The sequence below is a fragment of the Beta vulgaris genome, chromosome 4, assembly GCF_026745355.1.
Source record: "Beta vulgaris subsp. vulgaris cultivar EL10 chromosome 4, EL10.2, whole genome shotgun sequence".
Lineage (NCBI taxonomy): Eukaryota > Viridiplantae > Streptophyta > Magnoliopsida > Caryophyllales > Amaranthaceae > Beta > Beta vulgaris.
In genome coordinates this window covers 40,925,438-40,997,526 of record NC_079205.1, presented here as the reverse complement: position 1 = coordinate 40,997,526, position 72,089 = coordinate 40,925,438, and the positions used below count along the sequence as shown (strand labels likewise).

The window sequence follows — 72,089 nt, the reverse complement described above, 5'->3', positions numbered from 1 at the left end:
CCATGAGGGTATTAGGAAAGACGTCGAGCGTGCATTTGGAGTGCTCTAGGCTCGATTTGCAATCATACGACAACTAACTTTAGCTTGGAGTAAAGAGCCATTGTGGAAAATTATGATGGCATGTATCATACAACAGGATCGTCGAAGATGAACGAGAAGCAAATGAATTTTTTTGACAATCCAACCAACTTTTTCAAGATATACCTCAACATGAAGTTGTTTCGTCAAGCGAGAACATAATTGAGCCTAATTTTTTCCGACATGGACAACTTCAACATCCGAATTTAAACAACCATGTGGAAAACAGGCACGCTCTTCAAGATAGAGAAATTCATATATCTTTGAAAAACGATCTAGTAGAACATGTATAGAACCACTTCCAACGGTCTGTATGGGATTAAATTTATGTAATAAAATTTTTCATGTGTATCGTTGATATGTCATATTCATATATAGTGTTTAGGTGCATTTGAGTTGCATTTGAGGGCATTTAGATTCATATGTAAGTTCATATTGCACTGTATTCTTAAGTTATGTCATTCTACTCGCTCCTATTTGGTATGTTTTTTCGTGTTTTTGATGAATTTTAGGTATTGAGAATGTACTTGAAATATAATTAGCTGAACTTGAGGATTAGGAGTAGTTTGAAGAAGCTACAATGATAAAGATCGTTATGGATATCTTATAGTACGAATTAGAGCAAAAACAAAACAGAAAATCATTGAAAGAAATGTGGAATATGAGTCACGTATACTCGTTCGACCATAGATTTGTAACACCCCAATAATTCCCTCTTTTCCAAAATACCTTTTTAATATAAAACATAGAGAATTATCAAAGCATTATCGCCCGTGTGATAACGTATCGGCTTATTCAGAATTTTACAGCGGAAAACATATAACTAAACTTCATACTTTAAGTATAATAAATAATCAAAGTACTTAAAACCAACACACTATAAATGTTAACTTCAAACCAAACTTAATAATATGTTCCTACTAAAGCAATAGATAAAACAATCTGTTACACAAGCTCTCCATTCCCAGTTTCCCATGATGCAACATTTGCAAACCTGTAGATGTCAATGCTCTAAAGAATATGCTCACCAAAATGGATCATCACAAGATCAATAAGGCAAAGCCATGATCAACATACACAAACAAAGCACGTAATCAGCAAAGGTGAGTACTACATAATAATAAACATTCCTAACATGATACTAATAAATAATAAGTAGGGATAAATAATAATATAACAATCTAACATTTTGCAGATAACTTTTACTGAACTAAACTTTAACCATCTTTTTATTACTTTAATGAAATAGTTATTGGACCGAGTTGTCTGACTAAAACATGCCTTCACCTAGGAAGACCAAATACAGGCGCGACTCCGTATTCCAAAATGACTTGTGATATCGAGAAACCTTTGAAAAATAGGAACGATGATCAATCCAATTCCCAGAAAAATCCATGGCACGCTCACCATGTACCCAACTCCTGATTGTCTAACTTCAGTCGTGCACGTACCAGTCTAAAGTTTATTACTATCCAAGTTACACTTTACGTGATTTACCAATTATTACTTGCTATGACACACAAGCAATACAGATACATATAATCAAACATTCACAACATAAATCCTTTTTATCTTAGGATTAAATAAGTGATCATACAACTTACAATCCAAGATTAATTTCTTTTTATTCCATTCTTTCATGATTTGTTGAACCTAGCCAACAACCAACTCACCTTTCAAAGGTATAAATTATCAACTTACCGAATAAGGCTCACAATCCTCATAAAGTAGTGAAAATAATAATAAAAGGGAACACATAATTCAACATGGTCCAACTCAATAAATATATTAATTCCTCCATTTAAATTAATAAATAAAGTTTCCAACCAACATGTTTGCATATGTTTGCATCAATATTCCATACAAACATGATATTCAACTCATAATCAAATCTCATAATCAACATGTTTATTTGCACACAAGCATAAAACATGTAAAATCCAATCATAATAAAAATCACATATGAATTTATAAAGTTCCTATACATGATACTACAACTATTCCTTCCTAAAATCATGATACTACATCGCACAACACATAGGTATGTATGTACCTTATGTTGTAATCCCCCACATTTTTTAAAAGATTTTCATAAATATATTAAGGTATTTATGTAGTTATATTTAAATGCAAATGAGTTTGGAAATGGTTTGACTTTTAAAAAGGGTTGACTATTTTTAAAAGTCAACTAAAAATATTTTCATGCTTAATAAAATTGTAATATTTTAATTAAGCATGTTTTAAATAAGAGTTTAATTATTAAAAGCATATTTAAAAGAAAACTTAATGGAATCGAAAGCCCAAAAGTAATAAAAAGGGAAAGGATAATTTGATGACTAAAGTCCTAATAAGCCCATCTTGTTAGTCATCAAAGTTTTAATTATTGAAATTCTTTTCCTAAGCCCAAAAGGATTAGCCTATTTAAATATCCTAAAAACCCAATATTTTGCCCTACATTCTATTTTCTCTCTCCTCCCTTGCACGTACTTCGAATTCTCTCTCTCCCTCACTCGACATTTCTCTCTCTCCTCTCTCTTTGTGCGTGAGTTCTATTTTCTCTCAAAAATCGTTTCTTCTTCGCTAAGTAACGTTTCTTGTTGAACAAGAAACGTCACAAATATTTTCTTGAAGCCGAAACTGCTGCTGCCCGTCCTTGCTGCTGTCTTCAGTCCGGCGCTGCTCTTCCCTCCATTTCGGTTGTTTTTCTTTACTTCTCCTTTAAGATTCCATTAAACCTAATTTTTATTGTTATTTTATTACTATTTACATGATTATGATTTGAGTTATTATTTATTATGAAGAATTAGTTTTCGGTTCTCATATGTATAAAAGAAAAAATTTCAGATTTATTATTTTTAGTTTTAATCATGAAAGATATGGTTTTTAGGGTTTTAAATCACTAGAAACGTATATTTAAAGTATGAATATGAATTTTGATTGGAATACGATTTTTATATGCATTTAAAATATTTTCAGAAGGTTTAGAAAATTTTATAAATGCTGGAAATTCAGAAAGTTAGTATTTTAAGGTTTTTAATGATTTTTAATCACTAGAATAGTTGTACTATACTAGGGATTAAAAATAACGAGAGTTTAAATTATAAAAACGATTTTTAAAGACGTTTAAAAAGGTTTGGGACGTTTTAAAGTTGCTGAATTTTTTTTAGTTCAAGTATTTACTTGATTATTTATTGTTGTAGGCGGAGAATTTATAGTAGGGGACTTTTAGAACATAAAAGTGGCCTACCGTTGCGTTTACACAAGGTACGTACATAGTCTACGTGCTATATGGTTAGAAACATGCTTAGGGATGTTTTTATTTATTAGTATCATGTATAGGACCTTGTTGTTCATATATATGATTTACTGAATTGCTTTACATGTTTTGCCTGTGTGCTACATGTAAACTAGAATATGTATGAGTATGATGTTTGTATGGAAGTTTGATGCAAGCAGATAAGTTTAGTTTTGGTATTAATTCGTGAGTGAATTAATGTAAGTAAGTTGGAATCATGTGTTACATAGATTCTTTGAGATTATTTATTTATCTTATAAGAACCGTGGATCTTATTTGGTAATTATGAGTTATACCTATATAAAGGTACAGTTTACTGTTGGCTAGGTTCAACAGGCAATTAGTAAAGAATAAAAGAAGTTAAAAGAGTCTTGAATGATAAGTTGTGAACACTTGTATGATTCTAAGATTAAAAAGGAGTTTTGTGATGTTTATGTGATTGTTAGTTGTAGTGTTATGTGCTTGGTTGGTGTCAACACAAGTATAAAATGAATGCAACGTAAAGTGAAACGAGATAGGTTATAGACTTTAGACTGGTGCACGTCTAGAGTTGGACACTAAGGGTTGGGATACATAGTCCGCCGTGATATGTATTTTCCTAGGATTGGATTGATCACCTTTCCTTTTAGCTCAAAGGTTCCTCGATATCGCAGGTCAATTGGAATATGTGGTAGCTCCATATTCCTATTCAGTATAGACAACTCGTCCCATAACTATTCCATTTAAAGAAGAAATAAAAGTTTAGAGTCTAGTTCAGTAAGAGTCATCTGCAGTTTGTTATATGCTTATTATTATTTATGTTGTAGTATCATGTTTAGGATTATTTATGCTGATATGTAGTACTCAGCTTTGCTGATTACGTGCTTGTTTGTGTGTGATCATGGCTTTGCCTATTGATCCTGTGATGATCCTTCTGGTGAGCAGAGTCAGTATTGCATTGACATTACAGGTTTGCAGATGCATTGCATTGGGAATCTGGAATGGAGAGGCTTATACTTAGTATAGTTAAGTTGTTTTCGTAGGACATCTTTACTTAAGTTTGAGGTTTTTAGTTGGTGTGCTTTAGTTTCGAAACAGTTGTCATTTATTTCATAAGTTTAATAAAGTTGTTTTATTTAGTAATTGTTTTCCGCTGCAAAATTCTGAGTAAGCCGAAACGTTTTCACACGGGCGATAATGCGTGGGTAATTCTCTAGATTTGTTATAAAAGTATTTTCTAGAAAGAGAGAATTAAAAACTCAATCTAAATATAATAATCAAATCTGAAATTTTATTCTTTCAATACATAATTTATATAATCATAGATTCATCATTAAAATATTAAATTAAATTACTAATCATATTTAGTACTAAAACAATACATAAAAACATAATCTTTAATCAAAACTTGAGGAGAAAGAAAAAAAATTAAACCAACAAAATTAAAATGAGCAAAGGAGGAGGAGGCGCTAGCCTAGGCAGCAACAGCGGCAGCAAACACGGACGGCGGTGGTGTGAAGATTTTGGTGTTGTGACGTTTCTTGGTGAAGAAGAAATTAAAGTGTTTCTTGAAAAAGAAGAAAGAAAATTGGAAGAAGAAAAAGAAACGTGAAAGAGTAGAGAGAAGAGGGGGCGTTGACTTCTTGGGAAGTGTGATGAGGGAGAAAATTTGTGTGGGTAAAATAATTGGGTTCAAGGTATTTATATGTAGGCTTTCCTTTTGGATTTAGGAAAAAGGCAAATGGGTTTGGATAGAGTTTTATGATGAACACGATTGGTGATTTAGAACTCCTAACATCAATAGAAATCATTTTCCTAATCCACTTAGAATTTGGATTCCTTAAGCCCATTTAAACTTATTTTTCAAATTCAATTAGCACTACAAGAATAACCCTCATCAACCACGGGAAATACGGTTGCTAATGAACAGTTTCTCGTCGCAAAAGCCTTTTACGACGAGATTTCCGTACCGTCGTCCGCGGTCGCAAAAAGCTCCGTCGCAAAAAATATTACGACCAGTTTATATGGGCTGTCGTCATTGATATTTTACGACGAGGTAAAAAACTCGTCGCAAAACGTTTGTATCTACGACGAGATTACCTGTCGCAATTGAGTTTCTGAAAATTCGAATTATTCTTTTTACGACCAGATTTTCTCGTCGTAAATTTCTTTTTTGGAAATCATTGTTGACCTAACTACGACTAATTTCCGGTCGCAACTATACTCTTGGAATTATTTCATTACACCACTAACGACCATAATTCTTGTCGCAATTCTTTTTCATGCATTTCTTACAACACATTTTACGACCATAATTCTTGTCGTTGTTCTTTTATTAAATGATTTTTATAGCACCTTTTTACGAACGTATTTGTTTCGTTTTTTCCCGAACCAAATTATTACATTTTGCGACCATTCTTGCATTGCATTCACTATATTTACCTGTAAATCATATACCACTCACTCTGAATATCGTGATAAAACATAATTCATAAGTACATAGATGTCCAAACACAAGTACTAATAACAAAAGTATCTACAATCTTAGCTAACGGTTCAATACGAAAAAAATCTAGAGAATCTGTCAAAAGTTTCACAAGCTAAAAAAATCATAACTATTGTAGTTCTTCCACATTGTAGAAAATGTCATAACCCGCAATGTTAGTCCATATCATTCCAACTCAAGCTTCACGTAATCTCCTCCACGTGTCATTGCTACTATTAGTTTTGTCCAATCACGAGTCACCTCGCTACTAAGCCCCTAAAATAAAAGGTAACAAATTATACAATATATAAATTTTTAACGCACAACAGACAAAGTCGAAGTATAACTAAGTAACTAACAATGAGAAAAAAAATTAGTCCAGATATTTAAAGGAAGAGCCACTTTACAAAAAACAAGAATCAAGGTATTAAATACTTACGACATTGCAGAAGAGAGACCATTCAAATAATCAGATCAAAGTCTAGATAGAAATAGGTAAGTCAGGTAACTACAAAATGTCAAAAATACCAATTTCTTACCAAACACTACTGCCATAAACCCCAAAATCCCACTGAATGTATATATATATTACTTACTCTAAATTATCAACCAACTTTTAAGAAAAAAAAAAGATACAAATTAAATGTAAAGACCATCCAAATATTACTTACTGCCATAGCCTCAAATACTTCACATTGTGGAAATATTCAGATTGTCAGCTAATCCACAAAATCAAATGGGTCGCCAAGTTACTCTTATTTACAATACCAATAATCCCACAAGAGCAACACCCTTCTTTGAAATGATGCAAACATTTTGTATCACTCAGTAATATTTCACAAACCATATGGTGAAGCAAATCAGAAACATTTAATTTAAAGGTTAGAAAGTGTAGTAACCTGAAACGTTATGCATAGCTTGGTCCTGACCACTAGTTCGTTGAATATGAGCTTCCATTAACATGCTTAATTGTGAGGCCATATCATTCATCTTTTTGCCGTAGTCCTCCTTTATTTCATCTATTTTTTTGTTAAGATCAACATTTTCTCGTTCCTTCTCTTGGATACGTGCCATAAGTTCAGCTCTACTAGGTAAAGACCTCTTACATCTTTAGGTGTTACACCAAAACCAAAGCAGACAACGCTACCACGATCTTGTTCCCCAAAGCATTTTTCGACAACTTCAAAGTGTGATAGAGATGGATTCTCTTTCTCAACGTCAACTATCTCATTCTAAAATAATAAAACACAAAAAGAAAAGTTTATTGTAAGCTCACATAAACATTATTTTGAACTTTTAGAACATTTGTGAAAATAACATACATATTTGCCATCCTCGTCTTCATCTAAATTTCCAGATTTCCTTTTCCTTGTCCTCTTAAAAACAGCTGATATTGGCGGCGGTTCCTTCCCTTCTTTACCTCCCTTCATATAAAATAATCAAACCATCAAAGGAGCATTATATAAAAAAAGACTATAAATTAAAAATCTTACCATATCATCCCAAATTACTTGTCTGAATGGCATGCTACCAGTGCGATGAGGCATTGTTAAATGTCCTCTGTTTCCGGAATTTCTAGAACTAACTTTCTACAACCACAAAGTATATGTTAGTAATTAAACCTTTATTAAGGAAAAGAGTTGTTAATCATTACAAAAATGACATACTAAAATGCTAAACATTAAGAAAATGACATACTTTGAAATTGGAACTTGTAAAATGCTCTTTCACCAACCACTCCCAATCCTCCTTTGTTAGATCATTTGGCGTTTCTTTTAATGCATTTTCCGCACCACCTTTTTTGATTATTGAATTCTGCATCAAGATCCCTCTCCAATTTTGCCACAATCTTTTCAAATGGCAGAGGGTTATTGTACGGTCCAACTCAAAGCCATTTCATGCAAATTTGTTCTGCAAAAGAACAAATTTGGAACACAAATTAATGAAAACAAAGTTGTGTATGCAATTACGGTATATGCGATATAAAGGTCAAAGTTAGCATTACCACAACTAATTGCCACATATGCTCCTTTGCACTATCATTTATCTCGTTCCATGAATGCACTCTAACTGGACAAATTAAGCGATCTCGAACAATTTTGCCCATGTGCCTTGTCATTTCCTTATGATTGTCTCCAACTGGACCACTGTTATAAAAATTCACCTCTAATTTCTCACCTTCTTTAAGATTTCCCACTTTCTTGCACTTGTTAACACCCCTTGGCTTTGCATCCGGTCTCCTATTTCTCTTCCTAACCGTAGGGGTGGATACTTCCATAAAGCAACAAAAAATCATTAATGGGATATAAAGAATTAAAGCTTGAATTATAACAATTTGATGTTCAAAGTTAATTTCATACCTTCCTCCTGGATCCTCGAGGCATCTTGTGAAAACTTTGATCAAGAAACTTACTAATTGCATCATTATTGATGGATCTTTGTAAGAAATCATCATGGTCTATCTCCTCATCAAGAGATAAAGTTGAAGGAAAAGAAGTAGGCTCCTTTTCCATTTCCTCATTAGTAGGCCGTTGGTTCATTTGGCTTGCATTAGTTACATTTAAATTTGAAGGTAAGGAAGTAGCATGTACATGGTTTGTGACCCTAGGGGAAGTAATTGTTTCACCTACAGTGGACGAAGAAGGGAGTTTTGCATTCACACTCGAAAATAATGTAGCTTTTAGTCCTTTGCCACGGTTTTTACCAAGTATTCCAGGTGCCAGAAATATGTTCTTCTTCCCACCTAGTGTCATTATGACTTTCACGAAAACTTAACCTGTCCATGTATTACTTTTGGTTAGTGGCGTAGTTGTAATCTGGAAAACTATGTAAATATGAAACTTTTGGTGTAGTCATTGTAGTTGTAATCTGGAAAACTATTTAGCAATGATTTTGGTTAGTTTTCTGAAACTCAAAGTTCACTGTTCTGCAGTTACTCTTTTTCGATTTCTGTATGTACATGTCTGCTACAATAATAAGTAATAAAATGCAGTTCCTATAGAATAAACAATCAGCAAAACAAAATTAAAAACTCTATGATTCTTGCATTTTGGATATAGGTGAAAGAAGCAACCTACACTAGACTCTGCGGAACAAAGTCTATTCTGACAGTAAATGAACAAAGTTTATTTATAATTACTATGATAGCAGGACAAGAGAAGTAAAAGGACATGATGCTTTTATAATCTATCCGAAACATGGGACTAATTATCCTTTTCAAAAGCCTGATTTTGAAGTGCCCATCATATTAGGTACTGATATATTATACTCAATATAATCTTCTTTCAATTCTCAGGTTGAATTGCACAGACCTGCCATTCGGAACTCCTAATTAAGACTGCTACTTTGGCTCTTGATATGAAGCATTAAAATCCTCAACATGTGAATTAAAATTGCTCAAAAAATTGTTTTAATAATTGGAGCTAAGATATTTGAAGACACTTAAATTTACTACCCTCCTGGCAAATCAAACGGCATTATATTGATTTCCATCTCAATTTTATGTTACTGCCTTTAAATGCTTGATTTAGTTAACTGTTGCTTCCATTTCACATGAACCAGATGAAACGAGAAGAATCTATCACTAAAACTCAAAAAGTAAAAAAAAGAACACAACTCAAGTGAAACAAAGCCCATTAATAACCAGGGAAGGGAGAATTGACTGCATCTTGTATGAGATTGAGAAGTGAAGCAGGTGGGAAAAAACAACAAGATATATAAATATATTCCTCACAAGATCTAGTTGAAAGTTTGAAAGATAATTAGCTTCCTCTTCCCTAATCATGTGGCAGCCTATTGGAGAGCTGAGTTCTAAATAAAAGAGTAAGAAATCTGCCTGTTTGTCTATTTGTTTATTTTTGTATACGTGGCTGTGAGTGCGTGCATGCCTTATCTCATTCATAAGTTGAACCTCGCTCTTATGAATGTTGAGACAGGTACAGCTGGGTTATGAATGTTGAGACAGGTACAGCTGGGATTTAGTAGCACAGTGGTGCCTAAGCCTAACAATAGTAGCAGGGCCAAGGCTGTTTGGTGTGTGGTCATGCTGTTATTGAGAGTTCAGGACCAGAAAGCCTTTCGGCTTGATGGACGTGGCATGGAACAACTCCATCAAAGAAATCCCTCGAGGTCCCTTGTAGAGTATATGATGTGAGAATACAGGAGCAGGATGATCTTATATACCAATGTCGTACACTGATGCTCCGAAAAGGCATGGAATCCTTGTCCACCCCCCTCCTACAGCCACACACCCTCCTACAACCCTGCACACCCCCCTCCTACAGCCCTGCACACCCACCCCCTCCTATAGCCCTGCATACACACTCCCTCTACAGCCCCTGCACACCCCCCCTCATACAGCCCTGTATACCCCCCTCCTACAGCCACACACTCTTCTACAACCCTGCACCCCCCTCCTACAGCCCTGCACACCCACCCCCTCCTACAGCCCTGCATACACACACACCCCCTCTACACCACCCCCCCTCCTACAGCCCTGTACACCCCCTCCTACAGCCACACACTCTTCTACAACCCTGCACACCCCCCCCCCCTCCTACAGCCCTGCACACCCACCCCCTCTTACAGCCCCTGCACACACACACCCCTTTCCCGCAGCCCCAAAAATCCTCATTTTACAGTCAAGTGTACCTCAAAGCACCAAACTTAACCAAAATCCCAAAAAAATCAATAATTGTGAAAAAATATTACTCATGACCCTCACCCTCTTTCCAAATAAAGAATATAATATAAGTTCAGTTGAAGGCCCTTCATAATAGTTGATCACAATAAAAAATCCAATTATAAATCTCATATTAGTATTGTTTCCGAATAATACTAAACCCATAGAATAAAGCATTGAGTACTTGTGCAATTGAAACATGGACAACCACCAGGAGAGAAGGGCGGAAAATCTAACCTGGATGACTGAAACCAGAGGGATGGAACTCTTGGTCAATGACAGCGTGGAACTCGGATCAGAAGAATAAGCCGTTGGAGAAGCTAAGAGAGGCCTGATTAAGTGTTGAACTTGTTAGAAACATTATGAAACCTCTACCTCAGTCGTGACGCTGAAATAATAAGCCACATCAAACAGTTAAATCACTTACCAGGCTACCAGCAACATAAATTGAGTGTGCAATTCCCCTAGACGGTACACGAGCCTAATGAATATGGCCAATAACACTTAGATACATATTATTACGATGCAAATATCAAATTATAAATGCAAGTGTCCAAGTACTTATGAAATTCCATTGATTTACCACATGATGAATACTAAAAATCTCAAAGTTGTGCCATTTTATTTTAGCAAGTAGTACTTTAAGCACCAATATATAGGCAAGAACTAATAAATTATTTCAACATTAGCTCTTGTCAACTATTTCTAAGCAACATAACCTTCCGAAACACTATTTAGATATTATTTTGTTCCAAAAAGAAAAATAAAGAAATATTGCAATCTCATAATAATCCATCTTAAAAGCATAATATTTTAAGGATCTCTAAGTTTTTCTCTTTCGTTTCTTCACTACCACAGCATCAACGATCTCAACAATCTCAGGTTCCATGTCAACCCTGTTTTCATCATTCATCTCGTTATGCGTGTATGCCGATGCAGATGCAACAAAGCCAAAAGATTCACGTTCTTGATACGCATCCTCGGCATCATCTAAGATTTCCATGCTTTGAGAATCGTTGTCTTTCTCCACTGCAACTCATATGTAACTCGAGGTTTTGTCTTAACTGCAACACGCCAGTTACCTTTTTTTACAATATCTGTTGTATAGAACACTTGTGACACTTGGCTAGCTAGCACAAAGGGTTCATCTGTTTTGAGGTTCCGTTGTGTATCAACACTAACATACCCAAATTTGTCCACATTAATTCCTTTCTTAGAATCAAGCACATCATACCAATCACACCGGAAAAATACAACGTAATTACCCCCCAAATACTCTAGTCTAATTACTTCTGTCAATGCCCCATAAAAGTCTAAGGCCTCTTTTTCCTCACCAGTATCACCCAACACCACTACTCCACTATTTTGTGTTCTCAAGTTTCTATCACGGTGTAATGTATGAAACCTAAATCCCTTAGTGACATAACCACTAAAAGACCTAGAACTGTATATAGGACCACGTGCTAAAGATAGAAATTTTCCCCATAAGGACATGCTTTTTGTTCGTCCAACTTTTCAACCTGGAAAATACACATATGATCAAAATGCAATCTCAAATTATCAAAGTCAAAGATAAATCTTGTCCGGAAATGAAAACTTACTTTTTTTCTAAACCAATTCACAAAGTTCACATCTCGTTGATGTTGGGAAAGTTCAACTCCTTCATGTGCTATCATTTCAGCATATTCTCTATGTTGGACAGTAAATTAGCTATAAATAAATAAATAAATAAAAAACATCTGAAACATCAAACAAATGTTCTAACTACTCACTTATAGAATGGGTCAACTTCATGCAATTCTTTTAAAGCATAGATGTGAGCCTGCTCTCTTTCATAACGTCCAATTGTTGGTTTTTCCGCCCCCTAAGGCCTTCCAGGGTGAGAAAATATAGATAGTTTCCTGGCGGTATCATCATCACATCACAGTTACGCTCAAGACGATTAAATTTTGTTTCAACGTCATCTAAGTACCTTGAGCATAGAGTCATACACTCATCAACAATATAACCCTCCGCTATTGAGCCCTCTGGACGTGCTTTATTACGCACATATAACTTGAGTTTATGGAATATCGTTCCCCAGGATACATCCACGAAAATGGACAGGACTGCCAAAATTACCTCATCAGCTAGGTGGACACTTAATGAAGCATGACATCAAAACAAGAAGGAGGCATCCATGCTTCCAACTTAGAAAGCGTTAAAGGAATTTGGGCTTTAATTTTCTCTAGATGTTCAACTTGCACAGATCTAGCACAGAGCACACCGAAAAACTGACATAGCTCAACTAAAGGCTCAGATACATCTTGCACCAAAAGGCCGCGAATCACAAGAGGAAGTATGCTTTGTAGCAGGATGTGGCAATCATGACTCTTCAATCCTGAAATCTTACAATCTTTTACATTTACACATCGAGAAATATTAGAAGAATACCCATCGGGAACTTTCAACTCTTTTAAAAAACGACATAAGTATCTCTTTTTGACTCTTAGATAGTGTGTATGGTGCGGGGGGGGTAATTCAATTTTGTCACCCTTTGAAATAGGATGTAGCTTTGGCATTATACCTAATCCCTCATATCAAAACGAGAATTAGCTGGTCTTTAGTTTGTCCTTTAATGTTCATGATGGTTCCCAGAATAATATCACATATGTTCTTTATCATGTGCATTACATCTAAATTATGTCGTAATAAAAGTGTTTTCCAATAAGGCAATCAAAGAAAATACTTTTCTTATTCCAATTATCGCCTCTTATCTTATGTGACACTTTCGTCTTCTTAGTGGATCTTTGGACAAACATATACCTTCAAGATCTCTGACTTGTTCAAGAACTTCCTCCCCTGATAATGGCTTAGGTATCTCTCCTTTTTCTTTCTTTCCAAACACATCTTTCTTCCTTCGCCATGGGTGATTAATAGGAAGAAAACATCGATGACGCATATAGACATGCTTAAAACAGTTAGGTAACCACATATAAGAAGTTTCTTTATGACAACAAGGACATGCTCTCTTCCCCTTAGTACTCCATCCAGATAACATTCCATAAGCAGGAAAATCATTGATAGTTGACAGCAAAGCCGCACGCATTTTTGAAATTTTCTTTTTTTGATGCATCATAAGTTTCAACACCAACTTCCCACAACTCTTTAAGCTCTTCTATCAAAGGCTGCAAATATACATCAATAGCATCGCCAGGACCCTTTGGACCAGGTATAAGCATTGACAATAGCATACTAGAAGGTTTCATACACATCGAAGGAGGCAAATTGTATGGAACTAGCATCACAGGCCAAATACTATACGGTTTTGCAACATTAGAAAAGGGATTAAATCCATCACTTATAAGCCCTAACCTAACATTACGAGATTCAGAAGAAAAAGGTGCATATTTTCTCATCAAATGTTGCCATGCTTTCCCATCTGCGGGGTGCTCAATAACCCCATCTTTGACAGACCTTTCATGATGCCATCTCATATGATGAGCTGTCTTAGAGCACATGAACAAACGTTGAAGTCTTGGCTTAAGCGGAAAATATCGGAGGACCTTTTCAGGTATTCTTTTACATTTTCCTTCATTCTAATTTCCCCACTATTCTTACCTTGCTCCACCTAGAAGCATTGCAAATTTGCAATATTCTAATTGTTCATCATCTTTCCAAAACAACATACAATCGTTAACACAAGCATCAATCTTTTTATATGAAAGCCCTAAATCTTTAGTGGTCTTCTTTGCATCATAATAGGAAGTAGGAAGAGTTGAGTCTTTTGGTAACAAATGATCTTTCAAGTATTGCAATAACATAGTAAATGAGTCATTACTCCACCTCCCAAGAGTTTTAATATGAAGCAAGTTAACAATTGTTGACAATCTTGAGGACTTAGCACCTTGAAATAATGGCTTTTGCATATCATCAAACAATCTAAAGAATTTCTTAGCGTCATCATTCGGATCTTCAACCCGTAATTCACTAGAGGAGTCATTTTCAGCAAAACCACTACAATTAGGAAAAAAATCCCTAAGTATTGTATCCATCTCATTTTCGTTATCAGCATCTAGTACTCATAACATCATCTCCTACTTCTTCACTAGATTGTGATTCAAAGGTATCCTCCCCAACTCTTTCCCCATGGTGATACCAAAATGTATAACCCTCGATGATTCCATAAGTTAATAAGTGATCTTTGACCATATTTAGAGATTGAAATGATGCATTCGAGCATTTTACACAAGGACATTTAATCTTTTCTATTTCTCCCGACTTTTCAAATGCATATTTTAAAAAGTTTTCAACACCTATTTCATATGCAACATTCAAACGATCATTTCGGGAAAGTTTCATCCACTCCTTACAAGGTGCCATTGTATTCTGAACAAACACATGTAACGTTTTTTTATAATAAGATGATAAAGTATCTAATTTCATAAATGGAGAATATCTATGGTTTAAAATTATAAACGAAGCATGAATATTAAAAAGAATCTAATAATTTACCTTCCCAATATGTCAGGACTAGTGTAGTGTGCAAGATTGTTGTCAAACACGCAAAAGAGGAGACAACACGAAAGATCACGACACAACCCCTAAGTGTTGGTATACTACCTACGACAAAATCCAAATGCAAGTGTTAGCAAATAATTAACCTCGAATAACATGTCAGTTAGAACCTAGAAACCCCAAGAATATACTTATATAATATACTTATATCAGGTGGTTATTTCTTTATGCACTTTTGTACCTGCATGACCAAGTTAAAGCAGAAAGGAAAGTAAAAGACAACAAGCACATAAGTATTGCCTCTCATTAGTAGTATAGCTTGGTATATAAGATATTAAATATTGCCAACTAGAAAAGAGACACAACACAAATGGAAATATAATTTAGTAGCTTTTGTAAACACCTTCCCTTTTAAAATATCCCTGCACTTACCATATATATGTCATATAAAATTCAGAATAGTGCATCACTCTACGAGCTGGACAATGAGCAGGACAATCTCGGTTTACCAAATTATTAGTTTACATTTTACAACTAACTAATTCTACAACTAAATTCCCCTAGTCCATGATCATGATTATTAGCTATCACAGATCCCATTTCACTCCCACAATTTAATAGCTTAGGTTCCATAATTAAAGAATCTTGTAATAGAAATTAAAATGATGTTGCTATACGCATTGCTCTTGGAGAAAGTAAAATAATCGCAGAAACTAAGAAGGCTATAACAAAGGCTGGCGTGAATCGGTACCAGAAGAAGAGTAAAACATAAGCTTGGAAATGATCACAGAAGAATCTTGATAATCTGTTAAAAGGTAATCATTTAACAGAAGCTGATGATTACTCTTGATGATTTAACAGATTCTCAAAATCAGTAACCGAGGAAGAGTAAATGATTTAACAGATTATCATCTTGCGTTATATTAATCATACTCAAATTCTAATAAAATCAAACCAAACGAACATAAAACCAGCCAAATTCGACAATTGTACGTTCTTCCAGTTTAAGATTTAACATTATGATTAACATTATGATTAACATTATGCTCGTTTAATGAAATTCTAATAAAACCAAACGTACATAATACCAGCCAAATTCTAATAAAATCTTAAACGAACATAATACCAGCCAAGATTATGAAAATATTTAAATCAAAATTATGCCTTGAAACTGGAAGAATAATACCTAATTCCCCTGAAACTGATGCCCTGAATCCAGTCCAAGAAACGCTCGTTCTTCTCGCCAAGGGGAGGAATCCAATTCGAGAACAATAAAAACATGAAGACCGTCAATTCAGGCGAACAAAAACAAAAGAGAACATCTGATTTTGGCTTTATAGCATGAAGGATGGAGAAACTTACCAGATAATTTGAACAAACGATCACCAATTGGAGGAATTGGGACGAACAGAGGAGTTCGCGAGTGAAGAAGCTCAGAAGAACTGCAATGCAACAGTGTCGTAGGGTTTTTTTTAATTTTTGGGGATTAATAAACTAATGATATTTTTTGACCTTAATAGTCTTTTGCAACCGTTGCTTCCGTTGTAGTTACTAATTATATGGACGTAAAAGAATTATGAAACCGGGAAAGCTCCCGCTCAAGTTTTTTCGCACAATTTCATACTTTTTACGACCAGGATTTAACGTTTACCACCAAATTTAAGACTCGTCGCAAAATAACCTTAATATTTACGACGGCTTTCAAAACTCGACGTAATTGGTACCTTTTTACGACCGTATTTCCGCACGGTCGTAAATGTTGGTCGCAATTGCCATTCATTCTTGTAGTGTAGTATTTCAAACATTTTTCGACGCATGCCTTACAAAAATATTTAACTTCTTTAAATCCTTAAAATAATTACTTTGACTTTCAAATAGTCAACCTTCTTTAAATAAATAAATCATTTCAAACTAAATTATGTTTAAATATAAATATTTAAATACTAAAATATATTTATAAAATCCATAAATTTACGGAGAATTACAAGCTTTCGATGTGTTTATTTAAATAATTTCAATGGATTTAGAAACTATACTTAAAGAGCTTCCAACCGATAGGTGATATGCCTCGAGTAGACTTATAGTCTAGGAGTTATGCTTTTCAGAAGTCTTCACTGTTCTTGTTGGAATCTCCTATATCATACGAGTGGATCACTAAATCCTCCCGTTTAGTTATTATTCCGAATTTTCTTATCTTGTAACTTACTTTTCTAGTCATATTAGGTTACTTAGTCTTATTAATATTAGGAATCACTTTTTGTGAGGAACTCGGCTCTCTCATTATTATAAGTTCCAGAGTTATTTTCTTCTTCTTCTTCTTTTTCTATCTAGTGTTTTAGTTGTAAGCCTTAGTTTTTCTTTGCTTAATTAATTTACGAATCTTGCTACTTTATTTCATTGACATATGTTTTACTTTTTAGATGTAGTTTTTATTCTTTATTTCATAATTGAGTAGTCTTAAATCTAGGGTTTGAGAATACATATGCTATGAATCTTGATTGATCTTATTGATAATTTGATTAGTCATTGATATTTATAATTGATTAGGTTTATTTTGTTAATCTTGCAATTTAATCAATTGTTTGATTAAATCATACTAACAATGAGTCATAGATCGAGAATACTCCTTAGAGGCTTACCTAGCTATTAGCAAATCTGATTATGTTAGTGACCAAACTGCAAGATTAACGAGCGCAATATATAGATTAATTGAATTATTGATGGTATTTTGATAGATTATACATATGAGCATGGTGCACCATTATTCTAGATATTTTTAGTTTGACTTTCTTATTTATTCGTTTGAACCTATCATTCTTACATTTGTAACCTTGTTTAGTTTTTCAATACCTTAGATTAGATTAAAATAACCATCTCTATCCGGATTCGACATTGCTTGCCCTACTATATTATTAGGAGGTTTTGCTAGGTGTAGAAAGCCAATCAATTCTAGTTTTATTGATAATTATCATCGTATTAATTTATAAAACATACATATAATTTCATATTTATTATATTCTTTTAATAAAAAAATACTGCATTAATATTTGTTTTATTTATTTCTATTTTTGATAATCACGTAATTACCAAATTTATTTAAAGAAAACAATTATATACAAATTGCATGAAAGAGGAAATTTGCGATGGAGTTTGTTTATGATTGGAGAGAGAGAGAGAGAGAGAGAGTAATGAGTATTTTCATGGTTGGAAAGAAAGGTAAGAAAATCCTTAAGAAAAGAGGATGTAAAAAGGAGAGAGAAAAAGAAAGAAAAGTGAGGTCTAGGAAGGAGAGAGCAAAAGAAAGAAAAAGTGAGGTGTAAGAATGAGAGATAACACTATAAGGATGACGATTTTTTTCATAATTGCTGATGCGCACAATAAGAAGTTTTAGAGTGTGCTTTTGTCCATAGTTATTTAGTCAAAACATCACTTACTTGGAAATTTATGTTACCTTATAACCAATGACTTTAGGGAGTTCAGGTGATATTTTGAAAAGGTATCCAATCTAAAAGTTGGTGTGTCATAAGTTATCAAAAATAGCATGTAATTAAGGTGTTCATTTTTTTCAGGAAAAAGTAGGCCATTCTAACAATTAGTATCGAATATATACATTAAATAGTTATTTCAACATCTAAAAAGTATCAAATCTAAAATTTGGTACGTCATTTCTTTATAAGTTACCAAAAATAGCATGTAAGGTGTTCATTTTCAAAAAAAAAAAGTTTATTCTAATAATTAGTGTCGAATACACATATTAAATAGTTATTTTAACATCCAACATTTAATAGCTAACATCAAATCCACAATAACTAACATAAGAGTTAAGAGCATCAACATTCATTAACATCCCCATAATTTCTCTCTCTTCATTTCATTCGTCCACATCACTTTCCACTAACTTTATCACCTACCCTTCCCATTTCACAATCCCACACCTCCATTCATTAACCTCCCCATTTACCTTCTCTCTCCTACTTTTCCATACCCCACCTCCTTTTCTCTCTCCTACTTTCCATACCCCACCAATATTAATAAAATAATTTGATTCATCACATTAATTTTAGATAATATTGATTAAATCAAAATATGGTAATTGTAATTAAATAATTACCTTTAATTAATCGGATTAATTCATTAATTATAGTATATTACAAAAAAACGTTATTTTTAATTACAATAGTTTAAGCGTTTTTCCTTTGCGGTTTAATTTGACAATGACATAATTGCTAATTATAATAATTTACCCGATTTTAACGTTAATTATAACGAAAATTAAATATGCAAAAAAAAACACCATAAATTTAGTAGTGGTAAAAAACAAAAATTACCATACAATTAATTTTAAATAAAATATTACATTCATTTAGATCTTCAATCATCATCAGTAGACTGGTGATTAATTTGCCAAATATGTTGAACCAAGTCTCTTTGTAAAGCGTTGTGCACATTTCTATCCCATGCATCAGCTCGCCTTTCCATATATCGTTCCATTCCAATATCATTAATTCGACCATGTTGCACAGAATAGTTTGTACGCGTTGATCCGCTAATTGCTGTTGCATTTTCTTGCTCGAATTCTGACATGTCACCATAATTCTGATATGTATCTCGTTCATCCTCAACAATCATATTATGAAGAATTATACAAGCCAGCATTATCTCCCACAACAACGTTTCATCCCATACAAGAGCTGGTCTTTGTATTATTGCGAAACGTGATTGAAGAACACCAAAGGCCCACTCAACATCTTTTCGGACCGATTCTTGTCGCTCAGTGAACAATTGATCCACGGGATTCATTGGGAGTCGAATCGCTGGGATGAACACGACCCACTTAGGATATATCCCATCAGTTAGATAGTATCCTTTGTTATATGTGTTACCATTGACTGTAAAGTTCATTTGAGGGGCTTTACCTTGATATAAATCATCAAACACCGGAGATCGTTGCAACACGTTGATGTCATTGCAAGTTCCAGGTGTTCCAAAAAATGCGTGCCATATCCATAAGTCACCTGAGGCAACAGCTTCTAATATAACCGTTGCAGTTTTACTCCTTCCTTGGTATAATCCTTTCCAAGAACGGGGACAGTTTTTCCATTGCCAATGCATGCAATCTATACTGCCCATCATGCCCGGAAAACCCCGTCTTTCTCCATCATATAGGAGGCGCTGCAAATCTATAATGGTAGGCCTCCTCAAGTACTCTTCCGTGAACGCTTCTCGAACCCCTTTAACAAAGTGAGCAAGGCTTTCTTTTGCAGTTGACTGGGCAATTTTGATGTACTCATCAATTGAATCAGCTGCTACCCCATAGGCTAGCATCCTCAATGCTGCTGTGCATTTCTGGATATTAGTGGCTCCTAGTTTCCCAGTAGCATCTTGACGTTGCTCGAAGTATTTAGGTCGTTTAGCAGTAACTGCATCCACAACTCGCATGAATAGAGACCTACGCATACAAAATCTACGTCGAAACATAGATTCTGGGTATAACGGACGATCAACAAAGTAATCGTTCATCAATCTTGTGTTTGCAGCTTCACGATCTCTATCAATATACTTAAGCTTCTTGTAGGATCTTCTTCTGTTGCTGGATTCTTCTGAAACTGGGACAACAATCATTTGAGCAGCTTGCTCGATTATGTAATCTTCTTCTTCATCTAGACACTCGTTCACAGCGATGATGTTGTTGACATAATCATCAAAGAATTCATCACTTGAACTAGAAGAATTTTCATTTGGGTTCATGTTTATGAGAAATTTTTAGAAGGGGGAAAGCTATATGTGTTTCTTGGAAGGAGAATATTGTTCTGAAAATCAAATGCAATGTAACTCCTCTTTTATAGAGATATATAGATAAGATTGCAATCTATATCTACGGATATGATTGGTTGTATCTATGCGGATAATATTACAATCTATATCTAAGGATAGGATTGGTTCTATCTCTCCATATTGCAATCTATAATGTCAGTAAATAAGATAAGATGCAGTCTATAATGTCAGTGGATAAGATTTTTACATGACATGAATCATTAGAACACAAGTTCATTAACTAAAACACGCTTACATTTAATAATTTAAACAAGTACATTAATCATTAATCAATACAATATTAACCATTAAAACATAATAAAATATATCCTAAAAATAAATGAGTTACTTCATAAACTCTTCCTTCAGCTTCGCAAGATACTCTTCCTCAAATGGTTCAAGATACGATTTTGTCATCAATAATTGAAACATCTTAAACCTTATTTTAGTTTCATCTCGTTGTTTCTGGTACTCGAGCATATCAGACATTCCCTTCCTCATTAGACCTCGCTCAGTTTGCATACCGCTTAAAGTGGTGTTAAATTCATCCAAGCTTGTTGCAACACCTTTCAATTTGTTTTGTGCTTTCGTTTTCTTCCAACCGCCGGGACGCACACTTGTTCCGGCTTCGTCGCTTGATCTCTTAGAACTCCCTTCACTCACAACAGTTGAATCCTTACCAGGCATCCATCTTGTAAGGTGGTGCATTGCTTCCCAACAATGGTAAAACTCGAAAGGTTTATTCATTTTTTGTCTGTAAAGGTCATGTGCTTTAGCCTCTATGTCGTTAATAACCTCACCACTAGTTTGCATACGCTGAACTGCCGCAAGTTGTGCTACCCATAAAGTAACACCTTCATTGATTTGACTCCAACGCCTTTTAATAGCTCTCATGGTTCTTTTGTGCATGACATTCGGTGTTTTAGCAACTGCTGCATCGTAGGACACTTTGATTTCAAGCCAGTAGACTCCCTTATCCCGATCTGTTCCTTTCTCAGGATCACCCGAACAATTAAGTAAGCGGACACCAAGTGTCTATCTTCTTCTGCGACCCACCTATCTTTCGATTGTTTCACTTTCTTACCTGTAGTTACTTGCGGTTCTGGAACTTGAACTTGAACTACATCTTCATCATCATCGAGTGATTGCGTTGAAAATTGGTTTTCAACTCGCATTCTATTGCTACTACTGTCTCCTCCCTGAGTTGTGGGATATGGATCTATGCGTTGAGATGTTGGTGTGCCAGGTGACAAATTTTGAGGAGTATTTTGGTTTACAAAGGCTTGGAACATAGCAAGGAATTGAGGATTGTTTAGCATGTTCGGATCAAAAGGAGAATTTGAATTTGAATTTGAATTTTGTTGCAAATTTGAATTTTGTTGGTAATTGGAATTTTGTTGGGAATTTGGATTTTGTTGGTAATTTGCATTTTGTTGATATCTATTTCTATAATTAGGATGATTGGGATCCATAATTATCAAATAAGATTTATGAAATACTTAATGAAAAATTATGGATTTTTTGGAGTGTTGAAAATATATCAAGATTGGTCTCTATTTATAGAGGATAAAAAAATATGACCGTTGGTATAATTTTTTTTTTTAATTCATTATATATAAAAAGTTATGGCATTTTTATTAAACGGTAATATTACCGTTGTAAAAGTTAAAGCAGTGACACATGGCGTGTTGTGATTGGTTGACATATGGGTGTTGCAGCGCGTGACACTTGGCGCGATTTGGTTGGTTGGCTGCTTTTGTTTTTTCAAATACACAATTCTGAAATTGTGTATTCACGTGGGATGCCTCCCTTTTCTCTTCCACATGGCAGCACACCATAGGCTATTGTTGTTGGTTGGGTTACCTATTTATTGGTGTTCCCCTTTTTTTTTTCATGATGAGTGACATACCTCCATTGGTGGGAGGGTTCTTATTTGCTGATTTTTACAAATGGGGAACCCTATTATGGGTGCTCTAAGACACTCTTATATAAAAACTACTTTTTCCCAATCGATATTATAATCACATTTGTCTTTATAGATGTGCAAAAGTAATTTCAAAATTCAAAGAATTGGTAATTAAAAATTGAAGTTAAAACTCTTGATCATGTCACTCAATTTCATGTATGTCACATTCCACCACAACTCTAATCTTATAGTACATTTATTATACAACTTGAGTTGCACCAACAGACCTATTGTTGGGATTCTCAACAGAGCGACCATGCACATTGGAGTCATACTTCTCACCATCACCCCACAATGCATACGCCTCCTCACCATGAGCAGCATCATCTCCTATGAGCAACTCCTTTTCTGACATTCTTAGTGGGATTACTAATCTAATCAGCACACAAATTAGAGATGTGACCACAATATTCCACCCTATGACAAATAACCCACCAACTAGCTGCTTAGCTATTTGGAGTGCTCCTGCGCCACCATATATAGCACCTCGCTCATCCTGGTCGGCTAAGGATATCTTAGTGAGCCTAGGGTGAGCAAAGATGCCTGTGAGGATCCCTCCAAGGAGTCCAGCCACCGCGTGGGTGTGGAAAACTCCCAACGTGTCGTCGATAGCCTGCATTGGCGTCCAATTTTTATGGATTATCATCATTGTGAACCATGGAACGCTGCCTCCTAATATCCCCATCACTATTGCTGCCCATCCTTGGACAAAACCTATTTAAGTAACAAAGTAAGATATTTCAATATCATTACATAAAAAGTCTGTATGTTATGAGCTATATGTTTATATCCATTATGCAACAGAGTTTATAGTTTTGACTAATTGATACTTTCTTATTCTTTTTTAGATGGATTACCACATTATTCGATGATTCATAACTAACTGTTTATAATGTAATTAAATGGACACATAAAGTAACACCCATTTAATATCACTATATCAGTTTTCAGTTTTTTGTTCTATGATTATTTGAAAAGTAATTATAAAAGTTACATAAGAATGAACTCAAACGTGGTCATACTCATTGTATAATCACCTTTATTTTGAAAACCAAAAACAAAGAACTGAAAACTATTAGTTGTAGTCTCCATAGTTTTCGAAAAAGTTGAAACAAAAGACGATAACGAACATACCCTTAATATGACAACATTACGAGGTTAGCTGTTAGCACAAGGAACAAAACAAGGTGAAAAAAAAAAGGTACCAGCGCCAGGAGTAATGCAGACGAGGCCAGTCATCATGCCTTGAACAGCACCAATGACAGAAGGTTTGCCAAAAACAATAACATCAAGAAGAGTCCACATGAGTAAGCTAGTGGCTGCACTAATATTGGTGTTAAGGACAGCCAAAGAAGAGCCTAAATTTGCACTGAAAGTCCCTCCACCATTAAAACCTGACCATCCCATCCATAGCAGCCCTGCCCCTGTTATCGTCAACAATATGTTGTTTGGTGGAAACCTTTCTCGATCTTTCTTCAATCTTGGCCCTACCTACAATTTTCATTTGTCACACCAACTCAGTTTAGGTTGCACAGATGACAGATCGAGTTCAGAATATCCCTATATCTACGCAATTAAGGCGAGGGAACATGCCCCAACATATAAGGGCCTCAAAATATATATTTGTTTTAATTGTTTGAAGAAAAAATAAGAAAAATCATCTGCATTTATTAAAACTGCAAGGGAAGGAACAATGAGAACATGAGTTCAACTATTGATACCTGCGAAATTCGTTAAGGTTTTGTTGTTTAAACTTTTGAAATAATCCCCATTAGCCAACTGTAAATACGAACCCATATCTTTTCTGAGAAAGGATCCTCGTTATATATGCCCATATTTTCCCCACCCTAGTCATAAGTTAACTACATACTACATAGTATTTTCCTCGTGAGCAAGGTCTCTCAATGTTTATTTTCCTTACCATTTTTTAAAAAAATGTAATCACGTATAACTAGTTCACACCTAAAACTTTATAATCTCATTCTCATCTCATAGAATGACATCTGTTACAGACTGTTAGCCTGTTACATTGGCTTCTCTATTGGACTTACACATAGAAAAGCCAACACAAGTGTACCAATATATGAACGACTAATATTAAGGATGTTTTGGTCTATTGGTTAAAGTTGAGGTAATGTGAATGATAGATTATAGGTTCAAATCCCCTTCCTTTTTTTTGTACTTTATACTACTTTCGTGGCTGCAATAGATAAAAAAAAGTATATGGAGAATTAATTTCTAAAATCAAGTTGCTATGTTGTGGTCATTATTACACATTATTGAACAATTTAATTTCTCCAACTATGTTACAATAGTGGAGCCCATTAAAAACTCTGATAATGAGGTTAAGTCAACTTACATCATCTGTGGAACCATCATAGTTATCAATCTATATATATGCGAAGTAGGTGGGAAGTCATTTAAGTCAACATTTGCTTTCCGTTAATAATACAATTATTATAGAAAATTTTGTTAGGTTTATCTCATAGTTTATTGTAAACATATAATGCAGAATTATTAGCACTAAAATAAGATAATCTTTAAGCATTATGACTTTAGAAGTTGTAGGAAGTAAATTTCTTCTAATTGTTGGCTTCAAAACTACTTCAAAAGCAGCAAGTATAACTACCTCCGTTTCTTTAATTGTTAGGCTTTTCTTTTTTTTGGTCGTTTTTATTTAATTGTTATACTTTTACTTTTTTTTTCTTACATGATAATTTATCACATTTAGTTATTATTTCTTTTTTTCACCTTTAATTAACTTCTAATCTATATTTGGTTTTAAAGAGAAGATTGATACATACCCCTTGATAGACTACTCAAGAAAAAAAGATAATTAAAAAGTAATTATATTGCAAGATTTAACTCCATTAATCATTAATTTATATCTTTAATGGCTAATCTATCCACTGAATTAGGTTACTCTTTTCCGATTAAAGACTAAATTTATATCTCAAATGACTAGTCTACCCACTGAATAATGGTACACTTATAGGCAAACTTTTATCTTCGTATGTAGCAGCCAAGTTGGACTCTTCTCCTCTAAATTCTTTCACATAATCATTTCGTCTAGACTTCTAGTATATTCAACTTGGCTTTTTCCCCCAAAAATCTTTAGATGGAAAAAAATATCTGAAGTTACTAGGAACATGCCGCATTTATCATGCATCCACTTCGGAGACATATTATTAGAATCCACTCATTAACTCATTGATAATCATTAATCCTTCTAGAATAATATATTAAAAGCATAGCAATGAAGTTTCTAACTAATCACCATCCTTTGGCTATGTTCAATTCACCTTATTTTTGCTTATTTTAGATTTAATCAGATCAAATTAGAAAAAATAAGTTCAGATCAGATCATGTTTATATTTAAAAATCATTATATTATTAAATATCTTTCATTACATATTAGTAAAAATTATAATAATTGAATATTGATAAAATACTCATTGAGACGAATCAAACAAGAGCCCGCATGACTATATTTTTTCTTATATATTGAGAAAAATCTAAAAAAAAGATCTTGTAATCAGATCAGATCAGTTCTGATCAAATCAGATCAGAAAAAATAAATTCAGATTAGATTAAATAAGTTCAGATCAGAAAATTTCAGATTTGTTTAGTAGTACAACTGTTGATGAAGAAGTCAAATTATCATTGAGAATGCAAAACTCCTTTAACGCTGACATGTATACATGTACTAGAAGTAGTAATATTTTAATAAGTATAACTAGTCAACGAAGGCGGCCATCACTACTATAATATCGTACCAATAGAAACGCAAGAACATTCTGATAGCAAATTGAAGTCCACATCTAGTATTAGAGAATCATATCAATGCGAAGAAAAGTATAATTATGTTGAATCCAGAAAATTAATTTTATTAAATAAAATATTGCATCTTATAAAGAGAAATTGATACGAAGATCAATAGATAATGAGAGAGATGTGATCAATTTTTCTTTAGAAAACTCTTTTACAAGATTCATAATGTAGTTGTAATTAAGGAATAATTAGTTGACTATGTTGATCATGATACAGAAACCATCCAAATTATCAAACTTATAAATTAACAAATGTCATGATATTATCATAAACTAGTATTCATTTAACTAAATTATTAATGGTATTAATTATACTTGCCCGATCAGTTAGAAGAATTGAGCACACTATATAGAAGTATATGCAATCGAACAGACATCTGTCAATCAGTGGTCGCATTCCAGTAAAACGACAATAATTTGCTTTAAAAGTGTCATTAATATTGAATCTAGTTGTTGCACCAAAAACATATTAAATGTTCATTTTTGCTTTAAAAGTGTCATTAATATTGAATCTAGTTGTTTAAAAAAAATAAAAATTTAATGTTTATTGTGTATCATATATCTACCATAAAGGTGCATTCAATATCCTATCTATACTTTGAAAAGATAACACTTAAATATTACTACGACTACAACTTGAAAATATTCTACCTGAAAACATAATCCATATAAAAATGAACAAATTAAAGTTTGAAGAGAAAGAGAAGTAATCTTACCCAGTAAGCAGCAGTCAAGCCAGCAATGCCAGAGGAAACATGAATAACATAACCACCAGAGTAATCCAAAACTCCCCATTGATACAAAAATCCTCCACCCCACAAACTAAAGGCACCCACTGTATATGAAAATGTCAACCAAAGTGGCACAAACATCATCCATGCCCTTATATTCATCCTCCCTAACAACGATCCCGCCAGCAATATCACGGTGATCGCCGCAAACATCCCTTGGTACCACACCATTGCAGCTGTTGGAAAGTATGGTTCGATCATCGCGTGTCTGCTGGTGTGTGTAGCTGGGAGCTTAGACCGTCCTAAGAGGAAGACTTGGTCTAAAGCTGTCCCAGCTCGGCCCCAAAATGGAAGGAGTTTATACCCAAATGACATCTTGTAAGCCCATGTTACCCAACATATGACTACTGCTGCAAAGGCATAAAGAGCCATGAACGCCGAGTTCACAGCCCATTTCTTCTTGACTATGCTCCCGTAAAGGATTATTAATCCTGGTACACTCTGAAGGCCTACTAGGGTGGCTGCCGTCAGTTGCCATGCGTTGTCACCGTTGTTTAGCCATGGTGGGGTACCGGTGCTGTTGGTGTAGGCGGGTGGCAATATGTCTCCCATGAATGATGTAGGTTTGGTTTCGTTTGTAGGAGATGAAAGTTTGGCTTTTCAAAGAACCAAGAGTTTGAGAAGTAACTTAAAATTAAAGAGGGAACTATATGATGAGGGTGATAACATTAATCTAACTTGGGACAATTTGATAGTAGTTGTGTGGAAATGAGGTATCTATGACTTTGACTAGTTAAACTTGGTAAGCAAAATAAAAAGACAAAGACTAGGACTCAATGATTGAGACGTTATGTAGCAAGGGAATGCAGAGAAGACTGCGTCTCCTCATTTGACAGTAATTTCCTGTTACTATTAATTATAGTGGTGGTGACCTATGTTGTCCGTGTGGAGTTATTCGAAATTTGATAAAAACAATTATAATGGATAAGCAAATAATACACTATAGTTGTATTATAGAGAGATTTTAAGCAAGATTGAAGAGTATGCTCTTGTTGTTGTGTACTTCATTTTCTCCCGCGAAGTGCGGTATATTTAGTACCGGGTGAATAATTTACCAGGTGATACATCATTTCACTGCATAACTGCAGTAAAGTGTCTAATCATGGACAATGCTATTTTATCCGTTCACTGTTTACATAAAATATCACAACACTCACCCTTGAACGGATCTTAAAAATTACGGGGTGGTAACTGCCTCATTAAAAACTTTACATTTGAAAAACCCTAATGGGATAAAAACAAATATAAAGGAAAAAGGGTACAATTGGGCTTTAATATGTCTATATGCTTTTCTGCCTCGTTAAAACCTTGCCAAGAAAAACCCTATGGGATAAAAACTTGGACGAAGGAAAAAGAGTACAGAGCATATAGCGCTCCCCCTCAATTTAACGTATATCTCGAAGGCGAGCAGACTAGTTAGGTGTACAAGCTCTTGGAATTGCTTTGCTGGTAATGCCTTTGTGAGTAGGTCAGCTAAATTGTCGCATGATTGAACTTGTGTGACATTAATTTTTCATTCCTTCTCCAAATCGTGGGTGGAAAAGAATTTAGGATCGATATATATGCTTTGTTCTGTCACCTTTGATATAGCCTTCTTTAATTTGTGTAATGCAAACGGTATTATCTTCATGGATTATAGTTGGACCTTCTTGTGTCTCTTGAATACTACTTTCCCTGAGAATGTGATGAGTCAAAGATCTCAACCATACACATTCTCTACCAATTTCATAAAGTGCGATTAGTTCAGCTTGATTTGATGAAGTAGCTGTTAGAGTCTGTTTCATTGACTTCCAAGAGATTGCTGTATTTCCATAGCTAAAAATATAACCTGTTTGCGATTTTGCCTTGACTGGATCTGACAGGTAACCTGCGTCGGCATATCCTACAAGGGTAGGATTTCCGTCTTGTGGATATAATCCCATATCCGTTGTCCCACGTATATAGCGGAGTAAGTGTTTCACTCCACTCCACTGCCTGTTTGTAGGTTCGGAGCTGTATCTAGCTAATAAATTGACCGAGAATGCAATGTCTGGTCTAGTATTGATGGCTAAGTACATTAAGGCTCCAATGGCACTTAGGTATGGTACTTCGGGACCGAGTATATCCTCACCTTCTTCCCTAGGGTGGAAAGGATCTTCATCAATTTTTAAGCGACAAACAACCACAGGTGAACTCAACGGATGTGATTTGTCCATATAGAACCTTTTTAGCACTTTCTCGGCATAATTGGATTGGTGAACAAGGATTCCATCCTTTAGGTGTTCAATTTGTAATCCAAGACAAAATTTGGTCTTTCCAAGATCTTTATCTCGAATTCCTTCATCATGCATTTAGCGGTTTCTTCAATTTTATCGGGTGTCCCGATGATATTTAAGTCATCAACATATACTGCAATTATAACAAATCTGTTTTCAGTTTGTTTGATGAAGACACATGGACAAATTCGGTTGTTCTTGTAGCCTCGATTCATGAGGTATTCACTAAGACGGTTGTACCACATCCTTCCAGATTGTTTTAAACCGTAAAGTGATTTTTTCAATTTTATGGAATGTAGCTTCCGAGGTTTTGACCTCAAGGATTCAGGTAGTTCAAGTCCTTCTGGGACTCTCATGTGGATATCAGTGTCAAGTACCCATAGAGATATGCTGTCACGCCATCCATAAGGCGCATTTGTAGTCCTTTGCATGCAGATAGACTTATAAGGAATCTTAGTGTCGTGGCATCTACCACTGGAGAGTATGTTTTCTCGTAGTCAATTGTAGGTCTCTAGGAGAAACCTTGGGCTACAAGCCTGGCCTTGTATCGTATAATTTCATTTTTCTCGTTTCGCTTTCGCACGAAGACCCATTTATATCCAACGGGTTTTACTCCCTTTGGGGTCTGGGCTATAGGGCCAAACACTTCTCGTTTTTTGAGAGATTTCAATTTTACCTGAATGGCCTCTTTTCATTTAGGCCAATCACTCCTTCGTCGACATTCATCCACTGATCTTGGTTCAGTGTCCTCGATGGTGAACTCTGTGGCTATTGAATATGCAAATATTTCATCAATCGGGGTTTTTACCCTATTCCATTGCTTTAGAATGGACAAAATTTATTGAAATTTCGTGATTGTCGATGCTAGCATTTTCATGCTCCCCCTCAGATGTAGCATCTGATTCTTTGAGTTTATTTTGGGGGTTGATGATGTTTTCGTCATTTGAAAATTGTTCCACTTTAGGAGAATCACTAGTTTTCTCATTATTCGTTTCTATTCTTCTAGACTTCCTCGGTTTCAAGTCTTTGGCTCCGAGTGGTCTTCCACGCCTTTTGCGTGTTACAGATTCATTTGCGAGTGGATTTTCCGCTTTTTCTCTTGGGATTTCAACCCGTGCAGGAGCATTCACAGCAAGTATATGTGATTTTATCACTCCTTTTGAATAAGTGAATGCATATGGCAATTGATATGGCAAGTGATAATTTTCTGAACTTCCTGCTCACACATATTTGATCTTTGATCAATATATAATAAATTTTTGGCATTTCATGATATTTCATTCCAACATGGGCCTGCTTTATCTCCCCCTAAGGTTGGGAAAATTGTCTCATCAAAGTGACAATCGGCAAACCGAGCGGTGAAAAGATCACCAGTTGACGGTTCTAGATATCTTATGATGGACGGTGATTCAAATCCAACATAGATTCCCAACCTTCTTTGTGGGCCCATCTTAGTACGTTGTGGTGGTGCTATGGGAACGTAGACTGCACACCCAAAAATTCGTAGGTGAGCAAGGCTTGGTTCCTTTCCAACCACTAACTGTAGTGGGGATAGATCATGCTTGGCGCTCGGCCTTAGTCTCAGTAAAGCCGCAGCATGTAGTATAGCATGTCCCCATGTAGAAGATGGGAGTTTTGATTTCATGAGTAATGGCCTCGTAACTAATTGTAGTCGCTTTATGAATGCTTCCGCTAGGCCGTTTTGTGTGTGAACATGGGCTACTGGATGTTCCACGTCTATCCCAATTGACATACAATAGTCATTAAAAGTGCGGATCTGAATTCTCCGGCATTATCAAGTCGGATTTTCTTTATGGGATATCTGGGAATTGAGCCCTTAAAGGTAATTTGCGCTAGCAGTTTTCAAAAGCAACATTCCTTGTTGATAGGAGACTAACGTGAGACCAACGTGTTGATGCGTCTATCAACACCAGAAAGTATCTGAATGGTCCACATGATGGGTGTATTGGCCCGCAAATATCTCCTTGGATTCTTTCTAGGAATGCAAGATTTTCACCTTCAAGTTTATTTTTAGAAGGTCTTATGATTAATTTGCCAAGGGAACAAGCCTTACAATTATGCTCATTTGAGTGTGGGCCCCGTATGTTTTTCAACGGATGCCCATTTGAGCTTCGGACGATTTTCGTCATCATGCTTGTTCCTGGGTGACCCAAGCGATCATGCCACAGAGTAAATATTGCTTGGTTGTCTACCTTATGGTGGGACACCAAATTTGTTTCAACTGGACTGATATAAGTAAAATACAGTCCTGGAGTATGATGGCATCCTTTCAAGGATTATTTTCTTGCCATCGTCACATTTAATGAGATACATGTACGTACTCCTTTCCGTTTTCGTTAATGGTTTCCACATGGTAACCATTTATGCGCAGATCTTTGAAACTCAATAGATTTCTTTGAGTTTTACCTAAATACAATGTGTTGCTTATAGTGACGTGTGTTCCTTTTGGTAACACTATGCATGCCTTTCCTGAGCCCTCAACCATATTTGCAGTTGAGATCGCCTTTTCTTGACTTAAGCTGAGTGAAGTATGACTTGTTACTCAGGATGGTATGTGTAGTGGCACTATCAATCAGGCATTGTTGGGCGCCTTTGTTTGTCATTATCTTCATTAAAACATAAATTTGTCAAAATTTAATGCAAAAATTTATTCATAGAAAGAGGTACATTACATGAAATGATAAAAAGGGAATGCAAGATACAAGAGACATCAAGTAGACAAGTGTACATGAAGTAAAGTGATAAAACAACATCATAGGTTGATCTAGGGGGAATAAGAGGGCTAGGCATTAGAAATATCTTCCATGAGGTAATCAGCTACATCGAGGTCCGGGAGTGGAGTAGTTTCACTGACGAAATTTGTTTCGCCACGTCTCCCTTGACCCTTAGTAGATGCCACATATAGATCCACAAGATGTTTGGCTGTGCAGCATTCATTTGCCCAATGCTCTTGAATGCCACATTTAAAACATTTCTCTTGTGTTCTTTGTTGGGAGTTTCTTCCTCCGCGTCCTCTATTTGCGCGCCAGTTTTGGGCTCCTCCTCTTCCTCTCCACTTCCATTGTCATTTCTTTCTCCATTACCCTATTTTTGAACTGGCCATTCAGTTTGAGTTACCTCCCCGCTTATTCCAGCGCTTGCCACCTCTAGTGGCATTTTTTCAACTGCTCTGCGCTGGTACCTGCTGGCCTTTGATTATGAATTAGAGCAGGATTTGATTGTTCTGTTCTGCAACCAAAAGGATGGAAATTAGGTCACAGAACTTTTGGCAACGCCTTTCACGATATTGTTCTTATTGAACAACATTATTGGCATGCATAGTAGAGAGGGTTTTCTCAATCATGGCTCGTTCAGACACAGGTTCTCCGCAAGCTTTAGCTGTGAGGTGATGCGAAGTACTGCAGAATTGTACTCGCGTACTGATGCAAAGTCCTGAAACCTGAGTACTGACCATTCATGTTGGGCCCTTGGAGCGATAATTCTTTGCAAATGCTCAAATCTATCCTTTAGGTTATCCCATAACTCTTTGGGATCTTCCACAAGGATGTATTCAGATTTGAGTTCTTCATGTATATGGTGTTTGAGATACACCAATGCTTTCGCTTGCTCCAAAGGGGTAGGGGACCACCTTCGACAATGGTGTGGTCGAGGCTAAGTGACTTTAGGTAAGCTTTTGCATCCACCCTCTATTCTAGATACCTTTGGCCTGAGGCTTCAAGGATCTCAAAGTCTCGGTTTGCAAATCTAGCCATTTCTGAGTTCATGTGATGTTTTAAAAGTATTAGTAGAAAATTAATGCATAAATATATAGAGTTTCGAAAGAAAAACACTGGGATGTAAGCCATAGTGGTCCGAGAATCCTTAACCGTTCAAGAGGTTAAGGGTTCGAAACATGATAATAACATGAAAGGTGAACAATAAATATATATAAAAAGGCTGCATTTTTTTTTTGTTTAACCAGAATGTGACTATCATGTCCAAAAATAAACCACATGTGTTAATAGCATAGTAATAGAAAATTTACATAATTAAGCATTATAATTGCGTTTTACAATATGCAGAAACAGAATTACAATAATTCCTACTAAAACTGTGATAAGTATCATTCCCTAGTAAAACATGACCTTCAACTGTCTGAAAGATTCTAAAGATTGTGTGTCGTTTTGAGGACGTGGTTTCCGGCATTGTATACTATGGTGGCCGAAAATAGTGGAGATGAAATTTGTGAAGTTTTATGAGAGAGAAAATTTTATTAGGTAGAAGTGAGTGAGGGAGGCGGACGAGAAAATGAGAAGGGTTAAAATCTCTTTTTATAATGGTGTAAAAACACTATTCACATTTAACATGTAAAATATATACTAGTTAGTTATACGTAAATTTTGACAAAAACCATAAGAGAAATAGAGTATATGTAATAATTTACAGAAAAGGAACAATCATACATAAATTACCTGTCATTGTAAAAAAAAAAATTTATCCATAGAAATTATATAAATGAGTGCATAAATACCGACGATAACATGTACAGGATTCATGTGTGTTAGTGAATGCAGGAGTGTATTATAAAGAGTGTGAAAATGTGATTAAAATAAGACGTGGGGAATAGAGGATGGTTGTACATGGATATTATATGGTCGTATTCATTGAAGTTTTTACAAAATTTTAGTAAGTTAAATTATCAAAATGCACAGGATTTAGAGACTAAAATGGAATACAACACAGTGACAAGGTGCTCCAACCCTTATAATGCATTGGAAATTTGGAACTATCATAGCTTGCATCAAACTTCAGAATAGGAAACATAAACTTTAATGCCCACTTGGTTGCTAGATGACAAAGTTTCAAGTTAGCATGGGAAAAGTTGCTGACAAACATTAACATGGGACAAGTCATCAGATTGATGTGTCATCACATTTGCATTGGAACTAGTAGTTTTGCAATTTATAGAAAATCTGAAGGTAGATGCTACTTATAAGCTGTTTCATTTCGGTGCAAAGAAAATCTAACTACTTCTTTCATCATTTTCTTTCAATGCTTTCTCCCCCCTTTTTTTTTCACAGTTAAAAAAAAATACAAGACATAAATAACAAACAAGAAAAAGGTAGCAGGTGGCCCCACCATTATAGCTATTTTCCGGCCAAGAATTCATCCTCTTTGTAGTGTAAGCCGTCCATCCAGGCGGCGGAGTCCGTCCATTTAGGCGGCAAGTGCGACATAATAGCCCGTCCATATTGCCCATACATATAGGCGGCTTTAAATGCAAGGTCTTTGCCCTCCATGAAGGTGGCGCGACTTGCTTGGTGGCAGCCGAGCCGATACCGCCAGTTAATTACTTTGTCGTCGCTTGTTGCTGACGGAAGGACCCTCATCGTCCCTACTCCTTTTATTATTATTATTAGGAATTTGCCGGATTTTAGTTGGTGGTTCCGGATGAGGGTTATCATTGAGGTTAGGGACGGTGGTTTGTCGGCGTTCACCGACATGGCTATTTACGGGAGTATCATAGCGTTGGGGTGTACTACTAACTCCTCGTGCCGGATTTGTGGTACAAGGTACACTATTACGTTCTATGATAAAATATATACTACAAAGAGATACATTGTTTAGAATAGTATTGATCCCATTACATTGGTGATCCATTTTTTTTTGAAAAAAAAATTAGTAGCAATTGAAAAGAACTACCTTTTGATAGTAGAGCAAATTCGTGCTGATAACGTGTTGTATTATAGAGAGATTTTAAACAAGATTGGAGAGTATGCTCTTGTTGTGTACTTCATTTTCTCCCGCAAAGTGCGGTATATATAGTGCCGGGTGAATAATTCACCCGGTGATACATCATTTCACTGCATAACTGCAGTGAAGTGTCTAATCATGAACGACGCTGTTTTATCCGTTCACTGTTTACATAAAATATTACAACTACTATTAAGTTGATAGAAAAGTCAGCATAGACTATTTATATGTTCCATTATGATTAATGTTGAGCTGCGTCGCTGTCTATCTTTATTTTGTGGTATCTTGATGCATATGACCATTTTACTGGTTCTCTGTTCTTCTTCTGTAACAGGCAGTTGACACAAGCAGCAGTGTACCAGATTTTATAATCTAATAGAACTGGCGGACAACGCATCATGATGCGAAACTCTTTGATATCGACTACAGATATTTATCATATCTTTAGTATCCTACTTTATCTCTAACAACTTCACTGGGTTAAAACCCAAAAGGTGCTCCAGAGGCACCAAGCTTTCAGAACAGCAGTGAGTTTTGCTGCTCTGGAAGCCTAGTATTGATTATCTATGGAAAAAGTGGAAAGGGTGCATCATCTGACATTCGATCATAGTATAAATTATAAATATACTGTAAACCACAGAATGGATTTTATACTTGTACAAAAGATCAAGCCAAGCTAAGCTGCTGTAAATGGTTGTATTGGCGGTGTTAAGCCTGCTAGTTTTAGCTTGATGATGCTTAGGTTTCCTTGCTACAAGTTTTATCTAAAGCCCATTCAGCTTAAGGTGTACTACCTGGTTCTAAAACTGCAGTACATATTTCTAGTTTACTGACCAAAAAGTTCAGAATCCCATTACAAAAAATACGTTCGTGCATAAGCAACCACAGAAACCTCTTTAATTGGATTGTTAACTTTTTGGTCAGTAAACTAGAAATATATACTACAGTTTTAGAACCAGGTAGTACACCTTAAGCTAAATGGGCTTTAGATAAAACTTTTAGCAAGGAAACCGAATAATCCTGCTCAGCAGCGGACCATTCGGTGTTCCAGTCACATCTATAATCCACTATTGCTTCAATTCTCGTTTTTTACCTCCTATCGCATGCAACCGTTTTTCTAAGGGATAAGAAGCAGATGTTTTCCTATCAAAACCACGTGTGCAAATATAACCTGCATCAATTCATAAACATCATATTTAATACACAATCAACTTGAAATCAACCCATTAACCCCCCCCCCCCCCCCTCCCTAAAATAGTACAAAAAAGAAACAATAATAATGCACCTTCATTGAAAAGGCTCTTGACCTCATCTGCTGATAAACCTGGAAAGACAAAACTTTCTGTAAGCTAATAATTCATTTGGCAATTTCTCCACCCCAAAGTAATTTTTTACCCTCTAATTACAATAACTTAACATTCCTTTTTCAACTACTTTATAGCTGACCATATGTTCATCATCCGTAATTCATGCCAGTTCTAGAAGAGACAATTATCTAGAGACAGATCTTTAAAACCTAATGGAGTAGATAACAAGAACAGAATTAAGGATGTTTGACCTTTCACTATATTGGATAGATCATGTCCGCAGTACAAGGTTTTCTTTGCGAGTTGCTGTAATGTTTTACAACGAACATCTATTGGCATTTGGCTGGTCTGCTGATCAGCAAATACCTAGACAAAAGAACACTAAGCTCCTTAGGTCAGAAGTCATTGCAAACAATGACATCAATAATCTTGGTTTTCTCAATAAATTATTGTACCTCATTTATCTGAAAATAAGTTCCATTCAGTGGAAACTTCCCCCTCAATGCTGTTCTGCATGGGATCTGTGAATTTACATGAAATTTTAGACACAGACGTTTTCACATAACCAAGTCTTCAATCAGAAATCAGTGCTAGAGCTCCTCTCGCTTACCATTACTGTCCCTGGAACTGTTAGCGACCCTGATATGCAACCAAGAGTTGAAGACCGCGTACTTCTGGCCAATGGATCGCCTGATTTATCAAAGTCATGTTGTTCTGCAAGTAACGTCAAAATCAGTTGTTCGGTCTTCGCAAAAAACGTCTAAACAAGTGGAAGTACCTGATTCCCATGTAACAAGAAGATACGGAGATGAATCATCAGGGTCCCGGTTATCAAACTACAACATCGCACTAAACAGTCAGGACAGAGTTAACACTTCAAGCCTGTAAGTTTCATATGCTTGCCAAACAAGGTCACTCACCATTTCTAGAACTGGATGCCAATCTGGAAGCTCATAGCTGCATTGACAATCCAATTAGTTAGAAAAGATTTCTCCTTCTTCTTCTTGCTTTTCTTTTCCTTTTTCCTATTTGATTTTTCATTATTTGTGTGTGTGTGAGGTCAACTAAGCATCCATGTACTCAACTACTCATTAAGCAAGTGGGAGTCAGCTAGCTTAGTTGTTAACATCATAACCTATGAACAAGAATAAAATCTCGTCTACATCAATGTCCCTGTGGCTCCCTATAGACCACAAGACACAAGTACTCATTGAGCAAAAGTTTGGTAAGATCGTAGGAAGATTTTTACTTCGTTTGGATAGGAGGAAATGGAGAGAAAGGGAAGGAAAAGGGAGGGGAACAAGTGCCTTTTCTTGGATAAGGGACTGAGGGAAGAAACGAGAGGGAGAAGGAATGATCCATTTTCCCTCCCTCTTCGATAAACATTATCCCTCCCAAATTGGAGAGATTTGGAGGAAAATGGAGCTCCATCTTCCCGCTCCCTTTCTTTCCCCTCCCCTTCCTCCTCAATCCCTCCCTTTCCCTCCTATATTACTATCCATCCATTTCAAACACATATGATGATGTATATTTGAATTTAATATAAAAAAGAGAATTCTAAACCGCTATCTCACACGAAGTGTTGTGTCCTTGTCCGAGTTTTCTTGTGTTGTCTTCCTGATAAAGAAGAAATTTCTGTGTGCACTTTCCTTTGGCGTCTTATATTGAAGATTGATTCATCTTTCGATGGAGTTTTTGGAGCTACAACACCGCCTTCAAGGCAGATATATTCAGAGTCCTGTTCCGGATCTTTCTGTCTTTTGCATCTTGATTTCAACAATTCTCGTTGAGCTTTCAGCAATGTCTTACTGAAGTCTTCTATGTCGTTATCAGCATAATATTTGCAATCCCTTCTCATGGGACATTCAGCACAATTAGGTTTCTGCTTTGTACAGAAGACCTGTAAAAAATTATCAAGTCACTGTTATTTCAACACTTTATATCCAACCTGAAGAGAAGATAAGTCTGAGATACTAATTACTAGAAGTACCTTTCCAAAGGTAATCATATGATAATGTAGTTCATACCTACAGACATATATAAGAGCAGAGTACAGATGGATTCTTTATGTAGGCAGTATAAAGGAATCTCTCTTTGCATGAAAATAATAGTAAAGAAAATCTTACAAGGTCTTTTCGTCAACTTTGCACAGCCGTGGCCAAAGGTATTGATTAATCAGATCATGAATCTGAGAAACCCTACACACAGAACATTGTGAACGGTTATCAATACAATTAGAGGTGTTTCAATTGAAATTTTTAAGCAGAGAATACTTACTCTTCCAGAACAGACATCTGAAGCTCGTCGCTAGTATTTGGTGGGGCTGGAACCCACCCGAGACGCACTGTCACACGAGCTACATTTACATCAACCTTATTCAAGAAAATTGTTATCACATCAATAGTCAAAGCTCATCTAAAACTAAAAATAAAGAATCACATTTCAGAAACTCTTACCGGAAATGCAGGTTGATTAAGTGTTAAAAGTTGGACGCATTGTGCACTTTTGAGACCTAATCCGTATATGCTCAAAAGAAATTCCCTAAAAAATAGAAGTCAGGAAACAACAAGCAGCATTAAAGTACAAATTGTTTCAAAAATTTCCTATAAAGTTTCAGAGAGGTTATTTGACAGCAAACAAGATTTGTGCTTACTTTGCTTGAAAAGGAGGGATACTTCGTATCCATTCAAGGTCCAAATTTCCATGATCCATCATAAGTCGGTCCAGAAACTCCTAAAACAATATAAGCATTATTCATTAACTTGTACTTCACTGAAGCAGGAACTGGCATCAAAAACTTATTTTAACAAGAAACTTAGCTTTTAATATAGATTTAACATACTTTGATACGCTTAGCTAGCTTCTTGTTCATGCCTCTTAACACAATAGCATCAGAGATATCCTTGACATCTGCTCGCCGAACAGCGTGCCAATCCACATAATCGATGGAATCAATGCTTCTCTTACTCTCCATGTTTCCAGAATATTGTCTCCTTAAGGCGTTCCATTCAGGATGAAGATTACCCTTTTTGAGAACCCTTTCTTTCCTAGAGGTTTCAATTTTCTTCTTATCAAATGGTTTCCAACTTTCAGCTCCCAACTTCAATTTATTCTCCTTTGTACACCTGTTTTGGCAAGGACGAGCAACATTTGATCTGTTCTCTCTCAGCATTCTATGATGTCGACTATAAACTTCGCAATCACGATACTGAGGAAAGCTCACACCAAGTGACATGAAAGCAGAACTGCATTGAGAATGATAAAGGTTAATTCTTTCACTCATTTTCACATCATCTTCCAAAATTAGAGTGAACTATGAAAACATACCTCGAAAAGTTGTCACTGACCCTCTGAGTCAAAAATGCACCAATAACCGAGTCCAAAACTGATCCTTTCCATGGAAAATATACTCTTTGGCCTGTATGGTGTCATATTTAGTTATTTTAGTGCATATTTAGTCCAACTCATGAAACAGAAGGCAATAGATTCAAATAAAGGGAATAAAAGAAAACAATAAGTGTAATCTCTATTGAGTTTTTGGTTCCACTATGGAGAAAATACAGGATTCAGGATGGTAACGTAATGTTATCATAGGGTTAAGGAGGGAAATAATTGATTGGGATATGTAGTTACTCTCGTGATACAGAAATCATTACCCCACCCCTCAGACCAAAGTAACGGATGTTGCTCAATATTTCCATTTCCAACACTTAAAATAGCATACCAAACATGCTTAGTGTGACTATTACAATGGCATGAAGAAGAACAATTAGATAGTACTATGAATTATAAAATCATATCTATATACAGAACTCCTTTCACTTTCGCTGGCACTGGTGAAATAATTACATCAAACAGTAAAATTATGTGAAGTTCTGACAACTCACCCTGAACGGCTCCCACTTCCCTTAAAAATAATCGTATCCTTTCATGGAATAGTTGTGATTCATCTTCTAATGTTGTGCCACAGCTTTCAGCAGTAGCTGTCTTCATCAACCCTCGCCATGCTTTGCATGTCTCCGTTCCTTCTTTCTTGGATGGCTTTTGGGAGACCCTTTTGCCTCTAAAACTTCCAATGCTGGCACCTTGACATTCAATCAATTTAATTGCATTTAACAGTTGCTGATTAATCGCACGAGTGTAATAGTGCGAATATTCAGCTAACTCTGAAACTTCTTGCAGATTAGCTTTTGTAAGTTTGATTACAGCCTTTGATTTTGATCGTCGAATTTTTCTTGTCGTGAGGCCTCCTTTACTGGAAGCACACTTTCTCGTTGCAGGTGATGGTGTCTTAGGTCCCACCATAGAAGGCTCATCTACGCATTCTTTTTCCTTTGGCACATCTTGAATCTCATTTTCTACAGTTCCTGAAAACACACTCTTTTGACTTAATCCTCAGCTCCTACAAATATATATTCTTCAAGTTCAGTTAAATAAGATTACTGCACAGCTCCCACATAATACTCTACCACAAAACCACTCCTGTCACAAAATCAAACAAGGTAGTACTCCTTGAGCTAATCCCTCATTGTTTTCGCGCATTAAGCTCAGGAATACGTTTATTTGCTAATATGATGGCCGGTCATAGTTCAGTAAAGATTTTAAGTGGGTTCGCTTGGACAGTTGGACTACCGACTATGCTATGCATGAATGACTCACTAAGACTAACTATAAGACTACACCATATACTTTACCTAAATCAATAACATTAGTGTAGTGTCCTGCAGATCTATCTCTGATCAAAAATTACTCATTCCCATCTTTATCTACCAGGAAAAGGGAGAAGCAAAACCTAACAAGTTGAATAAGATTATTGCACAGCTCCTACATAAAACTCTACCACAAAACCACTCCCGTCACAAAACTAGACAAGGTGATTTACTACTCACTAAGACTAACTTTACACTGCAAGATTATCTTTGACATACTTTTGTTACACTACACCATAGCACATTATGTAAGTCAATTACATTAGTGTAGTGTCCTGCAGATCTATTTCTGATCAAAATTACTCATTCCATCTTTATCTAGCAGGAAAAGGCAGAAAAACAACCTAACAAATTGAGACAAAGCTCTTGGTTGAATAATATAGTATGTTAATTAGTGACGAAATGCAGAGGATCCCAAATCAAAGCTCAATATTATCTTCTTAACGTCCTTCCATTTTGTCTTCTTAGTAATTATGTTACCTTATCCCAATTTGAAAGAATAGTGCTCAGTAAAATAAGTATCAAGATTTACACTCTTCTATGCTATGTAGCTCAAACAGTAATTGTTGACTTAATATAGCATCCCATATTAGAATTTACATACCAAGAATTGGTACATTTTTCAGGCACTTGTTGTGTGCCAAATCAAATTTATCATCAGATTTTCTTTTGTGGATGATAGAATCATTGAAATCCAAGCGCCTTTTGCAACCAAGTATCGGAGTACGGGGCCTTCGTGGCACATCCCGAAGACAAGGCAGAGTAGATGCAGTGCACATGATTAAACTTTCCTGCTGACCATCCATACTTCCTGTACAGAAACATCAAGTTATAAGGACATCTTTAAGCTACATTTTCAGATTTTATAATAATGATCAAAGTGGTAGGGAATATTAACCCTTTCTCTTATTAAAACAATTTTTTAGAGTATGAAGAAACCAAAGAACTTTCATTTGCAGAGATTTCATATCTGCCCACTAAAATAACCATAAGCTATAGAGCCCCTTACCCTTTCAACTAGTTCCAATTATATATATTTTGCTTTCTAAATTGTTCCATGAGTGTCAACTTTATTCAATATGTCTTACTCGTTGTAAAACACTTTTTGTACCAGAACTGCACTTATGCATCAACATATAAACCTTAATTTTCATGTACAAGTTCCATATTGTAGCTAAAGATGTTTGTGTAAAATGTAAGTACCACTGTTACCTACTTACCTAATTGCTAATTCACTAAACCAGCAATCTGGAAAGAGCAAATTGATGCATGCAACTGGTATAATTTTGCGCTACCATAACAAAATAAGGTAGCATATAGCATTCCGGTTCCCATCCTCGTTTAGCAAATCAGTCAAGGGAAATTGGTTAGCTAGGTTATTCGGACTCTTCGTTTTTTTCCAAGTACTCATGTGTTTGAACTGGACACTCAGACATGGATATAAATACTTCGACACTGCATTTGGGCCAAAATCATGGAATATTTTCATAAAATAGACGAGTCAAATACTTAGACACGTTCTAATGTCAAACATAAGTACCACACTTCGAGTAACATACTCCCGCACTTAGGCTCCGTTTGGTAGAACGTAAAACGTTTTCTTGGAAAACTGTTTTCCTCTATTTTCATTTTTACATTGTTTGGTTGGCAAAGGAGTGTAAAACCATTTTCCCTTGGAGTTAAATTACACTTCCATGAAAATTATTTTACATTGAAGACGTTTTACGCTCTACCAAACGGACCCTTAAATAATTATTACACTTACATTATTTACGCATGTCAATTCAATGCAATACTTTGAGGATTAATATCTCTAGTTTTGTAATTGTAAAAATTATAAAAAAATACATATTAAGACAAATCTAACAAGATTCCATATGACTGTTTTTATTCACGCTATAAATCACAGTGATGTGCAAAGTAAAATTTGTGAATAATCTAAACAATAAAAAAAACCGGAGAGAGTAGCTGATAATTAATTAGTATAGCCTAAAAACTCCCTTGATTATAAAATATCAGGAACGTAAAGCTGAAAAGTAAAATTAAGTAAATGATCAACTAATGTCCTTAGAATCCTAGTGCCCTTATACTATATTTAGACTACTTTCTACAATTTTTCTAAGGAGCTTTGAGGCTCTAATGATCTCCTATATTCCAACTCAAAATAAATTCTATCATATGCTCTAGTAAAGTTACTGAAAAATTAAAAAAAGAAAATAAACTAGGTACCTAAAATACGCATAGAAATTTAAGGAAAAATGGTAATAACTCGAAGAGAGACACCAATTTTAATTAATCTGAAGAAAAAGCATCACATAAATAGGTAAAAGATAGTAATAAAAACAATTTAAAGACAAAACATTAAGTCATTAACTTTTTTTTTTTTGAGATGTAAAAGAGATGCATGCAATAAACAAAAACCCATTTCTTTGAAAAAAATTGATGCAGAAGATCATCATCAAGAAGATTCACGTTCCCATAATGACATGCATGCAATATAATTTATTGGATAATAATGGAGTAATGGACTCACACACCCGCAAGAATTAGCCACTTCAGTATGTTGATATTCACTTGGAAGAAGCTTGGATTTTCTCTCACATGCACTCCTGTAGTCCTGTTACTTTCTCTTTCTCTCTCTTTTCTAAACTGGACTTGAGCAAATGAAGTGACATTAGCACTTAGTAGCAGCCTAGCAGGCAAGAGTGAAGCCGGTGATGTAGACATGTAGACCTTACTTTTTCGCGCGCGTTCCCCCCAACAAATTACTTCTCTAGTTGTATAATGTACTTCATCTCGTAGAGGTCTGAAATTTGGATGATAATTTTTAAAAGGTCTGAACTATTGATTAATTTGTGTAGGTCCTAACTTTATAGGGTTTTAACTTTTAGCGGGCGTCGACAACTCAAAACTGAAGATTTTTTTCAAAATCTCACCTAGTTCCTACATTATTACCTCAATTAATCCTTCTGATGTTACCCAAGTTTTACAGGTGATGACCTATTAAGTCAGTTTTAAGTCACTAAGGCCCGCTAAAAGTTAAAATCCCCTAAAATCAGGACCTACACAGGTTAATCAATAGTTCAGACATTTTAAAAATTATCACTCAAAGTTTAGACATCTATTGTCAATTTTTCCTCTTTTCTAATGGTAACATTTCCATTTTCACACTTTTCGCCTAGGAACATAATTTTAACCATTAATAATTTTAATTATGTATTTGTGAAAGTTATTCAAATAAAATATTGAAGAAATACACGTTGAGATGAATTAAATAAGATCTCATAAAATTATATATTTATCCTTCTGCATAGATGATCATACACAGTCAAAATGTAAACTGTTAATTATTATATAAATTGTTACAATTAGAACAGAACGGGAGAAGTATTACATTACGTGATCTAATATAAAAAAAGTCTTATATTAATTTTGTTACACTAATGGAACACTACAAGAGGGGATTAAATGGTAATAGAGTATAAGGTCCCATTCTCTTAAACTGAATTAATGGAAATTCAGTTCAGTTCAGACAAGTTCAGTTTAGACAAATCCATTAATTTAGTTCAATTGAGTCCAATAAAATATTTTCTAAATAGAATATACTAACTCTTTTTGCATAAATAAAGCTCTAAGAATAAGAACTTGAATGACAACATATAAATTTTAATGTGGGAAGTTCTTATCGGAATATAAGAAAAAAAAACCTCAAATCGATCCACTATATATTTTCAATTCTTCATTATAATAGGAGAACACATTTCTTACAACCTATTATATACTTATTCTCTCCACAAATTCTTATATACGGCCGGCCACACCGAAAATTTCGTGTGTAGCCTGCCCACCAGTCCAATTTAGTTTAGAGTCCAGGAGCTAGCGAAGCGTTTTTCATGTTAATATAATGGGCCCATTTGTAAAAGTTAGCACAACACTGAAACATGAGAAAAAATGAACGTTACAAGCCACGTTTAAATGTTGACGAAAAATGCAATTAAACCACGTTTAAAACTCCATTAATTGTAATCAGGTTCCTTATTTGTTGTTTTTTTAAAAACAACCTCCATTCACATTGCTCGAAAAACCTCCATTAACATCGATAATTTCTTGTTGTTTTGTGGCCTTTTTAAAGGTTGATTTTCATATTTTCAATAGATGCTTCATGTAAAATATGCCTAAAGTGAAGGTTATTGTTCGTGGAGGCGAAAATTGGAGCAACAATATTGATTGAGAAGGAACCTTCAGGCGTTTTTTTTTTTTTTTTGAATTCTTGTTGTTTGTTTATATTTTTAATGAACCTAATTGAAACTCATAAACATAATTTCGTATTTTTATTTTTTTTACTTTTGAATTCTTGTTGTTCGTTTTCTCTATTTTTTCTGTGTGTTTTGAATTATATTAGACGCGGAACTCCTATTGAATTATTTAGTAACTTTTGTTGTTCGACATTCGTAACTTCGTCAAATTATGTATTTTTGAAATGTGAAACCTAGATTACGAAATTGTTACTCATTTTGTTTTTTAAATAGTAATTTCATTTAATTTTGTTACTCATCAATAGATTTGAGAACTTACGTTTTCTCTTTTTTTATTATGTATTTTAAACTTTGAAAATTTATTTTGATGTTACTCATCAAGACATTTGGAAACCTAGGTTTTGCATTTCTTTTGTTTGTTCATTTTTGTTAATTTCATTGATCAATGATTAATTTGCAATTCATAATTTATTGTAGTTACTGATTGAGTTAGGTTTCGATTACTGTTCGTGTAAGTTTGTTTTTGAGGTTACTGTTTATAAAATGAGGTGTTATTGTTTTAATTAAGTTTACTGGCTATATACTGTCTTGAGATTACTGATTGCAATGTGTGGAGTATACTCATTTGTTGATGAACTTATTAGGACAGGCGTTATTGGTGAAGTTATACAAGTGTCACCTGTTATAATTGATAATTTTTGGAGGGTATTGATCGATTTGAATTTTAACATTTGACTTAGTTAGAATGTTGTATTGATTAAATTTTTTGTGTGGTTAATTATTATAGTTTTTATAGGTTACTGACTTTATTATGTTGGGTTATTGATTCATTGTTTTACAGTTTGCAATGAGGTTTCTGAGGATTCATGTACTTCTAAAGGTATATTGAGAAAGTTCCTTTGACAAGATGTGTTGATATGCCAAAATTTTCTGTTGCTGAAATTGTGTCGTCTTCGGTGTTAGTCAAGTTGTAATGAGGAGGGAGGTAATGAGGAAGCAACTGATGAGGAAGGAAACAAAGTGGAGGAAGGTGAAGAGGAGGAAGGTGATGGACAAGAAAATGATGGGGAAGAAAGTGATGATGACGAAGAAGAGGAGGAAGGTGAAGAGGGGGAGCAATAACAATCTTCTAGAATTTCAGATGAAAAAGTTTATGTTGAGTTGAAGAAAAAGCGATCTGAGAAAAAGCCAACGCATAAGCCAACATCTCGCTTGAAGAGGCCTTTGAGTGACAAAATTTTGAAGGTTAATAAGCCTTCATTGGCAGAAGCATTTGGTAAACGGGAGATGTGTCATTGAAAAGGGTTAAACCTGAAGATGAGCCTGATTATCTGGTTGTTGATGTAGTTGAAGATAAACCCGCCAAGAGTGGTAGGTATCAAAAGGTGAAAGAGGAAGTTTGAAGTGTTTGTAGCTTCATCTAAACGAGTAAGATCGAGCAACAATTGATCCAAGGTCTGCTATTGTAATAAAAGCCAGATGAAGTTCTTGATTTGGAAGAAGGATCAATGCAAGTACTTCTTTGTTATTGATATTAATCATAGCAGATATATGGGGTTACTGAAAATTAGTTAAAGTGATTACTTAGAGCACATATATGGGGTATGCTTGTTATGGTTATAGGAATTATTAATAATGTTATCGAGGGGTTACTAGTTATATTTATAGAATATTACTTTAATTATTTTTGGGTATTACTTATTAATGTTCAAGTCACTGATAGTTAGTTAAAGGAGTTACTTATAGCAAATATATGGGGTTACTGAAAATTAATTAAAGTGGTTACTTAAAACACATGTATGGGGTTACTTATTATGGTTATAGCAATAATAATAATGTTATCATAGGGGTTATTAGTTATGTTTATAGAAGAATTTTCCCTATTTAGGTTCACAATATTTTCTCATGATTGAATCATTTAAATTCGAAAAATTAAATCAGAGTCAACATATTCATTCCACTAAAAGTAAGTTACATACATTTTTTAGGTCTTTAAATGCAAATTACAAAATACGAAAGACGCTACAAAGTGTTAAAGTAACTTTTGCCTTTTCAGTACTCACTTTGGACTTTTGGATGCTAGTTAAAAATTCTGGCGCAAGGTAAAAGAATTTAGAGCGAGAATGTTAAAATTTCCAAAATTTAAACAAAAATGTAAAAGAATTTTTTTTAAAATATACATTACACACACTCACACAAACACACTCACGCGCGTGCGCGCACACACACATATACATAAATACATTATATACTAAAATATTTTTTGGACTGGATTGAACTTATTGGACTCCAACGAAGTGAGTCCAAATCTAGTCCGAGATATCTGGACTCGAAAATTTGAGTCTGAGTCCAGTCTAAAGAATTTTCAGTCCAGTCCTATCCGGCAAGTTTGGATTGGATTGGATTGGACTCTGGACTTTTCGCAATCCACTTATACCCCTACCTGTAAGAGAAAAATTGTGAGTGAAGCAAGTTAGACTAAGAAATTTTCAAGTGAAATTGAGAGGAACAACTGTTAAGGGACAGTTGTTCAGGAACTTAAGTGAAGGAACTCAAGGTGTGGCGCGAGAGTAAAGTTAGGTTGTAGTAAATTTGTTTGGCCTAATTAGTGAAAGATTTGAATTAAAAATTTCTAGTGGTCGAGGTTGTTTCTTCTTGTTGGACCCAATAAGTTTTTCCTCGTAAAATTCACTTGTATTCCTTTAGCTTGTTTGTTTGTTTAAGTTTTATAATTCCATAAAAAGTACATTTATTTCTACACATACAATTCACCCCCTCTAGTAGTGTTCCTATTGAAATAACAAATTGGAATTGGTAATATGCACTATATACTTGTCTGTATTATTTATAGATAAACTATTTCTAAAATATAACTATTATTATTTTACGGGATGAAGTTGCAATTACTTAACGTACGCTTATTTTGTGTATTTGTTTTTCTTTGTTCTTTTTCTATTTAAATTGTGCAGGTTGGTGAAACGGACTACGCTGTAGGGATGAGCACACTTAGAGGTGTCAAAAACTGGCCCGATCCACGAGTGAACCCGCATGCAACCCAGACCCAACTTGTTCCGAGCCGAGAGTGGTTGGTTAAAAACACTAATATGAACCTAATTAACATGCAGATATAGTAATATGAACCTGATTAAAAAGAGGAGGAAGAAAATTTTGAGATAGAGTGAACACATGCTAACTTCCCCAAACTTAATACAAACTCCGTCCTCGGAGTTGACAAGCAAAGAGAAAGTAGGGGAGGAGGTAAGGGGTTTGAACTCTACCTTTGGAGGAGGCTTAGAACTCTCCTTTTTATCAATGGATGTAGCAGGAAACTCAAATGCTTCTTTATGTACCTCCTCAATGGTAGTGCTATCAGGAAGCATGGAGAATTTATACACCTCGTCTATGTCCAAGTTCGAGGCATCGGTAATAGAAGCATATAACTTGACCCTGATGTGGACCACTTTCTCAAAATCCTCCATCTCACCCTCTACTAGATTGACCCGACAAACTTTCTCTATTATGGGTTTCTTAAAAGTCTTTGAGAACTCGAACACAACCCTCTCATTGGCTACCTCGACCGTGATTGTATCATTTTTGCAGTTTATCATGGCACCCAATGTCTTAAGAACTTCCCTCCACTAGGAGAATAAAATTTATTTGCTGCGGTGGTATTGCTGCGGTTTTGCTCATACGCAGCAATATAGCACGTGAAAAGAAAAGATAAATATAAAGAAAAGATATTGCTGCGGTTTTGGCCTAAAACCGCAGCAATATAGTATCTCACTAGTACAGAAAAGGCAATTTGCGTCGGATGTGAGGCGCCTATTTGCGTCGGACTCTAGTGCAACGCCAAAGCCCTCGATGCAAATGACTCAGAAACGATCTGCGTTCTATGCGGAAACGACGCAGATGGTTCAGCTATTTGCGTCGCACACGTATATGGTGCGACGCAAATGGCTATCCCAGCCCAATTCAGAGTAATGCAGAGGGTAATGTGCGTCGCACAATGCCTAGGGTGCGACGCACATTAGTGATTTACGTCGCACCTCGGGCTATGTGCGACGCAAATTACTATTTTAATAAAAAAAAATATTTTTTTAGACCTAGAATATACTGCAAAGATGATTCTCGAAGATTGAGAGACAAATTACCAACTGAAATCGAAGTAGGATTGAACACAACAAAATATATACCAACAAAATTCAATAATTTTATAATTTACAACTCCAACACAAAACATTAAACCACCAAAATTCTATAATTTACAACTCGAACACAAAATAATATAAAAAATCAGAGATCTAGAGTAGAGAGACGCAAAATTCTATCAATTTCCTTCCATTTCTGACGAAGAAAACTTCCAGAGAAACCAAAAAACAGATCTGCAAATGAAAGTAAGAAAAAAAAAGTCAATAAAAAATCAGATCTAAAAAAAAAAACAGAAGAAAATAATTTCCGAGAGATAAAACTCGAAAGACAATGAAAAAATGAAAAAATTAGATCTAAACAATGTAAAAATGAAAAAACGAAGGAAAAAATTATAGATCTGAAAACATGAAAAAATGAAAAAATGAAACTGGATCTAAACAATTAAAAAACGAAAAAACGATAATTTTACCTGCGAAAAGGCAATCGTCGGAAAACGGCTGTATGTTGTCGTCGGAAAACTCATTTGTTTCTTAGGTTTAGAGCGAGGGAGGGAGAGAGAGGAGGGAGGAGAAGTCAAAATCGCCGGAAATCGACACAGACCACCGCCATTTTACCTTGTTTCTTTCTCATCTCTTCGCCGGAAACCACCAAACACGACCACGCACTTCGTTGATAAGATTATTCGAAAGAGATGAATTTTTTAGCGTTTGTAAAACTGAAATTGTAAACTGAAGATTTTGAAAGAGAGAGGAGGAGATCTGAGAGAGAGAGAGGAGTAGTGACGGCGAGTAAAGAGAGAGAGAGAGAGGCTACTGATGAGAGAATGAGACAGTAAGAAAATTAGGGTTGAGATAGAGCAAGTATAACACGCGTGAGTTAAAACTTGGATTGGGCTTTTAATGTGCGTCGCACAATGGGCTTCATGCGACGCGCATAACTTCTGTTATGTGCGTCGCACCATGGGATTCATGCGACGCACATAGTTATTTTGCGTCACACGTTAGTTAGATACGACGCACATAGGTTGTCTTTTGCGACATTTCCTTAGAGCATGCGACACAAATAGGTTTTTTGCGTCACTTCCGTGTCTGTGCGACGCAAATCAGGGGACGCAAATCGTCTTTTTTCTACTAGTGTCTACTTGAAAATTTTTGAAAAAAAAGTTGACTATTTGATCGAAATATTGCTGCGGTTTTGGTAAAAAACCGCAGCAATACAATAAAATAATATTTAAAAATAACTTTTTATTATATTGCTGCAGTTTTTTTAAGGAACCGCAACAACATTATTTAAAAATATTAAAAAACAGTATAAAAGACGCGTGGTGAGCCTCATACTTAGGGTTTTTTGTTTTCCTCACCAGTCACCACACGCCTCTATCTAACCTCTCACCCTCTCTCTCTCTCTGCTATCAACCTCTCATCTCTCTCACTCCTATATTTTCTCATCTCTCCTCTATAATCTCTCTCACTCCTCCCTCTCTCTCCTAATCTGTCGTCATTATTCTCTGGCGAGCTTCATCACTCGTTCCTCACTCTCCGATCCAACACCGGTCGTCGCAACACCGGCGCTTCGCTTCGTCACTCGTGTGCACTCGTGTTCGTTCCTCGCTCCGGTTCGTTCACTCGTGTTCGTCACTGTCAACACCGGTCGGAATTTAGATCCGCTTTTTTGTTCTTTTTTTTTTCGTTATTTTTGTTTTTTTAGATATATAAATTTTTGTATTCATAATTTCGAATTTCTGTTCAATAGGTTTTATAATTTAGATTTGTAAATCTTCATTCGTAGTTTGCATCTGAATGTCGTTGGTTTAATCCATATTTTAATGTCTATTTTTTAATGTCTTTGGTTTTCATCACTGTCAATACCGGTCGGAATTTAGATCCGCTTTTTTTTTTCCTTTTTTTTCGTTATTTTTTTTTTTCAGATATGTAAATTTTTGTGTTCATAATTTTGAATTTCTGTTCAATAGGTTTTATAATTTAGATATGTAAATCTTCATTCGTAGTTTGCATCTGTCGTTGGTTTAAATTTCGAATTTCTGTTCAATAGGTTTTCTCCTTGGAATTTAGATCTGTAAATAGGTTATCTGCCGGTTGTTTTTTATTTTTTGTTTTAGTTCGTTTTTTCTTTTTTTTTATCATTTCTGTTTATTGTTATGTTTAGATTTTTTTTGTTGCCTTTTCATTTTATTGTTTTCTACTCCCTCCGTTTCCTAAAGATCTTCCCTCTTTCCGTTTAAGGGTGTTTCCAAAATATCTTCCCTCTTTTGCTTTATTCCTTTATATGGCAAAACAAATTTCCCTATTTACCCTCTCATGTCACTATCATATGGTCCACCATTACATTATTAATTCAATTTTACTCCATTTCTCTCTCCTACTTTAACCCCTTTTTATTTGTTTATTTATCTTAACCCCTTTCTCTCTCCTACTTTACTCACACCATGCCCCACACAACTTGATTTTCCTAGGTATCTGTAGGAACAGCAAGTGGGAAGATCTTTAGGAAACGGAGGGAGTAGTATTGATGTAATTAGATTTTTCATTGTTATATATTAATGAGATTCATGTCATTTCATCTGTAGTTTGTATGCGAATTTAGTGAATAGTGAATGTGTTAGTTGTCTGATTTTAATATTTCAAATTTTATGGGCAAATGCAAAAAAAAAAAAAAAATATTACCAATATTAGGGTATATTGCTGCGGTTTTGGCTTAAAACCGCAGCAATATACTTGATTTTTTTGATATAATAAAATAATATTGCTGCGGTTTTGCTTAGAAACCGCAGCAATATATTATTTACCTATTGCTGCCCTCTTAATTGTTGCGCGCCCAAAACCGCAGCAATAGGACACTTTTTAACCGCAGCAAATAGCATTTATTCTACTAGTGCTCCCAAGAATGGGAGGAGTCTTCGGATCTTCCTCTATATCCATTACTATAAAATCGCATGGCAGAAACACATGCCCAACTTGTATTGGTACATCCTCCAACTCACCATGTGACACTCTCACAGTTCGATCCACCAATTGAATAGTCTTCGGTGTAGGATAAAGAGGAAGATTTAGGTGCTTAGCTATGGATAAAGGCATCAAAATCACACTTGCTCCTAAATCGGCCAACGCTCCTTTAGGCTCCAAGTCACCTATCTTCACCGGCAAGGTGAAGCTTCCGGGGTCTCTTTGCTTCTTAGGCATGGCACATTGCACTAGAGCACTTACTTGGTATGGCAAGGTGATGAGCTCATCTTCTAGTTTCCTTTTATTGGAGAGGATTTCCTTCAAAAACTTAGCATAAGCCGACATTTGAGACATTGCTTCAAGGAAAGGAATGCTGATTTGAAGGCCTTTTATAAAATTGATGAAATTGGAGAACTTTTCACTCAATTTCCTCTCCACCAATCTGTGAGGGTATAGAACCGGTGGCACATAAGTCTTAGTTGGTGAAGATGATGGCTATGGAGTCTTATCACCAACTTGGACTTGTGGCTCATCTCTTTCCATAGTCTCTTGTTTCTCACCTTCCTCAACTTCATCTTCTTTCTCAACAACCTCAACTTATTCTTCCTTCTCTAACTCCTCATTAGGCATCTTAGGACCCTCATAACTTATTCTCGACCTCAAATGGATGGCTTTGGTGTAACACCCCGATAATTCTCTTTTTCTAGAAATAACTTTATAATAAACCTTAGAGAATTACCCAGGCATTATCGCCCGTGTGATAACGTTTCGGCTTACTCAGAATTTTGCAGCGGAAAACAATTACTAAAAACAACTTTATTAAACTTATGAAACAAATGACAATGTCAAACTAAACACACCAACTTAAAACTATTGTCTGAAAACATAAACTCCTAGAAAACAACTTAAATAACTATTACTAACAAGAGCCTCTCCATTCCAGATTCCCAATGATATGCATCTTCGAACCTGTAATGTCAATGCGTCTTGACTCTGCTCCCCGAAGGATCACCACAGGATCAATAGGCAAAGCCATGATCACAAACACAGACAAGCACGTAATCAGCAAAGCTGAGTACTACATATCAGACATAACATAACCTAAACATGATACTACAAAACATAACTTGCAGGAATAATAATAATAAACATATAACATCTGCAGAGATCTTACTGAACTAGACTTAAACTTTTATTTCTTTCTTAAATGGAATAGTTATGGGACGAGTTGTCTATACTGAAATAGGAATATGGAGCTACCGACATATTCCAAATGACCTGCGATATCGAGGAACCTTTGAACTAAAAGGAAAGGTGATCAATCCAATCCTAGGAAAATACATATCACGGCGGACTATGTATCCCAACCCTTAGTGTCCAACTCTAGACGTGCACCAGTCTAAAGTCTATAACCTATTCTCGTTTCACTTTACGTTGCATTCATTTTATACTTGTGTTGACACAACCAAGCACATAACACATATAACAATAATCACATAACATCAAAAACTCCTTTTTATCTTAGAATTAACAAGTGTTCACAACTTATCATCAAGACTCTTTAACTTCTTTTTATTCTTTACTAACTTGCCTGTTGAACCTAGCCAACAGTAAACTGTACCTTTATATAGATAACTCATACTTACCAAATAAGATCCACGGTTCTTATAAGATAAATAAATAATCTCAAGAATCTATGTAACACATGATTCAACTTACTTACATTAATTCACTCACGAATTAATACATAAACTGAACTTATCTGCTTGCATCAAACTTCCATACAAAACATACTCATAATACTTCTAGTTTACATGTAGCACAAGGCAAATAACATGTAAAACAATTCAGTAAATCATATATATGAACAACAGAGTCCTATACATGATACTAATAAATAAAACATCCCAAGCATGTTTCTAAACATATAGCACGTAGACTATGTACGTACCTTGTGTAAACGAATCGGTAGGCCACTTTTACGCTCTAAAAGTCTCCTACTATGAATTCTCCGCCTAGAAAATAAATAATAAATAAATACTTGAACTAAAAATTTACAGCAACTTTAAAAACGTCCCAAACCCTTTTAAACGTCTTTAAAATCGTTTTTATTATTAAACTTTCGTTATTTTTAATCCCTAGTATAGTACAACTATTCTAGTGATTAAAAATCATTAAAAACCCTTAAAATACATACTTTCTGAAATTCCAGCACTTATAAAATTTATAAATTTCTGAAAATATATTTAATACATATAAAATCATATTCTAACAAAACTCATATTTATACTTTAAATATATAGTTTCTAGTGATTAAAACCCTAAAAACTATATCTTTCATAATAAAAACTGAAAATAATAAATCTGAAATTATTATTTTTCATATATGAACAGCCGAAAATTATTTTCATATAAAATAATAATTTAAATCATAAACATGCTAATAAAAATAATAATATAAAAACTAATACTTTAATGGAATCTTAGAGGAAAGAAAAGAAAACAACCAAACAAGAGGAAGAAGGGCGCCGGCAGCGCTGTGACAGCAGCAAGGGCGGCGGCAGCATTTCTTGGTTCAATAAAGTTTGTGACGTTTCTTGTTCAACAAGAAACGTTACTTAGCGAAGAAGAAACAATCTTTTGAGAGAAAATATGAAACTCACGCACAAGGAAGAGAGAGAGAAAACGGCGGTGAGAGAGAAAGAAAAGTATCACGTGCAAGGAGGAGAGAGAAATAGAGTGTAGGGTAAAATATTGGGTTTTTGGATATTTAAATAGGCTAATCCTTTTGGGCTTAGGAAAAGAGATTTCAATAATTAAAACTTTGATGACTAACAAGATGGGCTTATTAGGACTTTAGTCATCAAATAATCCTTTCCCTTTTTATTACTTTTGGGCTTTCGATTCCATTAAGCTTTCTTTTCAAATATGCTTTTAATAATTAAAACTCTTATTAAAACATGCTTAATTAAATATTACAAATTTTATTAAGCTATGAACAATATTTTTAGTTGACTTTTAAAATAGTCAACCCTTTTTAAAAGTCAAATCATTTTCCAAATTCATTTGGATTTAAATATAACCACATAAATACTTTAATATATTTATGAAAATTCTTTAAAATTGTGGGGGATTACATTTGGCTTGATGGAGGTTGGGGTTAGGGATATGTTGGTCCGGAAGTTCATTTGTGGGAGTATAAGGGTTCTTCTCGGCTACTTGGGCGATTTGGGTTTCAAGCATTTTGTTATGGGCTTTTAGCTCTTGAAACCTTTGCTCATGATTTTGGAGAATTCGGTTCATAGATTGGAGTTGTTGGAGAATTTGGAGAGAGGTAGGATCGGGAGATGGAATCGGTTCGGGATTTTGTTTAGGGAATGAAGGATTAGAGGGAGGTTTTTGGGCATTGGCTCTTTGATGTGGAGCTTGGTAAATATTGGACCCTTGTGGGGATGAACCACCTTGATTATAATTTTGGTTATACCCTTGCACATACCCTGGGTGTTGATCTTGGTTGTACCCTTGTTGAGGTTGATTCCATCCTTGTTGAGGTTGGTTGAAGCCTTGGGTGTAGTTTTGTTGAGTTGTTCCAACTCCCTTTTTGATTGTTTCTATACCCTTGGTTCCCTTGATAACCATCTCCTCTAGAGTTTATCGCCGCCACATGCTCCGAACGAGTACCTCCACAATAAGAAGTATCATTGTTAATACCACCACAAATATCACAAGAAAAAGAATTTACCTGTGAAGGATTAGATGAGGCGAGATTGATCTTTGAGAGCTTCTTGTCAAGTTGGTCCATCTTAGCTTGAATTTGATATGATCCATGGGATCTAATTTGAACTTCCCACTCTTCTTAGGTTGAGCACCTCTTCGTCGTCAACCCCATGAATAATTCTTGATCACTTCCTCAATAGTGGACTCAAGTTGACCTTGCGGGATCTTAGAAAGTTGACCTCCCACTCCACCATCAAGGTGGGCACGTGATATAGGATCAAGGCCATCATAGAAAAACCGCATGAGGAGGTTTTTGTTAAACTCATGGTGAGGGCATGAACGGATCATCTCCTTGAACCGCTCTCAAGCTTCCGCAAGTGTCTCATCGTTCTCTTGCTCAAAGGAGGAGATCTTCCTCCTTATGTCTGCTGTCTTCCACTCCGGGAAGTATTTCTTCAAAAAGGCCATTGTGACTTCTTCTCATGTATTGAGGGAATTAGCAGGCAAGCTCTTGAGCCATAATTTTGCCTTTCCGGTAAGAGAAGATCGGAACAAATGCATCTTAATATAGTTAGGGGAGATGTCATTTGTTGTTATCATAGCACATATCTCAAGAAACTTGTCAAGATGGTCAAGAGGATCCTCATCCGACCCCCCCACAAAATTGCTCTGCTTTCACCATTTGAGTATACTGAGGATGAATGCTGAAATTTGTAGTGGTGGCGGGGAGTCGAATACCACCTTGAAGAACATAGGAACCCGGATTTCCGAAATCCCTAAAGAGTTGGATTTGCTTCACCCATTTCTGCTTCAACTTCACTTGTTGTACTTGAGACTGGTGAAGATGGCTCGGAACCCAAAGACAAATTAAATCTTCCAAATTTTTGCGAAGCTTTCGCAATGTACGGTCAATTTCAGGATCTAAAGGCAAAGTGGGTGAACCGTGAACTCTTCTTCTCATGTAACACAATAAAGCTAAGTAGAGGATTAGCAAATAACAACCACAATCAAAAAGAAAATAAAAGAAAAAATCAACTGAGCAAGCTAAACTAAAATAAACTTCAATTAATAACACAATTTCCTCGGCAACGGCGCCATATTGATAAGAGGTTTTTAGTGTGTCGTTAAGGCACCAAAAATTGCTTTTCAAATAATACTTATAAAACCTAACAAGCAATTACTAAGAAAATAGTAAGGGAAAGTCAAGGGTCGATCCACGGGGAAAATGGGATTAATTAAAGTGTATCAACTCCAAATTACCTAATTGAAGGGTATTTGAGAGTTTGAAAAGGTTTGGTAACAACTATGACTAACTAATAATAAGGACAAGCAAATAACACGAGTTAAAATATCATATATGAAGACACTAGAGTTAAGGTTGCTAGTATGAATAAGAAAGGACAATGAATGTTAATGCGATTGTGAAGTAACGGAGATGATTATGCAAGGCTTAGTTTTCCCCTAAAATACTCGAGTCCTCTCGAATGGTCCTCAAGAATAATCACTTAATCAATCAACTAAATCCTCTCTCGAATGGTCTTTAGTTAATTGATTAAATTCGGAAAACCACTAATAAAGGATCCCCTTAATTTCTACCCAATATCTTGACATAGAAATTAAGTTGATTCTTGGGGATGATAAAAGAGTTCAAAATTCGATTTAAGAACATTTGAATCAAAATACCAAAGATAAATGTGATCAAATCTATCCTAAGGTCTCAAAACACCAAGATCAATGCATAAACTTCCTTAAAACATCACAATCACATCAACAAAACATTTAAAACCCTAATCCATACTTTCACCCTAGATATGAAACTACTCACTAATCATGGATTCTAAACAATTAAACATAAAATCTATGACTAATCTAAGGCTAAACATGATTAAGAGATAATCAAACTAATCGAAATAACAATTATGAGATTATAAGAATGAAGACTAATAATAAGAAGAACAAGAAACACGAAAAGAATGAAATAAAAACCGAAACTTCAAATTGAATTGAATGAAAAAGTACCTTGAATGTTATCGGAATCACAAACTATGATTAATTAATCTCAAATCTAGGTAAATAAGTGTTTTCTCTCTAGTATAAACCCTAGCAATATCTCTCTAAACTCTAGAATAAAGCATAGGTTCAAAACTAAAACAAAACTATCGTTTTTAATGAAGGCTCGAATTTTTCTTTTCCGGAAACGAAGGGTCCGGGCGCACCACAAGTAGGTGCGGGAGCACCTCACCCTTCTGCCTCAAAACCAAAATCAGACGTCAAATGGTGCGGGCGCACCAAAACATGTGCGGGTGCACCAAAACAGGTGCGGGCGCACCAAAACCGGGTGCAGGGGCACCTTTCTGATCTAGTCGGTCAGTTCAATTTAAAACGAGCATAACTTCTTCATTTTATATACAAATCAAGCTTATGACCAGTCGTTGGAAATATATCGAAACGAGCTTTCACCTCCAATTGGAATTACCTTTATCCGATTTGTGGTTTGAAAGTTATGTCCATTTTAAGTTCTCTGTTCAAGATTATATTGTGGAATGTGCTCCTTTGTGCGAGCGGACATGGGGAATGGTGCAAGCGCACCATTATCAATGTGTGCTTTGTTCTCATTGCTAACTTTTCCAACTCTACAAATCGTAGCCATCTTAGTAGTTTCACCTATATCAAGAACATGGCAAAACAAGGTGAAAGCAAATGTACTAGAAATTCGGTCAAAAATGACTAAAAATCTAGCAAAATGTCACTATGATCAAGTGAATGAAATAGAAGGGGAAAGGGAGAAGAAAGAGGGAAGAAAGGGGAGAAAAAGGATCAAAATGAGCTAAAAGGGGTCCTTAAAGTGCGTTTGAAACGCACCTATCAAAGAATCATAAACATAATTACATATTAAAACGTACGGTAGGGACATCTTAGGAACTTATCTATTGTAGATTTTTCCATCATGACTACGATGGCCAGGAATCAGAAATTGAGTTCGAGGGATGAGGGTACAATATAGTTAGAAACTATGTTTTCCATTGGTGACCTCTACTAAATATCAATTCATTACAGATTTTATGTAAAAGAATAATCATATAACGTTTTAATACACCATAAAAATATTTATTCTAGACTGGTTCAAGAAACACATAAAAAGACTAATTTTGACAAGTCATTATGCAATCATATTACAAGGTTCCTAACAGGTTGTCCAAATTATCTGAATTAGTTAGAACAATTTTTAGTGACAAGTTATTATGCAATCATATTACAAGGTTCCTAACAGGTTGTCCAAATTATCTGAATTAGTTAGAACAATTCTTTAGGTCTTGTTTAGCAATAATAACATGTGGGTGAAAAAAAATCATGCATAGTACAAATAAGGCAATCAGGAATATTATATACAAGAATAATAAAAGGTTAGAATTTAAAAACAATCACGGTTATCAATTAAATATGTACATCATGACAAAAAAAAAATGTTAGTAACTTCAATACAATAAATATAATTGATTATTCAAGGATGCTCAGGATTATATCTATATGGTTTAGATCGAAGAGCATAACGACCTTGAGCAAACGTGGAACCAGAAAAGTAGTATGATTAGGAATTGAAATTGATTTGAAAGGGTGGAAGTATTTTGAGATTCATAATAGTATACGTAAGTGTTTGTAAAATAATAATGAAAAAGTTGTGTCTGATTCGGGAAATCAACCCATATTTATAGGCAAAAGAAAATTGTGATGCACATGCGTCCTGCGCCAAGCGCAATCCTATGTGGTAGGCGCAATGTTATTGGACTAGCACATTATCCATGGGACATTGAATTCTTTATGAAATAAGAGTTGTGTGGAAAAGATTTTTAGGATGTCTTAATTATATTTCAGACTTTTTCCCTAATTTAAGATAATATTGTTCATGTATTTACCAAAGATTACGAAAAAAATCATCCAGCTTAGTCACCTAAACATATACATATAATACAAACATTAAAAGAAAAAGTCAAGTCCCTTCCATGTTTAGGTCTCCCAAATCCCAATGCATTCATGATAGTAGAAACAGATGCATCCGGCATGGGTTATGGAGGCATTCTTAAACAAAAATTACCTGAAAATAAAAATGAACAAATAATTAGTTTCATTCAGGCCTATGGTTAGGTTCTTATATTGAATATATGGTGGAGTAGGTATTGTACAATTTAGGGAATATTATTATTAGATTAATACATAGATTTCATTCAGGCCTATTTTAGGCAAATAAACGCGTTTTTGGAAAGATAGAAAAATAGCTTGCACCTCACACAAGACTTTGTGTGAGTCACAAGTCCACGTGTCATCTGGGCAATGCGTTGGACGCAAATGGCACGCTGAGCGCAGCCGCCGTGTCTAGCGCATATTCTAGCATATTCGTTTTTTATTCTACGCGTGCTTTGAAAATGTTATTTTTATCCCTAAAAACCGAGGATTGAATTTTACGGAATGCAAAATATGATTTATGCTCAAAGTGTTTACTAAAGATAATAAAAGCATGTATTAAAATATTTATTAAAATAACAAATATTTAATTGGGCTCTTAAAATAGACTTAAAACGTTTTAGGGATTTAATTTATAATTAATCATCATGGATAATTAATTGGGATTTAGAATATTATTTTAAAATATAAGATGGCCTGGTTATTTGGAATGCTCTTCCCTTAGGTCGTGCCTACTAATATTGCGGTATATTTCATTATTTGACCCTTAAATGGAAAAATACGATTATGTGTCTACTGTAAGAGAATGATGGAGGTAATAGAAATCTAAAACTAGTATTGATTCTTAATCATCTTTTGCATGATCGATCATTAATTCCTCCCTTAAAGAGTTTTGGTACTCTAATGTTGATTCTCAAATTTGAAAGTAATTCCTTATTGATAAAATTTAAAGCAATATATATTTTTATCATTCATTAATTTCAATGAAAGTTGCAAATTTGAAAGAGAAAGAAATAATGCAAGAGAAAATTTGGGGGGTAAGAGAAAAAATGGAGGAGAGAGAAATTTGGGGGTAAGAGAAAAATGGAGGAGAGAGAAAATTTGGGGGTAAGAGAAAAAATTAAGAATAAGAGGAGAAACGAAATGGGTAAATGATTAGGGGGCCTTTTGGCGCAAGCTTTTGAGGTAGCTTTTTGAGTTTTTTGGCTCACTGAAAACACTAATTAAAAAAAATCAGAGTGTTTTGTTAGATAGAGGTATGCGTAGCTTTTAGTAGTACAAGTAGCATTTTAGTAATGTTTGTCAAAAACTGCAATTGTAGCTTTTGGGTAGTCTTTAGTGGTGTATAAATTTTATATTAAAGTTTTAACTTAGTTCTTGCCTAGTAATCTGCAAGCAATTACTTTAACATTTTCTTTTACCAAACATCACTATTTTATACCACTGTTTTGACAACTGATAACTAACACTTATACACCAACCACCAGTCATGCTAACAACTACTCTCACAGATAAAAACTATCATCATAACTAACGTCAAATAAGCTTAGAAATAAGTGAGTAAAATGAGTAAATTTTTTCTTATTTGGAGGATTTATTACATAATTGTCTCTAAGTATACCTTGAGTATGGTACACCCAAGTGTACATGTACATCGAGGTATATCATGAATATACTAAAAAATCAAATTATCCTTGTTCTAATCTTAACCACACAAATTATTAGAATAGACGGTCTAATTTTAACATAAACTTAGACGAACTCAAGATTGTATTTTCTAACAAGCTCATTCCATTTTACTCCAACCTAACACTATCCTAGTCATTCCTTCTCTTCTCCTTCCTTTTTTTTTCTTGATTATCGAACTACAACATATAATTTCAAAAAAAACAACTCGATAGTTTTACCGAATGGATTAAACTAGTCACTAAATGCATTAAATAATGTCATTACTGAATAGATTAACCTGGTCACAAAATAGATTAACCTTGTTCCTAAATAGATTAAACTAGTTACTATATTATAAAAAAAATGACATATCCTCCTCTTAATATTGGGCTTGGGCCGTACCTAATTGTAAGTTAAAATTAGACGGTCTCGTATAAGACCAACTGAAACTTTAGTAGTCCAATAGTGCTTAATTTTCCACAAAACTCGAGATATATGATAAAGTTTTCAAAAACAACTCGAATGATATCAAATAATGAGTGGCAATCAATATCATTATCTAAAGCAAAATCCTAAATCCTACGTGTCAAGCTCACAATCACCGAGCAATTCTAGAGTATTTGGGGAGTAAAACGCTCATCTAGGCTATCCACATAGGATTGCCTATGTGGCATCTGAAATTTTTAAAAATTTTCTGAAATTTTAAAATCTTAAGTAGGGGTGATTTGAGGTAATTATTGATGATTGGCGTAAATTTGGAATAAAAAAGGCAAGGTCGGATTTTAAAATCTCCAATTATGTTTAAATTTGGCCGAAATTTTTGGAGATTCACTCCACATGGAAACAAGCAATTACAATCTTCAATCATGTGCAAGTTGATCACCTAAATCAAAATCATTCCTAATTTGAATGATGTGATTTAGGGATCTATTCAATCAAGCTTTAATATGAAAATTCGTGATTTAATGATATTTTATTATTTTTTTTAAAAAAAAATCGAGTAAAAAAATTAAACCACCTTTATTTTTACACTATAAATATCCTAATCATATTTGCATTGCACTACATCATCAAAATTGATAGCCCTAAACACATTTTCATACATCATTTGAGAAAAAAAATTATGTCAAGCATCATTCACGGTTTGCAACAACATCTAATTTTCCGTAGAGGGTGATTTCGTTGCAACATCAAATGGGAAGATCAATTCGTTATTCATGGCTTGCGTGAATGAAATAGTGTATCATATATACTTGATTGCTTAACATTTTTGCATGGAATTGCATTAGAGTTTTTTGTAGCAATGTTTAATATTATCTATCATCTTTATTTTTGTCGTGATTGTAACACAATTTGTCATTAGTTTCATTAGTTTACTCTATATCATTCTTTTTTTTATATGTAAAATTTTAAATTCCCAAATGAAAATGACAATGAATTTGAATTATCAATCAATCTTAATTATTGCCAATGTTAATGGTAACTGCCAATCAATCACTTAATTTAAATTGATAGTATCCGAAATTATTAACATTCACCTAAATCATGTGCAAGTTGATCACCTAAATCAAAATCATTCCTTAATTGAATTACGTGATTTTAGGGATTGATTCAATCAAGCTTTAATATGAAAATTATCAATTAATGATATTTGTTTACAATTTACATAATCAATCTAGAACAATAATCACGTAATTGATATCATATAAATATCAAACTTTGCACAAATTAGGAAAGTAATTCAAGCAAGTTTTCAATTTAAAAATCAAAAGGGCTGGTGAATATTAAGTATAAATACACGTTTTATGTGGTGTTATCCTCCAGCAAATTCATCATTTTTTTCCTCCATCCATTCGTTTCAGCACCTTGCAATCTGCCCCGTTAGGCTGAAGATTTTCCTTTGCAAGTTGCATTGGCTAGCTAGAGAGATTATCATGACCAAACCCAAACTAATTGCATACTATTCCTTGAACGTAGCCTACTACTACTCTTATGTAACTATCTTTACTTACTCTTCTACTATATTCTATCCTAGATAGATGTAATTTTGTAATTATCTCTATCATTGGTAGTTATTCTAGGTAGCGGTAGGTTGTACTATATTCTATCCTAAATAGCAGTAGGTTGTATTATACTGCTATATACTATGTTAATGTAAATGTAATATATCATTCTACAATTATCATTTACAGAAAATGACCCAAGCATTTCTAATGATATAATTCATCATTTTTTTTACAAGAATTATATAGTTTATGATTATCTTATGGGAAAAAAACAAAGTCGTTCTATTAGTATTATAATTTGGTAATTTCATGTGTGTGCGACTAAACATGGATCTCTTAATAAAATAGTTGTGTTGTGTATCAATGACACCAATGATTAAGTTTGAGTAACATATCTTCTGTCACATTCTAAAGCATTGTAAGAAATATATGCAAGAAACAAGTGAAATAGGAAAGAGGGATCAGTCCATAGAATTTTCACTTCAAGAGTTAATATTTGGAGAGAGAAAATACTTTATTAGTATATCTATCTAATACTATAAAACTAAATCACTTAGCTACGTGCAAATTTTCAAATATGTTCACTACATGACGAACTCAAGGTATTACAAATCTAATGTTTCGAATGATAAGTGGACGTTTAAATTTGTGAAGCATTTCTATTGTTTGTCTTTGTAAACATGATTTCAAGTAGTGATGGCCACTGGTGCGGGCTGGGCGGGCCGGACCATGGACCGTAGTGGGCTGGGCTGAGATTTCACGGCCCAGGACCGGACCGTGAAATTCATGGGTTGGGCGGGCTGGTCCACAGGCTGAAAAATCTCGGCCCACACTGGTCTGTTACCAGTTTTCACGGTTCGAAAAGCGGTTCGTGGGTCTAGTGGGCTGGATCGGGTTGGCGGGTCGACATGAGAATTTTTTTTCAAAATTATTTAATCATTGAAATTATTCATTATTGTTACATAAAATCTAAAAATGAATTAAAATATATGCAATTATTAATATTAATGAATAATTTCATTATTTTAAAATTTGATTGAATTATAATATATGCAATTTGATTAAAATATATACAATTTAATTAAAATATATACAATTTGGTTCAATTTTTACTTGGACTGGGCTGGTCCGGTTCATGGGCCGGGCTGGACCGGTTTTGTGGTCTGGGCTGGGCGGTTTTAGTAGTGGGCTTTAGTGTGCTGGGTTCAAGAAATCTGGCCCACGACCCACCCACCAATATCATGGTTCGAACTGGGCTGGATCGGGCTTTTAGCGGGCTCGGCCCACACGGCCCACGAGGTGGGCTGGGTTGGATGGGCTTGATTGGCCCGCACTGTTGGCCATCTCTAATTTCAAGGATATGCTGAGAGAAATTACAACTGTATACGAGAACATTTAGTTTAGTACAGTGTATCTCAAAAAAATCTGGTAACTATAGTCATACCCACAAATTTCAGTCGGACTTCAGTGAAACTTAATTTTGTTAAGTATATTAAAAATTTACAATTAGTACTAGGTGCATCTGACGTATGATAAATTATTATTAGTAGAAAAATTCACTTTAAGTCAAAATGGGTCACTTTTAAGTTAATATAGGTCACTTTTAGGTTAATGTTGGTACTTTTAAGTCAATAAGTAAATTTCAGACAAGTATTATATCCGGTGAATTGATGAATATTGAAACATATTGGACAAGCTATAAAATTGTAGGTAAATGCTATAAAATTATATGATTAAAATTATTTATTTTAAAAATATCTTTACGCCTTTTAAAAACATGGGGTGAATATTAAATGTTGGACAAAACGTGACGGTTGATTTAGTTTAACTGAAACTTATGGGTCTACATTGCACAATTGGTTATCAAAGTGAGAAAATTCAACTTGCCGCATAAAGATAATGATCATGTATTTTGTTGGGGGGAAGATACAACTAGGACAAACAAAGCAAATGGGAAAAAAAATTCAACATATGATTCATTATCTTATAGTTTATCAACTTTTGACGGAATCACAAAATATGTGTATGCATTCAATATTATTAGAATATAAAATATTCTTATTAAACAAAAAATTTCCCGTGCATTTTCATGGGTTCAAAAGCTGTGTGAATAGTTGAAGAGATTTTTGTTCATTTGCATTAATTGTTTAGTTTTGTGTGAGGTTTTTTTTTATTGTTTTGATGGATGAAATGAGAATGTTATGAGATATATAGAGGTGGCAAAGAAATAAGTGAATAACAAGTAGAGGAGAATAGAAAACATGATAATTGATCAGAAGCTATACTAATGAGGTATCATTTTATTAATATTTAATATTAATTCTACAGTTTAAGTTTTAATGTGTTTGCTATAATGGTGATTAAACTGAGAGAAGAGTTGAAGAGAGAGAATGAACGAGAAAGAGAATAGTAAAGAAAATGATAATCACCGTTAATTCCAAACTATCCTGGTATGTTATAGGCTTTTAGTCCATGTCAAACACAATCTCATTTTTTTTTTATATATTTTAGGATCAAGGAAAGTTAGTTAGTTTTGTAAATCAACAATGCATAATGAAAGAGTTTGGGAAGTTACATATTGTCATTGATTGCCACAGCTTATATAGTACATCAGTAGGAGTAGTATACAACAAAGGATATAGTTTCCCATAAAAAAAAGGATATAGTTTACAAAAGGATGAAAGTCAACTATGATTAGAAGATCAGATAAACTAATTAAGAAGATATCTACGCTAAGATATTTAACTAATCTACTGAACAAGATTAGTACATCTATTATTAAGCTACAAATAATTACAATATGATAATGTTTGACATTTGGCTAAGACGCTTGGCTTTACTCATGTGGTGTTGTAAGGAGATGCACTTAATGTCTGCAACTCTATTTGAAGGAGCTGGATGGTGCTGCCCCTATTTTCCTAACTTTGTGATGAAAATTAGATCTATTATGTTAATCATGTATCTCTCTAGACTAGTTTTCATTGCGGGTGAGTTTTATATAGTCGTTTCTAGAGTAACAAATAGACGGGGCCTCATCATTCTAGAACATGTAATATCACGAATTCATGATTAATGTTGTATATAAGAAAGTGTTCCAAAACTTATGATTTAGTTTACTATCTGTAAAACAAAAATATATGGGTATGGGTGAGTTAGTGTAATCTTTTATGTAAAAACTTATGGAAAATATAAAAATCGAAATTGTCAAATAAATTGTAGATTTTTTTTCCGATTTGCAATCTTCTTTTATATATGGGTAAGTTAGTGTATGTATTTTAAGATAAATATATTACTTACTAAATCTAGGCCTAAATAACTTAATAGATTTTTAGAATTCAAAGTCATTTAAGCACATATTCATTCTTTTAGAAAAAATGGAATTGTCAAATAAGTTATAGAAAGTTTTCAAATTCGTAATCTTTTTAATTAGGTGCGTTATTAAGGATATCTATATTCAAGATAATTGTTCTAAATTTATATGAATTTGAAGATTTGAAGATTTAAATAATCTATTACTAATTATATCGTTATTCAATAACTTAATAAATTAATTTTTGTAAGGGAAAGTTGTTCAAGTCTATATATTCAAAAGGTCCTTTACCAATTAACTAATCATTTAAACAAAACTCATACTTGGTTTCAAAGTGAATTGAAGTCATTGATAAATGATAATACCACAATCAACTTAACTCACAACTAATCTAAATTCTTTTTAAGTAAGCGATCGAAGTCTGCTTTATACCTTTATTAGCACCAAGATTGCTGAAATAAAAAATGAGTGGAATGAGAAATCTAAAGCATGCTAAATAGCATCAACATGCAACACAAAATAGCAGCTAAAGAATTAATTGTTAACACAACCAAACACGACAGATGGAGGAAGAGCAGTGGGGGGAGCAAACCACCAGCAACCGTGAAACTTTTCTTAACTTCTATTTACTTTTTTAAAGTTTTTTATAGCTAATATAAATTGTTCTTGATTTTTTTTCTTGATATTCTGAAAAGAAAATGATGAATTTTATATTATTCCTATTCTCATATCAATTTTTTCATGTATCTACTTAAAGTAAATATATTCGGAATGTGTCATATTTGAAAAAGCATGTGTTGACGTAGATAATAATGTCATCATAAGTTGATAATGTGAAAATAATCATCAAATACATGTTTGTTTCATATATAGATTTGTAAACATAGATGTAGTTAGTTTTGCCTCCATAGATTTACAAAGTTATAATACAACAAGGATTGCAAAAGGTATAAGAGTTAGTTCAATAACAATTAATTGTCACAAATATCATCTATTTAGATAACACTTTGTGATATTCAGTCAACGAAGTTTACACCAACATCATATGAAATAATTAAGTGGCTACATTACAAAGGAGAGGGGTTGAGTGAGACTACAGAATTCGGGAGCGAAAATAGTTGTATGAAGGAGTGACAGTAATAGTGCATAATATCATTTTATTTGAACATCTAAAAGAAACAATGTGTTAAGTGAATACTTTTTTATTAGATAGGTTGAATTATAGTGTCAGAGACTTTTCATAGTATGTTTGCTTTGTATATCTTGCTTATGTACAAAATTTTTGGTTATGGTAAGTGTGTAAAAGAAATTAATTGATTTGTATAGATTTTGTACTATGCTTTACCTTACCAGCATTAAAACATTCTAGAATTTTTTGTTGTTCAATCTATTATATAAGGTGTTGATCTAATTACACCCTAATATACTCTCGGCTTCTTTCAAGTATTTAGTTAAGCAAAAAACTTGAATGAAATTAAAGTGAAAAATTGCTTTTAAACCATCAAAAAGAACCTACAAGCAAAGGAGTTTTAAGCATTCTGAGAATCACGTCAAGTGTTATTAGTGAAGACATTTTAATTAGTAAGCAATTCAAAAAGTATTGATTTACTTATTGTTCTTAGGCTGGTGAAGATTGATATTTTTTTGGGTCCAAATTCCAAACTTGATGTGTTGAATCTCCTTAAATATAATAATTAGATTTACAAAGTTATCATACAACAAGGATGGCAAAAGCTATAAGTGTTAATTCAACAACAATTAATTGTCAAGAATATTTTTTTTATTTAGATAACTCGAGCGATATTCAGTCATTTAAGTGTACACTAACATCATATGGGTTAATTGATACTATATCATAAAAGAGAGGGGTTGAGCGAGAGTAAGGAATTTAGGAGCAAAAATGGTTGCATGAAAGACTGATAGTAATAGTGCAAATTGTCATTTTATAAGAACCTCTGAATGAAGCAATGGGTTAAGGGAATACTTTTTCATTAGATAGGTTGAACTATAGTGTTAGAGAATCTAATAAATGGATCTACAAACTTAAATAAAAGAACAACCAAAGTGGTGTACTATACAATAGGGTACCATTTTGTTTTTTAGTCCTTATTAAAAAAAGTTCATTAAATTCAGTCAAATTCATATAACTTCACATAAAATCTAATAAAAATTGATATGGCGGCCGGATAAGTTCAAACAAAGTTAGTTCAGCAAAAAGAAGAAAAAATAAAGTTTAACGTACTCATAAAATACGCTATAATAAATTCATATTTGTTCAAATAAATTTAGTTAAGATAATAATGACTAATAATTTCAAAAGAGTAGGTTTATTTCCAAATGTAAGAAAGTCGATTTATTATATCATTGATACATTTACGCAATCCTATTAATTATACTATATAAGTTTAAATAGTTATAAGGGCAAACTTGACACGTTGAATTTCCTTAAACATAATATTTAGATAGCAACAATAGTTATACTCCCTCCATTTCCTTTTGTTCTACACACATTCCTTTTTGATATGTTTCTTTTTAATCTAATATTTTCTGCATTCTCTATTCTTGATAACATGTTCCAGCTACTTTCTCCTCTTTTTCCACCTATGTCATCTACTTTTTCATAGTTTAACCATTTTTGGTTTCTCTCTCACACCTTTTTAGGATCTCTCCACACCTTTTCAGTTGAGTTTTTCAGTCACTTAATTTATTTGTTTATATCCATATATTAAAAGTCAAATTTCTATATAAATAGATATATTAGGACAAGTTTTCTCAGCAAAAGGTGAATTCAATACACATGTACGGTATGATTTACCTCTATCAATCATTGACAATGTCAAATGTACTTCGTGCAATGATTTACTTATGAATGTTAAATATATGTTACTATTTAGACAAGTATATTACTACTTGAATTTTTGGCACTCAATACATCTATATAACTTTTTATTATATGCACAATATTATATAATGTTAAAAAAAATGGGTTGATATTGGTGTTGATAGTTTTAGATGATATGATGCATTGTAATAATAAAGTAAATTTTTGCTCTTCTTTTAAGGTTGTAGTGGGGTGGGGTGGGGGCTGCAAGATTAGGGTAGGGTGGGGTTGTGGTGGGATAGCATCGGGGGTTGTAAGGGTGGGGTGAAGGTGCTGGCGAGGGTAGTGATAGTGGTGGCTAGGTGGTAGTGGTTATGGAGAAAGACAAAAGAACTACGAGAGAGAGAAAAAAAAGATATAAATAGGGACAACAAATAGCATGTAGGTTTATATTATAAGAAATTGGTTAATCGTCGAAAAAAAAGACATTTGATTGAAACAAAATAGATGCAATAATGAACAAATAACAAAAAAAATAGTAAAAAAAAGAAAAAAGAATTTAGTAAAACAAAGTTGAATGAAATTTTTAATAAAGGGAGAAGTAATAGCTTGGATGACATCACTAAATATAGGATAATATGAATCGAATCCCGTAAATCCTTGGTGTTGTAAATGAATAATTGACAAGCAAAAAATCTTTTCAAACTTGGTCTCAATTGTTTTCATCCTTCTTTTCTCGAATCACCTTGAGTTCCATCGTCAACTTATTTTTTTCGTGTTTTTTTTTTTTTGTTATATGACCCTCATATTAGACTACGTTTTAATTATTGATATTATTTTCAGATCAATCCATTTGTAATTCACCTTCAATAAGCACGATAAGTAGTGATTCAAGTAAGTAGTGTGTGTACTACTCTAATGGTGCATAGAGGTAAAGAAATAAAATAATTCGTACAATTTGAAAATGAATTATGTTTCCACATTAACATTAAGTACTTTAATTTCTTAATTTTTGTTATAGATCTGCATTCATCATCGCTTGAAGCACTAGACGATATAAAGAGTTCAAACGATAACCCTACAAGTGTTGTTATTAACGGTATAATTTTACAATATATATTTTACCTTTGATTGTGGTTTGTTTCAATGAACGTTTGCAATTGCATATTATAAGGAACATGATTTTATCTTTAGATTATATAAAATTATATTATATTATGCTGACATGTTGTAAAATTTGTCTAAGAGAAACAAAATGCATCACAAATTGCTAGAAATAAAAGAAAGCTCATATTGATTGAGAAAAGAACTCGAGGTATATATATGAATATAATTAAAATATTTTTCTCTATTACATAAGTAAGTTGGAAATTATTGGCTATTAGAACGTTCAATTGTAGGAAGTGGTATGTCTTCAGGAGACATTTTGGAGTTAGATCAAAGAGACACGTGGTTCGAATTTCAACAATCCTCAGATCAGTCACACGGAGAATTATAAATGGTATTATATTATTATTTAAGTATTTGTAGTAGATGTGTATATTTTTATATTAATTTCCTATCAAATCTAACACGTATTGTTGAATATGACGTTCATAAAGATGAAAATATTGCATCATGTCATTGTGGTCAATCAAATACTTTCACTCAAGATGAGTGCGCTACACATGACAATAATGACAACACCGTAAATAATACGGATATCATTACAGGTTCAGATATGCACGTGTTATCAATTTTGCAATTATAATGTGCATCGTAATTATAATATAGATATGCAAGTATAATGTGCGTTACC

At 34.4% G+C, this 72,089-nt stretch overlaps 5 protein-coding genes and 1 non-coding gene across 6 annotated transcripts; 1 reads left to right on the top strand and 5 right to left on the bottom strand.

Annotated features, from left to right (window-relative positions):
* Nucleotides 1-19,386: 19,386 nt before the first annotated feature.
* LOC104885404 (uncharacterized) lies at nt 19,387-20,763 on the bottom strand. The gene has a single exon (XM_048642195.1). It carries the CDS (start codon nt 20,761-20,763, stop codon nt 19,387-19,389), a length of 1,377 nt encoding a protein of 458 aa, XP_048498152.1.
* A 411-nt stretch (nt 20,764-21,174) lies between these two features.
* Nucleotides 21,175-22,148, bottom strand: LOC104884420 (uncharacterized). The gene is made up of 2 exons (XM_057394066.1): nt 21,914-22,148; nt 21,175-21,818 (listed from the first exon to the last, which is right to left on the bottom strand). Exons 1-2 carry the CDS (start codon nt 22,146-22,148, stop codon nt 21,175-21,177), a joined length of 879 nt encoding a protein of 292 aa, XP_057250049.1.
* Nucleotides 22,149-22,899: 751 nt separating this feature from the next.
* LOC104884417 (ammonium transporter 3 member 3) lies at nt 22,900-28,221 on the bottom strand. Its single transcript, XM_010669058.4, has 3 exons — nt 27,342-28,221; nt 24,001-24,286; nt 22,900-23,509 (listed from the first exon to the last, which is right to left on the bottom strand). Exons 1-3 carry the CDS (start codon nt 27,966-27,968, stop codon nt 22,995-22,997), a joined length of 1,428 nt encoding a protein of 475 aa, XP_010667360.2. The 5' UTR covers nt 27,969-28,221; the 3' UTR covers nt 22,900-22,994.
* Nucleotides 28,222-36,014: 7,793 nt separating this feature from the next.
* On the bottom strand, nt 36,015-44,168 carry LOC104884421 (DNA glycosylase/AP lyase ROS1). Its single transcript, XM_010669065.3, has 18 exons — nt 43,979-44,168; nt 42,046-42,252; nt 40,620-41,099; nt 40,060-40,150; nt 39,575-39,977; nt 39,386-39,465; nt 39,189-39,273; nt 39,010-39,104; nt 38,859-38,930; nt 38,723-38,759; nt 38,307-38,632; nt 37,653-37,689; nt 37,511-37,568; nt 37,343-37,446; nt 37,188-37,253; nt 36,984-37,098; nt 36,711-36,749; nt 36,015-36,596 (listed from the first exon to the last, which is right to left on the bottom strand). The coding sequence occupies exons 1-18, from the start codon at nt 44,166-44,168 to the stop codon at nt 36,493-36,495; spliced, it is 2,589 nt and encodes an 862-aa protein (XP_010667367.2). The 3' UTR covers nt 36,015-36,492.
* Nucleotides 44,169-49,990: 5,822 nt separating this feature from the next.
* Nucleotides 49,991-53,163, bottom strand: LOC125496398 (uncharacterized). Its single transcript, XM_057394065.1, has 2 exons — nt 52,848-53,163; nt 49,991-50,079 (listed from the first exon to the last, which is right to left on the bottom strand). The coding sequence occupies exons 1-2, from the start codon at nt 53,161-53,163 to the stop codon at nt 49,991-49,993; spliced, it is 405 nt and encodes a 134-aa protein (XP_057250048.1).
* Nucleotides 53,164-56,845: 3,682 nt separating this feature from the next.
* On the top strand, nt 56,846-56,952 carry LOC125497141 (small nucleolar RNA R71). The gene has a single exon (XR_007273783.1). It is a non-coding gene; the product is annotated as a small nucleolar RNA R71 (small nucleolar RNA).
* The last annotated feature ends 15,137 nt before the right edge of the window (nt 56,953-72,089 follow it).

What these genes read in the sequence shown, in the direction of transcription:
- LOC104885404 (XM_048642195.1), bottom strand. Translation starts at nt 20,763, where the DNA reads ATGAACCCAAATGAAAATTCTTCTAGTTCAAGTGATGAATTCTTTGAT.
- LOC104884420 (XM_057394066.1), bottom strand. Translation starts at nt 22,148, where the DNA reads ATGCTAAACAATCCTCAATTCCTTGCTATGTTCCAAGCCTTTGTAAAC. An exon ending in AGAACCGCAAGTAACTACAG is followed by an intron (nt 21,819 to 21,913) that starts GTAAGAAAGTGA and finishes ATCCTGAGAAAG; the next exon opens with GAACAGATCGGGATAAGGGA.
- LOC104884417 (XM_010669058.4), bottom strand. Translation starts at nt 27,968, where the DNA reads ATGGGAGACATATTGCCACCCGCCTACACCAACAGCACCGGTACCCCA. An exon ending in GCTTGACTGCTGCTTACTGG is followed by an intron (nt 24,287 to 27,341) that starts GTAAGATTACTT and finishes TGAAAATTGTAG; the next exon opens with GTAGGGCCAAGATTGAAGAA. An exon ending in CTGCATTACTCCTGGCGCTG is followed by an intron (nt 23,510 to 24,000) that starts GTACCTTTTTTT and finishes TTACTTAAATAG; the next exon opens with GTTTTGTCCAAGGATGGGCA.
- LOC104884421 (XM_010669065.3), bottom strand. Translation starts at nt 44,168, where the DNA reads ATGTCTACATCACCGGCTTCACTCTTGCCTGCTAGGCTGCTACTAAGT. An exon ending in CAGATGTCTGTTCTGGAAGA is followed by an intron (nt 38,931 to 39,009) that starts GTAAGTATTCTC and finishes TTCTGTGTGTAG; the next exon opens with GGTTTCTCAGATTCATGATC. An exon ending in CTTATTTTCAGATAAATGAG is followed by an intron (nt 37,099 to 37,187) that starts GTACAATAATTT and finishes TCTTTTGTCTAG; the next exon opens with GTATTTGCTGATCAGCAGAC.
- LOC125496398 (XM_057394065.1), bottom strand. Translation starts at nt 53,163, where the DNA reads ATGTCTCAAATGTCGGCTTATGCTAAGTTTTTGAAGGAAATCCTCTCC. An exon ending in AACTGTGAGAGTGTCACATG is followed by an intron (nt 50,080 to 52,847) that starts GTGAGTTGGAGG and finishes TTTCATTTGCAG; the next exon opens with ATCTGTTTTTTGGTTTCTCT.